The sequence below is a fragment of the Telopea speciosissima genome, chromosome 3 (genome assembly GCF_018873765.1).
Source record: "Telopea speciosissima isolate NSW1024214 ecotype Mountain lineage chromosome 3, Tspe_v1, whole genome shotgun sequence".
Classification (NCBI taxonomy): Eukaryota; Viridiplantae; Streptophyta; class Magnoliopsida; order Proteales; family Proteaceae; genus Telopea; species Telopea speciosissima.
Window position 1 is genome coordinate 65,605,584 of NC_057918.1, and position 57,414 is coordinate 65,662,997.

At 42.8% G+C, this 57,414-nt stretch overlaps 1 protein-coding gene across 1 annotated transcript; it reads left to right on the plus strand.

Annotated features, from left to right (window-relative positions):
* Nucleotides 1-22,279: 22,279 nt before the first annotated feature.
* LOC122655545 (tuberculostearic acid methyltransferase UfaA1-like) lies at nt 22,280-49,635 on the plus strand. Its single transcript, XM_043849741.1, has 11 exons — nt 22,280-22,352; nt 22,446-22,607; nt 39,306-39,379; nt 39,488-39,581; nt 39,801-39,937; nt 40,035-40,115; nt 41,195-41,300; nt 42,948-43,038; nt 46,405-46,411; nt 47,647-47,653; nt 49,621-49,635. Exons 1-8 carry the CDS (start codon nt 22,323-22,325, stop codon nt 43,017-43,019), a joined length of 756 nt encoding a protein of 251 aa, XP_043705676.1. The 5' UTR covers nt 22,280-22,322; the 3' UTR covers nt 43,020-43,038; nt 46,405-46,411; nt 47,647-47,653; nt 49,621-49,635.
* The last annotated feature ends 7,779 nt before the right edge of the window (nt 49,636-57,414 follow it).

Below are 57,414 nucleotides of genomic sequence, written 5' to 3' on the forward strand. Positions count from 1 at the left end.
CAAGGCAATCCCCTAGATCGACTTTTTCAGGGTTTTGGAAAAAAACCTTGAATATGGTGAGATCGATGTAGGGGAGAATGCAAGCAAAAAACTCAGTGGAATGAGCTGAAACTTGGATCGAGTGGCCTTCTAGTAGTGCTGAATCACCCTTCCAAAAATCGGCATCAACAGAGAACAGTAACCCTAAGATCGATATTTGCAGGATTTTGGAAAAAAACCCAGATGAGAGCAAAATCGATAGGGAGAGAGTCTTCAGTATGGCTGGAGATAGAACCTTGTCCAATAAATCTGCTGCAGTTCCTGAGCTTCAATAATGTGGAGAGATCCCTTGGGAGATAAAGTTGAATCAGTCCAAAAAAATTTGAAGTCTTCAAATTTCGCAGGCAGAGTACAAGCTTCTATTGATTCTGAAATTTTATAACATGGAATGAGGTAATGGAGGGCAGCAATTGGATCTGTGGATCACCTCATCAGTGCTGCCCTAATGGGAAAATGAAGAACAAAGGGAGAAGGGGGGAAGAAGAACTCGAGAATGAAAGAGGAGATGAAATCGAGAATGGAAGAGAGGAGAGTTGCCCTAATGCGAAACCTGCTCTGATACCATGTTAACAGATCTGAATTAGGGAATAAGGCTTGGATGATCAAAGGCTGATCCCAAGCAATGTATTTATAATAATAAAAGACAATTACATGGACAGAATTGTCCTGCATGTAACCGACTCAATACATAGCACAATTACATGGACAGAATTATCCCTCATATAACTGACTCAATACATAGCAAAATAAAAAGGGAAAAAGACCAGAATACCCCCGCCCCACGGTATTCTGTCCCATTCAACCAACACCTTTTCCTCCACCATGCCAATCTCTTTTGGAACTAGAGGTATGATCAGATCTCTCAAGGGACAGTACAGTTTCCATGGCTACTCTTCTTGTCTTCTCACTTTGTAAGTGGCTACATACTTCATCCAAGGATGGAAGAGGTAATCGACCCAAAATTTGTACCTGGATTGGCTCATAGTCCGAATTCAGCCCACCGAGGAGAATCAAAACAAGCTCCTTTTCAAAAGTTCTATAGATCTGTCCTTCAAGTTAGTTTTTATGAATGGAAAGATTCAAGCACTAGAACAAGAGTTACAGTAAAGGGAAGAGGAAGAAGAGAAGAGAAGAGGAGAAGAAGGAGAGAGTTTTGGGAGAATTGATTATGTTAGGAGAGGTTTCTCCTAACACCTATTTACTTCATTACTAACCACTTTTAGGAAATTACAAAGAGCTCCCTAGGGAGGTAAAAGATAAAAAGAAATAAAAGATAAAATTACAACTCTAGTGACTTATAATAAAGACATGGACTAAAGTACCCCTAATACATAAATTATAACACTCCCCCTCAAGCTGGAGAATAAATGTGTCACACATTCCCAGCTTGCATAATAAGGTACTAAATAGACAAGGAATGAGACCCTTGGTGAAGATATCTGCTACTTGATCACCTGTCTTCACAAAGAGAGTACAAATGCAACCAGAATCCAACTTCTCATTTGATAAAGTGTCGATCAACCTCAATGTATTTGGTTCGATCATGTTGAACTGGATTATGGGCAATGCTTATAGCAACTTTGTTGTCACAATAAAGTCTAATCAGCCCTTCAGTGTCAAAACTCAAGTCTTGAAGTAGTCTCTTCAGCCATGTAAGTTCACACACTCCATGAGCCATAGCTCTAAACTTTGCCTCCGCACTGGATCTAGCTACAACTGGTTGTTTCTTGCTCCTCCAGGTAACTAGATTACCACCTACAAAAGTACAGTACCCAAAAGTAGATCTCCTATCAGAGACTGACCCAGCCCAATCAGCATCTGTGTAGCCTTCGATCTACAAATGGCCATGCCTGGTAATGTAAATGGAAGACCTTTCCTGGGCAGGATTTCAAGTACCTAATGATGCGATACACCGCATCCAGATGACCACTCCTAGGAGCATGCATGAACTGACTCACTACTCCAACTGCATAAGAGATGTCTGGTCAAGTCAAGGAGAGATAGATTAGCTTCCCAACTAATCTTTGATACTTACCTGGATCTATGAGAGGAGAACCACATTCATCACCAAGCTTATGATTCGGATCAATTGGAGAGGTTGCTGGTTTACACCCCAACATTCTCGTCTCTTTCAGAAGATCTACGACAAATTTCCTTTGGCAGATATTGATTCCTTTGCTTAATCTAGATACTTCAATCCCCAAGAAGTATTTAAAGAGTCCAAGGTCTTTGATCTCAAACTATTTAGCCAGATAAGACTTCAATCTGTTTATCTCAACAACATCCTTCATTCCTTCCCAGTGACTACAATGTCATCAACATAGGCAATGAGAGTTGTGACTGTGCCATCTCCTCTCATGATAAACAAGGTGTGGTCAGCTTGACTCTGGGAATACCCATTCTTCAAGATGGCTTGTCTAAATCTCTCAAACCAGGCCTTAGAAGACTGCTTAGGCCATAGAGAGCTTTCTTCAAAAGACACACTTTCCCTACAACTGAGAGACCCTTAAAGCCATGTGGGGGCTGCATGTACACTTCTTCTGCTAAGTCCCCATGAAGAAATGCATTCTTCACATCTAATTGGTACATTGGCCAATCTTTATTGGCTGCCACTGAAAGGAGCACCCTGATTGAGTTATGCTTGGCTACAAGGGCAAAAATCTCTTGGTAGTCAATGCCATACACTTGACTATACCCTTTTGCAACCAGTCGAGCTTTATATCTTTCCACTGTACCATTTGATCAATATTTGATGGTATAAACCCATCTACATCCAACTGGAGTTCTCCCCATGGGAAGATCAACAAGTGTCCAAGTACCATTCTTCTACAGAGCCATCATTTCCCTAGACATTGGTTGCATCCATTTTGGATCAGTTAAGGCTTCAGTGACATGTTTAGGAATGGAAGAAGACTCAAGGGCAATACCTGTAGGAGATGTAGAGTCATAGGAAACAAACTGGGTATGGGGTTAGTATAGGCTCTCTTCCCCTTTCTCATAGCAATAGGAAGATCTAACTCAGAAGGAGAAGGGTTACCTGACTGGGGAGGATGAGATTGAGGATGTGGATCCAAAGAGGGGTTTTGGCAGGGCTGCTTTCCTTTTCCCTTCAAGCATTCACCTCTTTGGTACACAACATCTTTGAATCTTCCCTTGTGCTCTTTTTTTCTGCTAGCCTCACCACCACTACTGGCATCAATATCAACAACACCATCAGCATCAACATCATCAACAACATCCACTTCTTTGTATTTTCCAATATGAAATAAGAATGGGGAAGTAGAGGTAGGCAAGGGAGATAGAAAAGGAATGACACCAGCATCTTGTTCACTTCTAGTACTGCTCTCCCCCTGAAGAGGATGCTGAGGGGAAGAAAAGTAGGGAATAGATTCAAAGAAGGTGATATTCTTTGAGAGAAGTCGCCTCCGGGAAGGAAGGTGGTAGCATTTATACCCTTTGGCTGAATTGGAGTAGCCCAAGAAGATGCACTTGAGAGCTTTGGGATCAAGCTTGGTGCGGGCTGATTTGTTGACACGAACATAACAAACACAACCAAAGACCTTTGGAGGCAAGGAGAAGGCTGAAGATTAAGGGGAAAGGAGTGCCAAGGGAGATTTAGAGCCAAGGAGGGGAGATGGCATCCGGTTAATGAGAAAGGCAGTAGTAAGAAGTGCATCAGACCAAAAAGTCCTAGGCACATGCATACCAAAGAGAAGACTCCGGGTGACAAACAACAAGTGGCGGTTTTTTCTCTCAGCCACCCCATTTTGTTGAGGGGTGTCAACACATGCCAGTTGATGGATGATGCCATTATCAGTCAAGATCTGCTGGAGCCCCCCATACATGTACTCACCCCCCTTATCAGACCTAACAATTTGAATTCGAGTACCAAATTGAGTACTGATAAGTTGATAAAAATCCTTGAAAGATCATAAACATCATTTTTTTGTTTCAACAAAACAGTCCAAGTGGACCTGGAATAGTCATCCACAAATGAAATAAAGTAACGAAATCCAGACAAAGAAGTAGTATAAGGCCCCTAAACATCAATATGAACAAGAGAAAAAGGTGCAGTAGATCTATTACCACGATAAGGATAACATGTTCGACAATGTTTAGTAAAAATACATGGTTCACACTGAAAAACATAAGAAGAAGGAAAATAAGTAAACAAATGGGGTAATTGTCTCCTTATAACAACGAAAGAGGGATGACCCAAACGTTGATGCCAAAGCATTACAGACTCCAAAGTACTATGGTCACTCTGACCACAAACATAAGCTTCAGCAGTAGATGAGCCAGGTAAGTGTGGTTCAAGAACATAGAGTCCTCCTTTCTTAGTCCCATTGCCAATAACCCTCTTTGTCTCCAAATCCTGAAAAACACAATAGGAAGGAAAGAAAGTGACACAAAAATTCAAAGATTTGGTTAGATGACTCACTGATAGTAGGTTAGTAGCAAAATCAGGGACATGAAGGACAGACTCAAGAGAATAGAAGGAGTAACTCTCACATTACCCTTACCAGAGACAGAAGAAAGGGAACCATCAACAACCCTTACCTTGTCCCGACAAGAGCAAATGGAATAGGAATCATAATATTGAGACATACCAGTAATGTGGTCAGAGGCTCTAGAGTCAATGATCCCAGTGAGAGCAGTAGAAGGTGCAGTCGAGACCTGCAGAGTTGAGGCAGAAGTAGCTGACTCTCCAGGGGTAGAACTAGTAGTGGAGTATCCTAGACATGACATCAACTAGCGGAAGGTTACAATATCATCCTATGAAAGGGAATCAGGAGTAGGCTGGGGTCTAGAAGTTTCAGTCTCAGATGTCACAGAGTGAGCCCTAGCTCCCCCTCTTTTACCACCACGGATACCAGGAGCTTGCCCATGAAGGTCCCAACACCTGTCCTTAGTGTGTCCCAGTTTTCCACAGTGATCACATTTAAATCTCTCACGGTGATCTCCACGAGTGGGCCCTTTGGCCTTTCCCCCCCACTTTTCCAGTCTCTGTGGGAACTAGAAACAAGAGTAAATCTCTCCATTGATGGTGCAGTATCCACGGTTGCTCTCCTGGTTTCCTCACTTTGCGAGTAACTACATACTTCATCCAAGGATGGGAAGGAAGACCTCCCTAGGATCTGCAGACGAATGGGCTCATACTCTGGATTGAGCCCACCAAGTAGAGAGAAGATCCTTTCAACTTCCTGATTCTTGTAGACCTTGACTTCATCTTCAGAGTTGGACAGTCGAAGATACCTGTAGTGATCATATTCTTGCCACAGGCTGATAACAGTGCTGTAGTAGTCAGAGATGCTTCTATCACCCTGTTTCATATTGATGGCCTTTTGGTGGATTGGGTACACTTTTGCATAGTCATCAACTCGGTCAAAGGTCCTGGTGACACTATTCCACATCTCCTTTGCAGTCTCCTTGTCCATAAATCTCCTACTAATCTTCCGTTTCATGGAGAAAACCAACCAAGTCATAACTGTGGAGTTCTCAGTCTCCCACTTCAGGTATCCTGGATCAGTAGTGGTAGTCCCCTTAATAGAGCCAGTAATATACCCCAACTTTCCCCAACTCCGCAGGGACATCTTCACAAAATGGGACCAATCCAAGTAGTTGGTATTGTCCAACTTCACTACAGAGATGTGGGTGTTGGGGTTATCAAAAGAAGCCATAGTAGGGAAACCAGCACTTAAACTGCTAGCTGGAGCTGGTCCACTGACCTCAGTACTACTCCCAAATATGGTAGACATAATCCCAAAAACTCAACCAATCAGAATAGAGCCTTGCAACACACAACAGGGATTAAATCCAGCAAACAGAGGGAAAATGCTCTACCCCGAACAGTTGCAGCAACACACAACAAGGATTAAATCCTTGATAAATACCTTGTACACAAATTTAGCCAACAAGAAAAACTTGCACAACAACTCAGCCAACAAAGGAGAACAAATCGACAAGCAGCTGCCCAGCTAACAAGTAACCCGAGGGCACATCCTTGATGAAAAATTGCAACTAACACTCAACATGAGCCATGATTCCATTCCACAATAACCAAAGCGCTCAAATAGATGATAAAAGATGCTATTCCACTCATTACAGCCAACAAAGCACTCAAAAGAAAGAAGAACCAGAATCTGCTGATACCTGGTGAGCACCACTGATTGGAGTTATAATCCTTGATCAGCTCCTCTTAGGAACTGAGCTATTGGGGGTCTGAAAGAGGATCCTCAGGCGATTCAGAGGCTGCAGTCCTCCTCCCAATAGGTGAAGAGATGAGAGAGAGATGAGCAGAAGGCTCTACCGTTGGCGGTAATGTTCCGTCCAGCTCCAAGTGCTTCAAATGTGCTTCGTGAGCTAGGAAACTTCCACCATTGCTGTTGGTTTGAAAGAAACAGCTCCAAAGAATGAGGTATGTCACATAGTATATCCTCTAATGGAACCCTCTACCTTTCTAGGGTTCCAAGAAGAGGTGAAGAGAACAGCCCAAACTTAGTCGACTCTCAAACCAATGAAGGAATGGCTCTGATACCAAGTTAGTTTTTATGAATGGAAAGATTCAAGCACTAGAACAAGAGTGTAGAAAACCTAGGACCTGTAACCAGTAACTTGAGAGAGAAGAGAAGATGGAAAAAGAATTGATTGTAATGCTTGAATTAATTAATTGATAGGTAAGCCCCTCTATTTATAATAGAGTAAAAATTACAAATAGACTAAACTAGGCGATGTGGGACTAAAACCCACATAGCCGACTGTACCTAATAACATAATAAATAAACTAACCCCAAAAGGACCAGAATACCCCCACGGTATTCTAGATTACATATTCCAACACTCCCCCTCAAGCTGGATTATACAAATAAGTAAAGAAAGAAGATCCAGCTTGAACTAAAGAAAAAAGAACTCCAAATAATGCTAACACTCCCCCTCAAGTTGGCGCATACATGGTACTAATGCTCAACCAAATATCTTCAATACTCTTCAATACTTCAATCTCCCCCTTACGGCAAACAAACTCAACCCAATAACAAAGGATACCCAATAGCAATGGTGGAAAACACTGATCTTCTATATTTTGCACCAATGTTCCTACAAGTTCTGCGTTTTGCAATGTCTGCAGGTGTACTGCACATAATCCCCCCCTCACGTGTAGTACACGTGGACATAATAGAGATGATGTAAGAGATAGAGCAAAAACATAATATCCTAGAGTTTTCCAAGAGGTGCTAAGGGTAATGGAAAAGGAAGAAATGGCAAATTAGAAAATACCATGAACTTCCAAAGGGGTTATGGGTATATGCCAAAGGTATGTTTTGGGATATGAAGGGAATTAGAATTATTGAAAGGGAACGGGGTTGGAAAAAAAGGATGGCATGACTGTAATTTGGTGGTAATCCACTTTTAAATACAATCCAAGCCAAAGGGCAAACTGGTAATAAATCAGAATTTTCAAGGGTCAATTGGTTGGGTAGTCAAATAGGAGAATGTATTAAAAAGGTAATGGCAGTTCCGTAAATTAAGTGAAATCCATATATATGCATAAGCAAGGCCAAATGTAAGGGAGGAGTGGCAATCTGGTAATAAACCAGAATTTGCAAGGGGGCTATGGGTAATTGAAGAAGCAGTGGGACATAATGGGAATTAATTTATAGATTTAGGACTAACTTGGAAGAAAACAAATTAAAGGATAGAAGGGGTTATTGACATTATGGAAGGGTAAAATTGGAAAGTGGGGTAATAAAAGTAGAAAAAAGAAAATTCTTGGAAAGGGGAAGTTGAAGAGGTCGTCTCCTACCTCTAGCACAAACCAGAGACGAAAAACCCAACAGGTTTATGAAGGAAAGAACTCCTTTGGGGATGCTCTATTTATCCTAGGGTTTTAACGGTAAGTAGGTGATGGAAATACCTCTGGATTGCACCCAAACAGAGCTCCAATCGACCACCAGATTCTGAGATTGAAGGACTGGAGCTGCAGCAGGCGGTAGAAGTTGCAGTTTCAATTGCAGGCTTCGACTCTCACAACTAAAGGAAAGTTTCGAAGGAAATCTTCCAAGACTTGAACCGTCTATGGGCAGGCACCCTTCAACCCAGATCTAAGAATCAATCGACAATGATTAAAGATTCAGCATGCTTCTTCTTGGTTCTGGTAATACCGCCCAGCAGAGATAAAGCCTGGAATTTCAGCAGCAAATCGATATTCCTTAACAAATCTTCCGGCGGAAAATCGATCATAGCAGAAGCAGAAAACAACAACAATGGCAGCATATAATCCCTAGTTCAGAAAAAATCAAATTGGTAGAAGCAGATCAGCAGTAGTAGCCATCGACCAATCCTTAGAACCAGCAGAAAGGAATCAAGAGACAACTTTCAAATTTCGACCAAGGGAACCAGGACTCGATTCAACAGCTGCACTCGATTCAACATCCTTCAATAGCAATCGATTGCAAAAGAATCAGAAATCAGCAGCAGGACTTCAACCAGAAATCCAAATCAGTAGCAGCCATCTACTCCATCGAAAAAACACCCCCAATGATGGCCGGTGACAGAAGGACGATAAGCACCAAGAACTTCATCGTTAGTGTAGCCATGTTTAGGTATAGCTAGCCACCTACAGATCGAACTGATGGAAAGACCAACAAACGATTGTAGAAGATTTAAAAAAAACGATAAAGATTAAATGAGCAGGAAACCCTAGTTCTTCTTTTCTTTCTATGAACTAGGGTTTCTCCATAAATCAGAGAACCTTGAAACGACTCTCAAAACTACAATGTTGAAGAGAATCAGTGACTGGTTGCCTATCTCTGATACCATGTAGAAAACCTAGGACCTATAACCAGTAACTTGAGAGAGAAGAGAAGATGGAAAAAGAATTGATTGTAATGCTTGAATTAATTAATTGATAGGTAAGCCCCTCTATGTAATCAAGGGTATTCTGGATTACATATTCCAACAAAGAGTTACAGCAAAGGGAAGAGGAAAAAGAGAAGAGAAGAGGAGAAGGAGAGAGTTTGGGGAGAATCGATTATGTTAGGTGAGATTTCTCCTAACACCTATTTACTTCATCACTAACCACTTTTAGGAAATTACAAAGAGCTCCCTAAGGAGGTAAAAGATAAAATTACAACTCTAGTGACTTATAATAAAGACATGGACTAAAGTAACCCTAATACATAAACTCTAACACTTCATCCTTAAGATTGAACAACTGGAGGTCTTGATAATGATCGTACTCCTCTCAGAGGCTAATAATAGTGTTATAGTACTTAGAGATAGTCCTGTCTCTCTGTTTCATTGTGATAATCCTTTGAAGGAGTTGGTAGACCTTGGCCAAGTCAGCCACTTTGTCAAAAGTCTTACAGACACTGTCCCAAATATCTTTGGTAGTCTCCTTTTTCATAACCCTCCTGCCAATCTTAGGTTTCATAGAGAAAATAAACAAAGTCATAACAATTGAATTCTCGGTCTCCCATTTCTGATATGTTGGATCACTTGAATGAGGAGCAGTAATGGTGCCAGTAATGTACCCTAACTTCCCTTGACTTCGCAGAGATAACTTCAAAAAATGTGATTAATCCAAGTAGTTGGTGTTGTCCAACTTCACAATGGATATCTAAGTGTTGGGATTTTCAAATGCAACCGGACTGGGGTTAATACTACTTGAACCACCAATCAAAGCTTCCATAGGTCCACTGACCTCTGACATGATGTAAGAATACACCTATATGGAGTACATACTCCTTCCCACTTCCCAGTACTCGGAAAAAAAATCCAGCAAGAGGGCAAACAACAAAACTTGAAGACACTCAAATCACATGTGCATTTCAATGTAGAATTTTAACCCATGGCAACTGTGGAATTCCGTGAATACTGGCTTGATCAATGTGATCATAGCCCAGCCTTTATTTATAATATTGAAATCATATGACAAAAATATAACTAAGCAATGTGGGACTAAAACCCACATACAAGAATACCCCCATGGACAGATTTACCCTTGGACCCATATTACAACACTCCCCCTCAAGTTGGTGCATACATATCAAACATGCCCAACTTGCTAACAGTAGGAAAGAACAATTTTGTACTGATTCCTTTGGTAAGGATATCAGCCAACTGTGTACTAGACTGAATAAATGGAATACAAATAATTCCTTATTCCAGCTTCTCTTTGATGAAGTGCCGGTCAATCTCAACATGTTTGGTCCGATCATGTTGGACCGGGTTATGAGCAATGCTGATTGCTGACTTGCTGTCACAGTAGAGTCGCATAGGAAGATCAGCACTCATCCCCAAGTCTTGAAGAAGCCCCTTGAGCCAAAGAAGCTCACAAATACCCTGTGCCATAGCTCGAATTCAGCTTGACACGGATCGAGCCACAACAAGCTTGTTTTTTGCTTCTCCAAGTAGTTAGGTTACCTCCAACAAATGTGCAATATCCAGATGTGGACTTCCGATCATCAGGACTGCCAGCCCAATCTGCATCAGTGTACGCTTCTATCCGGAGATGGCCGTGTGGAGAGAACAATACTTCTTTCCCTGGAGCTGACTTGAGGTAACGGAGAATTCTGTATGCTGCTTCCAAGTGAGAAGAGTGAGGATCATGCATGTATTGGCTGACAAGGCTTACAGCAAATGTGATGTCTGGCTGGGTATGTATGAGGTAAATCAATCGACCCACTAACCTCTGATAGCTGCCTTTGTCCACTGGTTCACCTTCCTTACTCTTCAAATGTGTGTTGGCCTCCAGAGGGGTATCTTTTGGTTTACACCCAAGCATCCCTGTTTCTTTCAATAAATCCAAGGTATATTTCCTTTGAGAGAGAGATATGCCCTTAGCTAAATAGGCAACCTCAATCCCTAGGAAGTACCTCAATTTGCCCAAATCCTTGACTTCAAACTCCGTGCCCAAATATGCTTTCAGCTTCTGAATCTCATGTGCATCACTGCCTATAATTACTATGTCATCAACATAGACAGTCAAAAGGGTAACTTGCTGTCCCACTCTTTTAACAAACAATGTGTGGTCTGCATTACTCTGCTTATACCCATATGCGATCATAGCCTTGTGGAATCGGCCAAACCAAGCCCTTGGGGACTGCTTCAGACCATACAGGGCCTTCTTTAACTTGCACACTTTCCCCCGAGTCTCTGAAGAGGTAAAACCCGGGGGTACCTCCATGTAGACATCTTCTTCCAAGTCTCCATGTAGGAAGGCATTCTTCACATCGAGTTGTTGAAGTTCCCATCCTTGATTTACAGCACAAGAAATGATGACCCGTACAGTATTCATCTTTGCTACAGGAGCAAAAGTCTCTTGATAATCGATTCCTTGGGTTTGAGTGAACCCTTTGGCGACTAATCTTGCCTTGTATCTCTCCACAGAACCATCAGCCTTGTGCTTCACAACAAAGACCCATTTACAACCAACAGGCCTCTTCCCATGTGGAGAACTTACCAAATCCCAGGTCTGATTTTTCGCAAGGGCAAGCATTTCTTCATTCATTGCCTCCTTCCATTTTGGTTCGGCTATTGCTTCCTGCCAAGTGTTAGGTATAGAGATAGAGGACAAAGAGGATATGAAAGCATGAAAGGCAGGAGTTAGAGAGTTGTAGGACACAAAGTTTGAGATAGGATGCTGAGTGCAACTTCTTTTTTGTTTGCGAACAGCAATGGGTAAATCAAGACTAGGATCAAGAGGGGGCTTACCCGAAGTATGACTAGGAGCAAGATTTGGAGTAGGAACAGATGTCGATTGCGTAGGTGGTGCAACAGTGGTGGTTTCTTTCTCTTTGTACCGAGGACCATCTGTAGGAAAATCAGTTCCCCGAGTGTATTTCTGTTTCACAAGTCTCTCCCCCTGCACCTGTTGCTCATTCTGTCCCACTTCTTGTTCTTGATTTGTAATTCCATCCCCTAGTTCAATAGAAACATCTTCAATGGTTGGTATCTCAACATCTAAAGGAGCAATCAGCAGGACCTCTTCATTACTTTGAGTCTCCCCCTGTAGAGATACCGGCGGTGGAAAGTAAGCCTCCGACTCTCGAAAGACAACATCCATGGTGACCAACACCTTTCTGGTAGGAGGATGGTAGCATTTATAGCCCTTCTGAGCCGGTGAGTAACCAAGAAAATTGCATCGTAATCCTCTGGGATCAAGTTTACCATGGACGTGCTGATTTTGAGCAAACACAACACAACCAAACACTCTTGGGGGCACCACAAAGGTGGATTTGCCAACCAACATATCCAAGGGACAGCGGCCACCCAAGACACGAGATGGAAGTCGATTGATGAGGTAAGTAGCTGTAAGCACGGCATCACCCCAGAAACGAGGAGGGACAGACATGGTGAACATAAGGGAATGAGCTACTTCCAGTAGATGTCTGTTTTTGCGTTCAGCCACTCCATTTTGAGCGGGAGTGTCAATACAAGAAGTCTGGTGTATGATCCCATGGCTGTCCAAATAGGAACGGAAAGCACCATCCATATATTCCTTGCCATTATCTGAGCGAAGAATCTTCACCTTGGCATCAAACTGCGTCTGGACCATTTTGTGGAATAACATAAAACAATTGAACACATCACTCTTACTATGCATCAAATATACCCAAGTCGTCCGGCTAAAACAATCGATAAATGTGACAAACCATCGAAACCCAGAGGTAGAAACACAACGGGCAGGGCCCCAAACATCAGAATGAATTAAACCAAAAGGATTCAAACTTCTGTTGTCTGAAATAGGAAAAATACTCAGAGTTTGCTTTGCCAAAGTGCAAGCATCACAAGAAAAATTGTGTTTATTACATTGTTTTACTAGACTAGGAAATAAAGCATATAAAACCCCAATCGGGGGATGGCCCAAACGACGATGCCAATTATTCAACTCAAGCAATGCAGAATCAAAAGTAGAAGATGCCGGCTGTGATGTCAATGCTGTCCGGGAACTTTCAAGCACGTACAGACCACCAACCACATGCAATCGTACTGTCCGTTTCCAAATCCTGAAATAAACAATGAGTTGGAAAAAATATTACTTTGCAGTTTAAATCCTTAGTTAGACTACTAATGGACAGCAAGTTAGTAGTAAACTGAGGAGTATATGTGGTAAAAACAGAGGAAGAACCTGTCATATGGTCGGTTGCTCTTGAGTCAATAACCCAAGAGTCAGGCATGACCGAGGTGCAATTCCCACCAAAAGAAATACTTGTGGAAGAAGGTGCATTGGAAGGAGCAGGTAGAGACAAAGCCGAAGCCGCCATGGAAGTAGATACAGATGCCGAAGAAGATGTGTCCAAGCGATTCATCATATCCCGCAGATTGTGCAACTCAGCCATCACAGAGGAAAGAGACTGTTCAGATGGATCTTCAATAGCAGCCTGATTAGCACGAGAGGAATTGGGCCGATTGGAACCCCCCTTTCCACGCCCCCGAGTATCCGCAAGACGACCATGAAGCTTCCAACATCGGTCCTTGGTGTGCCAATCCCCACAATGATCGCATTTAATAGGCAGGCAATCACTAGATGGCCGATCAGTAGGCGGAGGACGAGAGGAATTTCCACGGGAAGATTGAGAACCAGAAACAAGGGCGGATCGTTCCTGAGTGACAGGATGAACCATGGCAGTGTGCCTCGTGTCCTCAGCCAAAAGTATGGCATAGGCCTGCTCCAAAGAGGGAAGAGGATCCCGATTCAAAATATTGGACCTGATATTATTAAATTCAATGTTGAGGCCGGCCAAAAAATCAAACAGCCGTAGACCATCCTCCCACTTCCTGAAGGCCGTCGCATCAACATCTGTGGTAGCCTTAAATGTGCCCAAAAAATCCAATTCCTACCACAGTGTGCACATGGTATTGTAATATTGGGACAGAGACAACTCCAACTGCTTGGTAGTATGGAGCTTTTGATGGAGTTCATAGCATTGGGCTGCATTCCCAACTTGAGAGTATGTGTCATGAGCCGTCTTCCAAATTTTTGCAGCGGTGTCAAGGAGCAGATAACAACCAGCAATGGTCTGGTCCATGGAATTAACCAAATAGGACATCACCAAAAAATTGAAATTCATCCATCGATCCTGAGCCGATCCAGACTCTGTAGGCCTGACCTTAGTGCTCGTGATATAACCAGAGAGCCCACGGGAACCAATAGCAAATAAACAGGAACAAGACCATAGAAGATAATTGCTGCCATTCAACTTTATGGGATTCACCGGAAAGGGAACAAAGTCCCGCTGGTTGGAATCATTAGAACCAGTCGAAGCAGTCGAGATCTCGGACTCGTCAGGTATGGTGGCTGGAGAAAAATAGGTAGAGACAAATCCCCCAAAAAAATCAAAACATGTATAGGTTAAAAAACGAACCCAACTCCCACCAAGGGATGAAAAAAAATTCAAACAAGGTGGAAGCCCCCCTGAGGTGTGTAGAGGTCGCGGAAAAAAGGAGGGAGGGACCTGCGGAGGTGCGGGAGGAAGGGAGAGGGCCGGCGGTGGTCGGCGGTAGCTGGCGGAGGCGGTGGAGGGTTGGCGGTGGCTGGCAGTGGCTGTTGGTGGCTGGCGGAAGTGGTGGAGGGGCTGGCGGTAGGTGGCAGAAGTGGTGGAGGGGTGGGGGGTGGGTGGTGGCTAGCGGAAGTGGTGGAGAGGCTGGCGGTGGGTGGTTTTAGGGCAGAATGGCGGAAAAGAAAAAAACGAAAAAATTTTACTTCCCATATCCCCGGAATATTTTTGGCTCTGATGCCATGTGGAATTCCGTGAATACTAGCTTGATCAATGTGATCATAGCCCAGCCTTTATTTATAATATTGAAATCATATGACAAAAATATAACTAAGCAATGTGGAACTAAAACCCACATACAAGAATACCCCCATGGACAGATTTACCCTTGGACCCATATTACAACAGCAACTTATACATGATACAACCTAAATGAGGTAACTCACCAAAGTCCATCAGCCGAGAGCACCACACTAGCACTTCTGATGATAAAAAAAAGGACAAGAACAAAAAACTGGCGATAACTTCAGTTTGTGGGAGAATGAGTTGTGTTCCTTACACTAATTCTTTCATCAACCAAGCAAATGAGGAAAGGGTAGTGTTGAGAGAACAACTAGTTGATTAATGCTTAAGTGATTAATCCTATCATTTAGTCCTTTATTTATAGTAATAGAATCAAAGAGTACAACTCCTAATCAAAGTAGGAGTGCTAATAACAGAAATAGAAACAACTAGGAATGCACACTCCTAGTCAAACTAGGAGTGCTCCCCTTGTCTATTCTAATAGAGATTGACAAGGGGAAAAATACAGAAATAAAAGGCAAATTACAGAATAATAAAAACAGAAAATAAAGAGGGAGAAAATGGGAGATAAAGTGGGAAAAAGGACCAGAATACCGTAGGGGTATTCTGGCCCATATATTCTAACACTCCCCCTCAAGTTGGTGCAAAGATGTCGCACATGCCCAACTTGGCTAGAAAAGGACGAAACACTTTGCCACTCAGACCCTTTGTGAACACATTAGCCAGTTGATCAGTACACTTCACATAGGGAACACAGATTAGTCCAGCTTCAAGTTTCTCCTTGATGAAATGTCGGTCTACCTCCACATATTTTGTACGATCATGTTGGACAGGATTATGAGCGATGCTTATGGCAGCCTTATTGTCACAATATAACATCATTGGAAGTTGGATAGCAACCCTAATATCTTGCAACAACCCTTTAAGCCACAACAATTCACAGATGCCATGCGCCATTGCACGGAATTCAGCCTCACAGATGGACCTAGCCACCACATTCTTTCTTACTACGCCAAGCACGAAGTTACCTCCTACAAAAGAGCAATATCCGGAGATGGACTTCCGATCACATGAACCAGCCCAATCTGCATCGTTTATGCTTCAACCTTCAGATGACCATTGGAAGATAAAAGAATTCCTTTTCCCGGAGCAGACTTCAAGTATCGTAAGATGCGAAGAACCACCTCCATATGAGAAGAATAAGGGTCATGCATAAACTGGCTGACCATACTAACTGCAATGGCAATGTCTAGCTGAGTGTGAGATAGGTAGATAAGTTTGCCGACTAACCGCTGATAACGACCTTTGTCAACTGGTGTGCCTTCTTTCTCCTTGAGTCTTGTCGTAGCTTTTATGGGAATGTCTGAAGGATGACACCCTAGCAGCCCGATTTGCCAGATAGTAGATCCGGGACATACTTTCTCCGAGACAAATATGCCCTTTCAAGAGCGAGCAACCTCTATCCCTAGAAAATATTTTAGAGTCCCCGGATCCTTAATTTCAAACTCATGGCCAAGAAACAGCTTCAACCTTTTTATGTCTTCACCATCATTGCCGGTCACTACAATATCATCAACATAAACTATGAGGAGAGTAACCCTATCACCCATACGTTTGATGAACAAGGTATGATCAGCATTGCTTCCGTAGCCCACCAAAGCATAGCCCCGTGAAATCTACCGAACCAAGCTCTTGGTGACTGCTTCAAGCCATAGAGTGCACGCTTCAGTTGACAAACCTTACCCTTGGTAGCAGGACTTGAAAAACCTGGAGGAATGTCCATATATACCTCTTCTCTTAGTTCACCATGGAGAAAGGCATTCTTCACATCCAACTGCTGAAGATCCCATCCAAGGTTCACAAGACAGATAGATACCCCTGACAGATTGAGTTTTCTTGGTGCGAAAGTCTCCTGGTAGTCAATGCCATATGTCCGAGTGAAGCCTTTAGCAACTAGACGTGCCTTGTACCGATCCACTGTACCATCGCGCTCCGCTTGACCACAAACACCCATTTACAACCCACCTTGGTTTTTTCCTGGAGGAAGAGCTACAAGATCCCACGTATTGTTTTTGTTCAATGCTCTCATTTCTTCCAACATTGCTGTCTTCCACTTCCCATCTGTAGATGCTTCCTGCCAATTTTTAGGAATGGAAACAGAAGAAAGGGAGGAAACAAAAGTACGAAAAGAAGGAGAAAGAGAACTATAAGAAACAAAACCGGAAATAGGATGTAAAGTGCAGTCCTGGTACCTTTGCGATGTGCGATGGGTAGATCAGAAGAGGAGGGCTCACCAGGAGGAGGATCTGGATCCTGAGGCGGCCACTGGATGGGTATTGGTGCTGCAGTAGACTGATTCTGCCCTCTGTTAGAACATCTCCGGTTATAAGTGAGAATGGTGGAATTGTCAATGGTCCTCGAAAGTTACGAATGGTCCTCTCGATCGGAGTCGCTCCCCGAGTAGGAACATTACCACCACCTATTTCCAAGGTCTCCCCTTGTATTGGAATCCCCCCAGGTGAAGGGATAGCAGCCTCGGGAGGCTGGACAGCAGCCACTGGAGGCTCTGCAGCAGCCATGGGAGGCTGGGCAGCAGCCATGGGAGGCTGGACAGCAACCTCGGGAGGCTAGACAGCAGCCTCGGGAGGCTGGACAGCAGTTATGGGAGGCTGGTTGGTGGCTATAGGTGATGCTGGGAAGGGAAACCCAAGAGGATGAACCACATCTTCACTAGAGTGCTCCCCCTGAAGAGGCGGGGAAGAATAATAAGAAAGGGTTTCATGGAAAACCACATCCATACTAACCATAGTACGGCGGGTAGGGGGGTGGTAACACTTGTAACCCTTCTGGGTTGGAGAATAACCCAAAAAAATACACCTCAACCCCCGGGGTTCAAGTTTGCCAGGGGAATGAGTATCCCTAGCATAACAGCCACAACCAAAGACCTTGGGAGGGACCACAAAAGAGGAATCAGCAAGTAAAAGGTCAGCGGGGCTACGGGAATCCAGAACCCGTGAAGGTAACCTATTAATAAGGTAAGCTGCAGTGAGAACAACATCACCCCAATATTGGGATGGAACATGGCGAGCAAACATTAAAGCTTTGGCCACTTCCAACAAGTGGCGATTCTTTCTTTCAGCCACACCATTTTGGGCTGGGGTATCAACACAACTAGTCTGATGTATAATCCCATGATCAGCAAGGTACTGTTGAAATTGGGATTCTTTATATTCTGTGCCATTATCACTCCGTAAAACCTTAAGAGTAGCCTGGAATTGGGTCTGGATCATTTTATGAAAATGTTGAAAGCAAGAAAAAACTTGGTTTTTAGACTGAAGAAGACAAATCCAAGTATTACGAGAATGACAATCAATAAATGAGACAAACCAACGGTGGCCAGAAATAGAGGTCTTACGACTAGGTCCCCAAACATCTGAATGCACCAAATTAAAACAAGAAGAACTCCTTTTATTTGATAAAGAAAAAGTTGCACGTGTCTGTTTGGCCAGAACACAAGCCTCACAAAAAAAGTTATCCTTATTACATTTGGTGACCAAAGAAGGAAATAAATGTGCTAAAATTCCTAATGGATGGTGACCTAATCTAGAGTGCCATTAGTAAAGTTCTGAAGAGACCAAGGAGTTCTGATGTAGTGGAGAAGTTACCGGTGGAGAGAGATGACCATCATCAAGCAGATACAGCCCACCGTGAACTTTACCCAATCCAATCTTCTTTCCAGATGCCAGATCCTGAAAAACACAATGGGAAGGAAAAAAGGTTACCTTGCAGTTAAGATCACGAGTAATACTACTAATGGAAAGGAGGTTAATAGTAAAATTAGGGATATGTAAAACAGAAGACAAAGGGAGGTTTGAAGTGCAGTTGATGATCCCTTTTCCAGAGATAGAGGAAAGGGAACCATCAGCCACTTTGACCTTGTCTTTCCCAGAAGTGGGAGAGTATCTATAAAATAAGCTAGAAGAGCCAGTCATGTGATCCGTAGCTCCGGAATCAATTATCCAAGGATGGGAAGCTACAGAAACACAATGACCACCAAAAGGGATACCTGACCGGGCAAAATAAAAACCTGAAGGAGCCGAGGAATTGGCAGTAGCAGCGGAAGTAGTAGAGGCCGCAGCAGCGGAAGACCTTAGTACACGCAGGAAAGCCTGTAGATCATCCTGGGATAGACCAATGTCCGTAGCTGGGGTTGTAGCAACAGATTCAGATTGATGTGCCTTGCTCTTAGGTTTTTTCTTTGCAGCCCGCTTGGCTTCAAAGTCAGCCGGTTTCCCATGAAGCTTCCAGCATTTGTCCTTGGTGTGATAAGGCTTGTGACAATGGTCACATGTAATAGGACTGGAAGTAGAACTACCAACAGATAACGTACCAATAGGGGCAGCAGTAGCCGGGGCAGCAGTCTGGAGAGCCGATCTGTCCGAAACAGGAGGATGTAACATAGCAGCCCTGCGGTTTTCTTCTGAAGAGACCAGGGCATAGGATTGTTCAAGTGTGGGAAAAGGTGAATGGCCCAACACCTAAACACGTATCTGGTCATATTCAACATTCAACCCAGCCAAGAAGTCATAAACCCGAATCTTGTCAACATGCTTCTTATATGCAACTATGTTGGCAGCGGTATCAGGGTGATAATCTGAAAAATGGTCCAATTGCTGCCAGAGGCTGTGGAGAGTGGCATAATATTTAGACACAGTTAGGTCCCCTTGAGTAGTATGAAGAACCTTCTTGCGAAGCTCATAAACCTGAGCATCATTACCAAGCTGCCCATATGTCTCCTTACATGCTGCCCAAATCTGAGAAGCCGTATCAAGTAAAAGAAAACCATGTGCAAGATCTGAAGTCATAGAACAAACCAAATAGGACATAAGAAGACCATTGTGGGCTAGCCATTTAGTCCGGGCAGCACCAGGGGTAGTCGGCATAGGAATAATCCCATCAATATAATCAGTGAGGCCACGACCAGCAATAGCAAAAGAGGCTGATCGAGACCATAGAAGATAGTTGCTGCCATCTAACTTGATAGGGTTAGGGTGGAGATCACGAAAATCAGACTTGTCATTGGTAACCTGATCAGATGTGGCAGTGGAGATATCAGTGGAGTCACCCATAGTGCAGAGAGGTGCTGATCAGCAGAGAAAGCCACTGAAGAAGCCAAACCAGGGATGGAAAACACACCACCCAAAAAACCAGCAGCAAACAAGGAGCCCTCCCCAATATTGATTAAGTTAGGGTTTGGAAGAAACCCAAAAAAAAAGCAATCGATGGGGGGAGAGTAAACCAAAACTATGCTGCAGATGAAGCCAGGTGAATCAGTCCAAGAGCCTGCAGGGTATGCCTTTGATGAAGAATAAAACCAAAAACAAACAGCAACTGTAATCAGCCCTAATCCCAATATCGATAAGGCTCAGGGTTTTGTTGTAGGAAAACCCTGAAAATAAGAGATCGAGTGGGAGAAGGGGTCTTCAGTACCAATATGAGGCTGGAAAACAGCAGTCCAGTGTCGCAGAAGTGCTCCAACATAGGGAGAAGCAGTCCCAATAAACTCAGGCCTGATCTGCAATAAAATATGGAAGCTCCAATTTCCGCAAGAGGGAACCAGCAGCAGCCATCGAACAGGAAAATTAGGTCATGAATTAGGAAAAAAAAGAGGTGAGAAGGGGCAGCAACTAGATCATAAGATCACCTCTGTAGTGCTGCCCTTAGAGAAGGAGAAGAAGCAAGGAGAAGGAAGAGAAAAGAGATCGAGAGACAGGGGAAAGAGAAGAGAACACGATGGGAGGGTGGGAAAAAAAAATTTAGGTTAGATCAATTCGTACCTGTGATACCATGTTGAGAGAACAACTAGTTGATTAATGTTTAAGTGATTAATCCTATCACTTAGCCCTTTATTTATAGTAATAGAATCAAAGAGTACAACTCCTAATCAAAGTAGGAGTGCTAATAACAGAAATAGAAACAACTAGGAATGCACACTCCTAGTCAAACTAGGAGTGCTCCCCTTGTCTATTCTAATAGAGATCGACAAGGGGAAAAATACAGAAATAAAAGGCAAATTACAGAATAATAAAAACAGAAAATAAAGAGGGAGAAAGTGGGAGATAAAGTGGGAAAAAGGACCAGAATACCCCTACGGTATTCTGGCCCATGTATTCTAACAGGTAGATACCTCTTGGGCGATTCCAACAAGCTTGGCCTCACTTGTAACTGAGACCGGATGAAAGAGAAATGAGCTAGAGAGGGAGCTGCTGGCGGTAACCCTGTTTCCACCCCCCCCCTTTTTTTTTCTTCCAATCAATCTTCATAGCCACCAATCTCCTTCCAATGAGTCTTCTAGGTGAAAAGAGAACTCCATTACGTCTTCTGGTTGTATCTTCTTACATGGTACAGCCCCTATTGGACACCCTTACTGTTCTAAGGTTCTAAGAGAGGCCCAAAGAATAAGAGAGAGCTACTAGTCGACTCTCAAAGCTTCTTGGCTCTGAGACCAAGTTGAAAGTAAGCAAAGATCAAGGTGAGAGAAAAGAAAAGGAAAGAGTAAGAGGTAGGAGCAAGGAAGAAGATGATGAGAGGAGAAAGAGAAGAAGAGAAGAGATAGTGAGTGCAAACTTGTGGAGAGAGTTGTAGTGACTCTCCCCTATATTGATTCACTAACATGAGATATTGGAAATTACATACACCTCCCTAGGGAGGTAAAAGATAAAAAAATAAGAGCTAAACATAAGAACTAACTAACAAGATAATAACCCAGTACCCAAAATACCCTTATTACATAAACTCCAACAGTATCTACATATCAGTTAGTATCGATGAATAAGGTAGGATACTTAAAACCTTGCATGGATCATTAACTTCCGTGTCATGCCTCTACAGGGAATTTATGCATGGTAATTTTTCCATTCTCCGTTTCCCATTTAAAATTTTTTTAAGGGATTAAAAGTTTCTTGTGCCAATCACATAAGAGCAGGATATTTGATTAAAAACTATGAAAGGGACTTTTACTTGGTTTCTAGTTCAGCTGTTAGGCTCCAAAATTCTTATTTGTGTTGTACTTCGATATCAACGTTTGTTCATGCTGCTGCTGGTGGTTCTCTTATGTATGACTTGAGAGTATGGGTTTGTTTTCCTTTAAGTGTGTGGTTTCTGTCTTCTTTATTATGAAATGATTTTTTTTAATTTGATTATATTGTATGTAATCCCAAGACTTGATCTTTTTCTTTTTTTTTTTGGTTCTAGAGTAATGACCTCTTTGCTCTATTCTTGGGTGAAACAATGATGTACTCCACAGCAATATTGAAGGTTCCCTCGCCTCCTTGCAAAAAAATTATTTTTAGATAACATATGGAATCAATTTGGTTCAATTTTTTTTCTTCATATATCTCAAAGATCCTTATTTTAGGATACTTATTTTTCATCTGCAAAATCGTCCGATAGGATGAGAATGAAGATTTGAAGACTGCACAAATGAGGAAAATCTCTCTTCTGATTGAAAAAGTAAGTTTCTCGAGAATAACCTTAATGAATTATCTTTGCAAAACTTCAGCCACACACTTTCTGATTTTGTTGACTCATTATAAACATATCCAGGCCAGAATTGATGGAAAACATGAAATTCTTGAGATTGGATGTGGCTGGGGAGGCTTAGCCATTGAAGTCATCAAACGAACGGGATGCAAGTATACTGGCATTACCCTGTCCAAAGAGCAATTGACATTTGCCGAAACAAAAGTAAAAGAAGCAGGGCTTCAGGTCTTAAATTTCATCGAATCAGTCTTACTGAAATTATGCTATGAACAAAAGAATTGAAATATTGTTTTCACATAGATAAATTCTTTAAAGCTTTTTTCCCGTGACTCCTTTATACTTTATTTTTCCCTTTGCATGGTTATGCCAATATTATCTCTTCAGTATTTCAGAATATTTGAAGAAACATACTCCCAAGAATTACCAGGAATACTTTTATTGGTGTCTAAGATTTCGTTTTATATAGAATAATGTTAATTGATATCATTTTTTATCCTTTGTAATTCCTGCAAACCAATTTGTGAGAATGTTTAAGAATAGTTTTTAAGTTTTAACAAATCTGAATAAAGTTCTTGTCTAGGTTGTTCACATCTATTCTGCAACTTGAACCGCTGAGAGATGTTATGTATCTTAGGGATTTGTTGTTTCATTAGAGGTGTTACTGGAATCCTTTATAATTCCAGTAAACCAATTTGTCCAGGTCGTTCACTCAGCCTTGTCCCAACTTGAACTGTTGGGATAAGGCTGAGTCTAGAGGTGTAATTAATGCATTTTCAATTATACTTATTTTTAGTTGGTCCCTTCTTGCATTTGTTTCTCCTCCTTTTGTATGCTAGTAGGTTTTTGTACATTTTCAATTATACTTATTTTTTTTTTTGGATGAATAAAAATTTAATTACGAAGAAAGAAGAGGAATACAAGCCCTAGGGCCAACAACAAAGAGCTAGAGACTAGCTAGTGCGCAAAATGGAGATAGGGAGACCCCAGGAGACAACAATAAGCCTGTTCCTTGGGGTATCCTGTACACCAGCGAGGGGAAGGGAGGCAGCTTTGGATGAAACATCAAAGGAGATGGCCTTCCAAATCTTGTTGAAAGAGCGAGAGTTGGACGTCCATCTTCTAAGGTTTCGTTCCATCCAAATGTGGGAGATAGTGGCACAAAAGGCAAGCTTCCCAATCGAATCGCATGTCAAGTTGCCTCCGAAAGTCATATCAATCCAAACCCAATATTGGACTGCTCCATCTCCATCCCTGCCACCATCTCCACCGCTGCCTGCTCCACCTCTTCTCCCCTTCTTTCTGCCATCTTAGCCCCCTCCGCCAACCCCTCCACCTCAACCGAAACCCCCTACCTCCACCATCTCCATCCTTGCCACCACCACCACCACCACCACCAACGCTGCCTGCTCCATCACCACTCCCACACCTGCTGCCACCTTCGCCCCCTCCGCAAACCAAGCCACTTCCTCCTCCAACCCCTCTCCATCCTGGGCCTCCCTGCTCTCCAAACCACCCTCCACCTCGTACTCTGGACACCCCCTTCACTTCATCAAGCCCTCTTTGGATAACTGCTCGTCTTATGCTCTCTGTCCAAGCAGCCTCTCTTCACCTGAAGCCACCAAATGGCATTGCTGCCTCCTCGGTCACTTTTTTGGCTCCAGACCTTCCTTCAATATTGTCAAGAGCTCTCTCACCAAACAATGGAAAGCACTTGGCTCACTTGATCTCTTCCTGTTGGACTCAGGTGTCTTCATCTTCAAATTCTTCTCGGAGGAAATCAAGAACCGTGCTCTAGATGGTGCCCCTTGGCTCGTTGGCCCCAAGCCGATCTTCCTGAGACAATGGGACCCTTTCATCCAACTCCACAAGGTCGACCTCAGCTCCATTCCCTTGTGGGTCTCCCTTCTTGGACTTCCATTCCAATATTGGACTCAAGATTGTCTCAGTAGGATTGGCTTTGTTCTGGGACAGCCTCTCTACTCTGATGCTAGAACACTGAAAATGGACAGGCTCTCCTTCGCTAGAATCTGTCTCGATGTCCCTGCGACCAGCCCTCCATCCTCAGTCACAATCATGGAAACTGATAGATTTTGTTTTGAGCAGCCGATCAAGTTCGACTGGCTCCCTCCCCGCTGCCTGCACTGTAAGGTCTTTGGCCATTATTCAAAAGACTGCTCCCGCAAATCTCATCTATCTGCTCCGGTGCTATTCTCCTTTGCAAGGCCAGCCTGCTCCTTCAGAGGACCTTTCACGCTCGAGGAACACTGTCGCTGAAGCGCCTTCTTTCCCGGTGATTGACAAGGACAATAGCACTACTACGTCGCAATTGGCCTCTTTCGCAATTCAGGGAACTTGTTCTGCCACCCCGCAAGACTCTCGATCTCCATCTCATGGTCGTGCGAAGGGCCGACAACGTCGTCGAAGACGCCGCGCCATCCCGGCGTCAGAATCTCTGGCTCGCAGAGCCCCTGCTCCCTCGAACCCTTCGCCTGCAATTGCGCTGCATCTCTCTGACGCTGACACTACCCAGATTCAGCCTGCAAACACAAATCATCTGGCCATCGTCTCTCTCCCCGATGCTCCTTGCATCCCTGCTGCATACGAAGATCTCATTGGCCCTCTAAGGCCCCAGATGACTGGTTCCCCTGTTCCCTATGAACTGAACCCTCGTCTGCCTACTGCGTTCAACACATCTTTCTCCATTTTGGCTACTGATACTGCTGTGCGAAGCTCTCCTTCGCTCCAGGCTTCTCCTTCAAGCTCTACACTGCCATCGCTGCCCTTGATCGCTAGTTTACCCAGAGCTCAGCTCCCCTGTCGCCTCTCCACTGCAGGTAATCTTGCCCCTTTGCAAGGCCCTATACCAAACCCCCCCCTCCTGTCCCTTTCACTTCCCAGTTTGACCCCCTTTCACGCTTCAGACTCCCCCCCCCCCCCTCTTACCTAACCCCATTGGCCCCACCACCTCCACCAATCCCAACCCAATCTCCCCTTTCTCTAACCTCTCCACTTTCCCCTCCAGTACGCTGGCCCACTCCCCTACCAACTCCCTGGCCCACTACCTTTTTAAACCGGCCCACCTGAACCTCATTCCATCCTAGTTCTCCTACAATCTTCCCATTTTACCCCCACCTACCCATCTAACTCTTGAACCCTCCACCCATGACCCGGTCACCTCTAACCCATACCCAACCACCTCTCCAATCCTTGAACCCATCTCCTCCTTTGACCCGGTTACCACCCCTAACCCGGTTACCTCCACCCATTACCCATATGTAACCCATCAACCATCCCTTACCCTTATCCCCCTCCATCCCTTGAACCCAACTCCCTTACCCAGTTCCACTAACCGCCTCTCCTCTCGGTCCACCTCTCCCAACCCTTCCCCCCCCCTTGGCGATGTCCCCTCCCCTCCCCCCTCTTATCCGCACGGTACCCCCTACCCCCCCTTCTTCTCCCCCCCCTCTCTTACTCCCCCCCCTCTCGGCCCTTCCTAGTGCTTGTGGCATTCCTTCCCTTCTTGCTCGCCATCGCCCCACCGTCTTCTACTCCCGTAGGAGATACAAGAGCATCCCACCCCGATCTTCGGCGCCCTTCCTTCTCTAGTTTTCCCATGTCGACCGGTCTCATTTGGAATGTTAGAGGTCTTAACTCCTTGGCCAAGCACCAAGAAATCAAAGCCATCATTAAGAGCTCCCATTCTAATTTTTGCACCTTGTTGGAGACTAGAGTCTTGCAAGAAAATGCCTCCCGCATTGCTGCCTCCATTGCCCCCTCTTGGTCCTTCCTTTCCAACTACAACCACTCCCCCAATGGCCGCATCTGGATCCTTGGGACCCTCTAAAAATCAACATCTCCATCTCCCACTCCTCCCCCCAGATCCTTCACCTGCTTTTATCTCTCCCCAATTCTTCGGTCTCCTTTTCCCTCTCGGTAGTCCATGCCTACAACAGGGTCGCTGATCGCTCCGCCCTTTGGGACGATTTGATCCACATCAAAGCTGGTATAGGGTCCACCCCTTGGGGGGTGGGTGGTGACTTCAATGTTGTTAGGTTCCAATCCGAGAAAATTGGAGGTCGCCCCCTGGACCACAACTCTATCCAAGCTTTCAATGATTGTATTGAGGACATTAATCTCACCGACCTCAGATGGTCAGGTTCCCCGTATACCTGGAACAACCGTAGAGGGGGAACTGATCGCATTTCTTGCAAATTGGACCGAATTGTGGTCAATGACTCCTGGCTCTCTTCCTTCCCACATTCTCATGCCAATTTCCTTCTACCTGGCCTCTTCGATCACTGCCCTTGTCATCTTCTCATCTAGCCATACACCTCCTTTAGCCCTAAGCCCTTTAAATTTTTTGACATGTGGATCTCTCACCCCCTCTACCTCCCCACCGTTCTCTCGTCTTGGAGCTCCTCAGCTCACAGCCCTTCCCCCCCTCTCATCGCCTTCGCCAAAAAGCTCCGCCTCACCAAATCCACCCTCAAATCTTAGAACTCCAACACTTTTGGAAACATCACCTCCAGGGTCTCCGCTGCTCGAGCCGATCTTGCCACTGTCCAATCCAGCCTCCAATCTGACCCCCTCAACCCCTCCCTGGCTGAGGATGAGAGAAAGCTTTCTGAAGAACTCTCCTCTCTCGCCTCTTCGAAAGAAAGCTTCCTCCGTCAGAAATCCCGCATCAAATGGTTGGAGCTGGGAGACTATAACACGGCTTTCTTTCACCGTTCTCTAAAAGCCAGGTTGAGCACCAATTCCATTACTATCCTCCTTGGGTAGGACGACTCTCCCCTCTCCTCGGTCTCCTCTATCAAGGAGGAGGGCCGCCTCTTACTTCACCTCCCTCTTCAACCCCCCTCTCCCCCCATCTCCCCCCCTCCCCCCTAACCTCATCAACAAATTTGTTCCCCCTTCCTTGGCAAGCTCTCTCCTTGTGATCCCCTCTGATGATGAGATCACCCAGGCCATCTTGTCCCATAAATCCAACAAGGCCCCGGGCCCTGACGGCTCTAGCATGGGGTTCTTCTCGAGCTGTTGGGATCACATAAAGGGTGACCTCATCAAAGCTATCCGCAGCTTCTTCTTCAACCCTAGCCAGCTCAAGCAGATCAATCAAACTTTTCTTTGCCTCATCCCCAAGAAGGAAGGGGCCTCTTCCCTGTCTGACTTCAGACCCATCTCTCTTTGCAACCTCCTCTATAAGTTCATTGCCAAAATCCTGGCAAACCGAATCCAGCTTGTCATCCCTTCCTTTGTCAGTCCCAACCAATCTGCCTTCATCTCTGGCAGAAGCATTGCGGACAACATCCTCCTTTGCTCTGAAATTGTGTGAGGCTTTGACAGGAAATCCCACTCCCCTGCTGCCCTTATGAAAATTGACCTCCACAAAGCCTTTGATTCCCTTAGATGGGACTTCATTAGCGAGGTGCTTTCCCAGATGGGCTTCCCCCCCTCCCTTTCATTCGCTGGATCCTCGCCTGCATTTCCTCTCCCTCCTTCTCTGTCATTGTCAATGGCTCTCCCGCTGGCTTCTTCAATGCCAAAGTTAGAATCCGCCAAGGGTGCCCCCTCTCCCCTTTCCTTTTCTCTCTGCCCCTTGAAGTCCTTTCGCGAAGTATCCAAACCAAGACCGATCTCCACCTCATCTCTCCCATCTCTAAGTGTAAAAGCCTCAACCTCTCTCACCTTGCTTTTGCGGATGATCTTATGATCTTCTCCAAGGCCTCCCCCTCCTCCATCACAGCCATCATGGATTCCCTCCACCTTTTCGAGAGTCTCTCGGGTCTTCGTGTCAATCTCCTTAAATCCAAACTCTTCCTTGCTGATGTCTCGGCCTCGGATAGGGACATCCTTCTTAACCTCACAGGTTTCTCCCTTGGCTCCCTCCCAGTGAAATACCTAGGCCTCCCCCTCATCCCTGCCAGGCTCTCTAGCCATCATTGTATCCCCATGCTTGACAATATCCGGAAGCACCTCTAACTATGGAAAGGCCGTCTCCTATCCTATGCAGACAGGCTGGAGTGCATCCGCTCGGTCCTCCAGGCCTTCCTACTAATGGAGCGGCATCTTCGGCCTTCCTAAAGCCACCATCAAAGCTTTGGAATCCCTCTTCTGTGCCTTCCTCTGGAAAGGAAAGGAAACCCCCCGCTTCCTCCACCCCATGAGTTGGAAGTTCATTTGTTGTCCCAAATCTGAAGGAGGCCTTGGAATCCGTCGTATCCGTGACTCTAACACTGCGGGTATTTTGAAGCAGATTTGGAAAATCTCTTCCAAACACGATTCCATTTGGGTTAATTGGGTCTACTCCCACCTCCTCAAAAAGGATTCCATCTGGACTGCCCCCATCCCTTCCGACTCCTCCTGGGTCTGGCGCAAGATCCTCCTTCTCCGCCCTCTAGCCCTCACTGCCACCTCCTCCCATATCTCTGATGGATCCTCAATCTCCCTCTGGCTTGACCCCTGGCACCCCAACGGAGTCCTCTTTAACTTCCTTGGTGCACGAGCGATCTACACCTCCGGCATTCCCAAATCCGCCCCTCTCTGTCATCATTGCCCATGGCACTTGGACCCCCCCTCCCCCTTCCCCCCCCCCCCCACCTTCTCCCGTTTCTGGAACTCCCTGCCCCCCTCCCCTACCCCTGCGAACAAGACCATCTGGCTTCCCACCACCAATGGCCTCTTTACTTTCAGCTCTGCCTGGAACCTAGCCAGAACCCATGCCCCTAATGTCCTTTGGCACAAACTCATGTGGTTTAAAGGCCATATCCCTAGACACAGCTTCCTTGCCTGGAGAGCCCTTAGACATTGCCTCCCCACCCAAACTTTCCTTCTTCACCGGCGAATCCCAGTTCCCCCCTCTTGCATCTTTTGCTGGTCCGGCCACGAAGACATTGACCACCTATTTTTTGACTGCCCCTTCTCTACTACCATTTGGAAAAAAGCCCTTTCTTTCATTTGGCCTCGCAACAGGAGACCCCTCCCCTTTGCTAGAGAGTGGCTTTGGCTGGATATGAGTTTTCCTAGGCAAACCATGTGCAACACGATTGGCAAGCTTGTGTTCAGCGCGACCCTTTACCACATTTGGATGGAAAGGAACCTTAGGAGATGGACCTCCAATTCTCGTTCATTTGACTTGATTTGGAAAGCCATCTTTTTTGTTTTGACATCTCCACCAAGCTTGGTGTTTTGCCTTTGAAGGCCATCCCGGACACCCTAAGGAACAGGCATATTGTTGTCTCCTGGGGTTTAGATAGCTCTTTTTTTAGAACCAATTAGTTGGTTTGTCCCCCCCCCCCTCTCTTCTCCCTGTGTACATCCCCCCCCTTTTTTTCCCTCTTTGGTAATACATTATTTATTCAGCAAAAAAAAAAAATCCAAACCCATTCCTTGGAAAGGGGCACCAGTGATCTCCAGGTGGGCCAACAATGGCGTAGGACACGGTTCCAGATGGAGGCAGCAAAGGGGCAAGAGAAGAACAGGTGCTCTGCATCTTCGTGCCCATTCCAGCAAAGGCAACAGTTGGAGGATACTTGCATATGACGATGCAAGAGGAAAGCTTGGGTTGGGAGGCAGTTTGATAGGGCGCGCCAAGTGGTAAAGCTCTGTCGAGGGATGTGCCCTTTAAACCAAACAACTTTATGCCAAGGATAGCGGGTCCCTCTATGTCTAACCATGTCCCAAGCGGAGTGGGAACTAAAACTGCCATAGGGGGAGGGAAGCCACAAGATGGTGTCACCTCTGCCTCGATGACCAGGGGGGATAGGGGGGAGGGAGCTTCAAAGATCTGCAAGGGGGGGAGTGGATGGGGGGGGACCAAGAGCCTCTGGTGATGATGGAAGCCACAAGGGAAGATCTATCCAGACCAGAAGCATAGATGGCACGGGAGCTGACAATGGAAGCAAGGACACCTGAGGGGTGCCATTTGTTGAGCCAAAGGGAGGTTTGTAACCCATCATCGATCCTGCAAGATATAGCGCCCATGGCTTTGTGCCTCACTTGGAGAATTCTACGTCAAATCCAAGAGGAGTCAAGAGTAGAGCTGACAGTCCAGATGGAGTCTCTACGGAGAAGCCCAACATACACCCAGGAGGTCCAAATGCTGGATTTGTTGGTGAGAAGCTTCCAAAGCAGCTTGAGAGAACCAGCAAAGTTAACATCTTTAATCCTTCTGAGACCAAGAGCTCCTTCAGATTTGGGACAGCAAATGGAGGACCAGCTTTTGGGGTGGAGGAACCTAGCTGAATCCACACCTTTCCAAAGGAAAACACACATAATAGATTCGGCAGCCTTGATGGTAGCCTTGGGAAGGCCGAAGACACCGCTCCAATAGATATAACAAGACTGGAGAACCGACCTAATGAGCTCGAGACGACCTGCATAGGATAAAAGTTTGGCCTTCCAAAGCTGAAGCCTCTTGCGAAGAAGGTCAAGGATGGGGTTGCAATGGTGGGTTGAAAGTCTGGCAAGGATGAGAGGGAGGCTAAGGTAGCGGACGGGTAAGGTGCCAAGGGAGAAGCCTGTGATGGCAGTGAGGGTGGCTTTGGTGGTATCGGGCAAGGAAGATTTGGGATTTAAGGAGGTTAATACGAAGACCGGAAAGCCCCTGGAAGAGGTGAAGGGAGGACATGATGGACTGAAGGGAGAGGGGATCAGCCTTGGAGAATATCATGAGGTCATCGGCGAAAGTCAAGCGGGTCAGGTTAGTGGGCTTACATTTGGGAATGGGGGAGATGAGGCGGATGTCAGTTTTGGATTGAATGCTACGGGTGAGGACCTCAAGGGAAAGGCAGAAAAGGAAAGGGGAGAGGGGGCAGCCCTGGCGAATACCAACAGAGGAGTTAAAGTAGCCCGCAGGGCTGCCATTGAGGAGGACGGAGAAGCGAGGGGTGGAGATGCAAAAGTGGATCCAGTTGACAAAGGTAAGGGGGAAGGACATCTTAAGAAGGACTTGGGAGATGAAGTCCTAGCGGATGGAGTCAAAGGCTTTGTGGATGTCAATCTTCAACAGGGCTGAGGGGGTGATGGATTTACGGTGGAAGCCTTGAACAATTTCTTGGCAAAGGATAATGGTTTCCATGATGCTTCTCTCAGGAGATAAAGGCAGATTGGTTGGAGCTGACTAGGGAATCAATGACAAGCTGAAGCCGGTTGGCTAGAATTTTGGCAATGAACTTGTAGAGGAGGTTGCAGAGGGAGATGGGTCTGAAGTCAGGCATGGAAGAGGCTCCTGAAGATTTTGGGATGAGACAGAGAAAGGTGTGGTTTATGCTTTTGATCTGGTGGGGGTTGAGGAAAAAGCTCTTGATGGCACTAATAAGCTCTGCACCGATGATGTCCCAACAAGTGGAGAAGAACCCCATACTGAAACCATCGGGGCCTGGAGCTTTACTAGCCTTGTGAGAGTGAACAACAGTGACAATCTCAGAGTCAGAAGGGATGGAGCAGAGGGAGTAGAAGAGGTGGGAAAGAACGAATTTGTTGATTAGGTCTTCAGGAATGGAGGAATGGGTGGAGGGGGGGGCAAAAAATACCAGTGAAGTAGGTCACAGCTTCGGTTTTGATAGCTTCAACAGAAGAGAGAATCGAACAAGGTTCAAAAATTCGGGTCTCGGAGCCATCTCGGCCCAGCAAAAAACCGAGTTGGGCCGCCCTCGGCGAGTTTGTGCATTTTTTTTTTCTGACTCGGAAGCCCATCTCGGTGGGTTTTAGACCTCTTTTGGGTCTGAAAATCGGTATACAGCCTATTTTAGGTCATTTAAACACAATGGCATTATTAGATTTTGCAAAAACAAAGTCCAAATAGGAGTTTGAGTTAGTGGGAACGGGAGACACTTACTTATTCTAGAAACCAAATAGTGACAATAGTCTTATTTATGCCTAAATAACTCCTTGATATAAATCAGATTTAAGCAATCTTGGACTTGTTGGAAAGCTTTCAAAACATAGCTTTCCAACAAGTCCAAGATTGCTAAAATCTGATTTATATTGAAAAGAGTTATGTCTTGGTCAAACTTAATTCGGTGTCGCGCGATTGCTGTCAAAATCGCTCTGAATGAAAATAATTTTTTGGACATCAAAACAAATGAATATTTTACCGCACTTTTGGTTTTTAGCAATGTTTTACCATAATAAGATTTATGGAATTTTTAGATTTGAGAAAAACCCCAGCATTAGAAAGTTGAAAATTGCACCTATCGCCGAAAATCCAGTTTTGTTCTTGAACTGGGGGGTTGATTTTTTTTCCTTTTGGAATTTTATTTTTTAACTATTTTTATTGGATTCAAATGGGGGGTATTTGCTTATTTATGAATAATATCTTAAGTAAATGAAATACAAATACAAAAGCATTTACTTAAATAATATTAGGCATACATAAGTGTCTGTCTTCTCTGTCTCGGTTCCTGGCATACATAGGTGTCTGTATACCAAGAATTTCCAGCAAGATCTCGAGATCTGACACTTATATAAAGGACCTACATGGGCATTTTCCTATATCAAACCGAGATCTAGGAGAGATATTGACATTTTAAGTTTCGTAGGCCATCTCGACTCGGGAAATTGGAAAACCGAGAATCTCGGCGAGAGCTCGCGAGATTTCGGACTATGGAATCGAGCCATCAGAGGTGGTGAGGGAGAGAATGGAGTTGGAGTTGGATCTGGCTTTGAGAGAACGGTGGAAGAAAGTTGTGTCCGAGTCTCCAAGTTCGAGCCATTTAATCCGGGATTTTTGTTTGAGGAAACTTTCCTCAAGAGAGAGAGAGGAGGACAACTCAAAGGCAGCATGGATCTCTTCCGCTGCAAGGGAGGAGTTGAGGGGGTCGAACTGGAGACGGGACTGGATGGAGGAGAGGGTGTCACGACAAGAGGAGACACGCGAGGAGATGTTTCCAAAGGTGGAAGAATTCCAGGACTTGAGGGCAGATTTGACATTTTTGAGCTTCTTAGAGAAGGCAAAGAGGGGAGAGGAGAAGGACTGGACAGGGAGGTTCCAAGCTTCCTGAACAATAGGGAGGAAACCAATATGGGAGGACCACATGTCAAAAAACTTAAAGGGCTTGGGACCGAAGGATAAGTACAGGAGGACAAAGCGAGAGATGGGAGAGTGGTCAGAGAGGCCGGGGAGGTCGAAGATGGCATAAGAAGAAGGAAGGGAGGAGAGCCAGTGGTCATTTACGAGGACACGGTCAAGCTTGCAAGCTACTCTGTCCTGGCCAGAGCGCTTGTTGTGCCAAGAAAGCTCAGCACCCGACCATCTAAGGTCGTTTAGCCACGTGTCCTCGAGACAAGAATTGAAGGTATCAACAGCTTGGTGGTCGATGGGGGAGCCACCCAATTTTTCGTGACTATATCGGACAACATTGAAGTCGCCACCCATGCCCCAAGGGGCGGATCCAACAGACAGAACAATGGAGAGGATGTCGTCCCAAAGAGGGAGCCGATCCAGATGGCGATTGAAAGCGTAAACCATGGTGAAGAAGAGGTGGTTGTGAAGGTGATCAGATATGCTAAGATGGAGATATTGAGGGGAGGCAAAGGAGACCGATATATGGAATTTGGATGGATCCCAGAGGACCCAGATACGGCCACTTGGAGAGTGAATGTAGTTGGAGAGGAAAGACCATGAGGGAGCAAGAGAGTGAGCGATGCGGGAAGAGTTGGGTTCGAGAACTTTCATTTCAAGGAGGCAGCAAAGGGAGGATTTGGATGATTTGATATGGTCATGAATCTCAGCTTGTTTGGCCGGGGCATTGAGGCCACAGACATTCCAAATGGTCCAAGGGATTATGATCAAAGGGGGGGAGGGGGCAACCAACCAGCGGTGCTCTCTCAAGGGGGGAAAGCAAACCAGAGGGGAAGAGGGGGATAAAGGGTATTGGGCTGAAGGGTATTGGGCCAGGGTGGGACCGGTTGAAGGACCAGGAGCAGGTTTGAAATGGTTCGGCCAGGGGGGGAAAGATGTCATGTCATAAGTTAATTGGGCTTGATGGGTAAGGTGGGTTAGGTGGGATAGGGTTGCGGGTTGGTGGATCGGGTCAGAAGGAGAGTTGACATGAGATGGGACAAAAGGGGGTGAGTGGTGGTTATGTGGGACACGTGTAGGAGAGAGGTGTTGAGCATTGGTAATGGGGGAGGAGGGCTTCGAGAAAGGTGAGGTTTGGATATTAGGGGTTAAGGTAAGTTTTGGGTTTCCAAAAGGGGAAAAGGAGCTGGACAAAGGCAAAAGGAGATTTGCAGAGGTAACGGCAGGGGAAGCCTGCAGGTCGTCGTCACAGTTCAGGCAGGTCTCGAGGGGAGCATTCGAGGCTGCAACGTCACTATCATCACCAATATTGAGAGACCGAAGTACCACGAATCTGTTGTGGTCAACATCAACTGATCCTTGAGGTAGGTGGACATCGGGGGAGTCACCATGGCCGGGAACCTCACCGGCGTCACGCAAGCTTCTCTGGTGGCGTTTTCTTTCTTTTTTCCGGCCACATGAGGTTTCAAGGGACCTTCAGACACTATAGTTTTGCCTGTCGCCGAAGAGGTTGTCGCCTGAGCATGAACAGCAGCGTCGTCTTTCGCCAAGGTAGCGATCATAGCAGCGTCTTTGTCTTCCCTAATGGCTTCAACCTCCTCCACAGTAAGCAGCGCTGCTGCAGTGACATCGACTGTGGTCTGAGCTTCATCCAAAGGAACAGTAGCAGTGATCGAGGGAGACGGCGAAGCTGTAGTGACATCAACAGAGGCATCAACAGCCGGAAGGTACTGTTTTGAAGGGTGGCCAAAGGTTTTGCAGATGGAGCAGTATTGGGGTAGCCACTCATAAGTCACCCTTTGATAGAAAGAATGGCCATCTTCTTCCTGGATGAGGACAGAGTCAGGGGGAGGGACTTCTGCAGAGATTTCCACACACATGCGTGCGAAGGAGAGACGATCCAATTTCTTGGTGCGCTCGTTGGAGAAGAGAGGGTTGCCGATGGTTGATCCAACGAGGCTGAGTCTAGAGGCACACCAATAGTGAAATGGAAGACCTGGCAGACTGACCCAGATAGGGATGGATTTGAGATCGATTTTGTTGAGAGAGGAGCGATGGTCCCATTGCCGGAGGAAGATCGGTTTCTTGCCAACCAGCCATGGACCACCCTCCAAGGCTCGAGACTTGTCGGAGTCGTCAGAGAATCTGAAGATGAAGATGCCGCTGGATAGAAGGTAAGTGAAGACGGCCCCTGCCGTGCGCCATTGCTTTTGCAGTGAAGATTTGACAACATGGAAGGGTGGACGGGCACCAAGAAAGTGCCCCACGAGGCAGCAGTGCCTTTTGGAGATCTCATCATCAAGCAGGCCCTTTGGACAGAAGCCTACCTTAGAGTCGTCAACGATAGTGGGAGGGACAAAGTGCAGGGAGTGTCGGTCAGTGGTGGTAGAGGTGCTGCTGGAGAAGAGGGAACTCCAAGTGATGGGTGGAGGGGTGCTTTGGGGATGTGCAGGGCTGGGGGGGAGAGAAGAGGTTAATGCAGGATTTGAGGGTGAAACAGGGGGTGGAGCAGAGGGGAAGGCAGCAATGATGGGTGCTTTTTGGTTGGCGGGGGCAAGACTGAGAGAGGGGAAAGAGGAAGTTACAGGGGAGGGGGGTGGTGTGGGGGGGGGGGGAAGCATCGGGGCAGGCAGCAAGCAGGGCTGTTGGGGGGGCGGAGTCATTGCCGGAGAACCATCAGCCACCACATAACTTAAGTCATAATATTTTATACTTATTTTTAGTTGGTCCCTAATTGCATTTGTTTCTCCTACTTTCGTATGCTAGTAGGTATTTGTACATGCTAGTTATGTTTCACAAAAATCTCAGTTTCCATTGTGTATCACCTTATTTTGTGAAACTTTTTTTCCTCTTTCAAGTCAATGCACAGAACTGAAAATACAGTCAAATGAATACCATATGAATTTGAGACCTAAAATGATCTTATATCAGTGTACATATTGAGGAAGGGCATGGTTCGAAATTTTGGTTGAAATGACCGGGAAATTTTGAAAAATATTTTAGTTTCCAGAAGTCTCGAAACGAAACAAGGGTCAATCATTTCGGAATACTAAACTGAAATTTCTGTCATTTCAAGCATTTCGGCGATATTTCGACTCATTTCGGCAAAATTTTGAGATTTCTCCCCCTTTCGCCTAAGAACTCCAGAATTATTACAAAATCTCAATTGTTTTTTTGTTGAAGTCTTTCATTTTGCTATTGAATCAAGATTTGGTGGTCAACTGTGGAGCATTCACTTTGTCATTTGGATGGATTGAAATACCATTTGGCCAAATTTCCTCAAATTGTTAAATTTTCACCTATAGGAATGTTGTGATGGACTTCGAGAGATTCTTCAGGTAGAAGATGACATGATCGTCATATATCATAGGGTCCAGATCCAAACTACCACTTTGGATGTTTTTTCCCCAATCTAATGCTTCAAACATATGTATACATGCTTAAATGGGCAATCCCTATTAATTGTCTAAAATGACACTCTTTGTCATTGGTGTCCTATTAAATGGTATTTCTTCATTCTTAATACATATTTCAATTGCTTGTATTGAATGTTGTGTTTTCTATTATTAAATAATGTGTAGAAAAAGTTGTATAAGAGAAAGGATACTGAAACATACATCACACAGTACCAACCTAGGGTGCGAAGCCAAACTACCATTTTGCGCGTGTTCTTTTCTAATTTCAGGGTTCAAATATGTTTAAAGATGCGTAATTAGGGTTTCTCTGAAGTTTCAAGATAAAATATAGCCATTTAACCACCAAAATGGCCAACCAAAATGTACTTGATTTTGGTCAAATTTTGACCGAAATCCAAAATCTTTAACTATGGGCAAGGGCAGTTCTCCAAATTTTTTATGGGAACCCATTTGGGTTTCTCAACCTGACCTGCTTGCCTTGGCCTTTGCTATATCCATAAGCGACTTCTATGCAGGACATGATTTTGTTAGAGAGAAAAATCTCCTAACATGTCAACTGTCAAGATTCACATAACTTGTTGTTTGAGTTAAAATAAACCGCAAGCGTACGGGTCAATCGTAGCTACGGGTCGAACACGAGGAGATATACGCCACTCTATTTAACTAACTTAAAAGTAATGCAAAGTGAACCAAATTAATTAAATTACTAAATTAATGGTAATTAAACTAACGGATCCTAACTCACAAGCATCTAACAAATTACGCATCTACTGGATTAAGTTGGCGTCCTAACACATGAACATCTAACCTATCAAACTACGGCAAATTGGGAGTAATTAAAAATAAAATCCTATACTAACGCAAGTTGGAAGTAATAAAAATGCAGCCACACATCCACATCCACATAAACAAAGTAACCACATAAGAAAAATAAAAGAAATAGAAGGAGAAGGAGAGAATGAGATAGAGGAGATGGGAGAATGAGATTGAGAGTTTAGAGACTGCGAACCTAGATGTGCTTGAACCAGATTAATTGAAGAAGCTTGAATGAATACTTGCATGAACTTACCATGGCCTCCTCTTCTAAATCTCCAAGTCTTGTCATCAACATAGGAGCTTAGACTAGAAGGCTTAAAACCTAAACTAGAATTAAGAAATTACAACCCAATTGAAGACTTAAATTGAAATCAAAGCATAAATTAAACCTATTACAACCATTAACTAAAAATCGTAAAAGCAAACTAGAACTTAGAAAAGCCAAAAATCACAAATTGAGAGGAGAAGAAGAGAAGGAATTTCACTAAGTGAATGAACTAAAAATTACACTAAAAACTGAATTAAAATTGAACTAGAAACTAACTAAAAACTGAACTAAAAACTAACTTGTTACAACCCAAAGGGCAAGGGGTATTTATAGGGGGAAGAGAGGAGAAGAGAGAAGAGGGAAGTGTAGGAGAAATATTCCCTAAGAAAAGAGAATATTCTCTTCTCCTTCCTCTTTTACAATGCCTTGAATCCTAAGAAAAAAAAAAAAAAATAGAAAGAAGAAGAGAAGATTGTTTACATAGACCTTCTATTTCTAGAAAAGTAAACTTCCAATTCTAACAAGTGCTTCATTTTCTTTGTAGATATCTTCTCCAAGCAATAAAATCAAAGCATCTTTGACTTTTCAACCTTCCATAGATGAGAAAATATCTTTCAAAATAAATCTATCCCAAGTGAAATTCCAGGAATGCTCTTGAAAAGTTGGAGGAGAGAGAGAGCAAGGGTGATGACTAGGATTTCACTCATAATTAATGAAATGCCAAATCTGTCCTTCAAAAAACGTGGAGTATGGGGTGCTTAATAGGCCTCACTATTGTGTTCCTTGCGAAAAATCACCCAAAATAGACCCAAATTTCGTCCAATTTGGAGTTAGGAAGCCCAAGATATCTCAAGTTGAAGTTGGACTATCCAGAGCCTTCCAAATGGAATCTCTCGGCTACAGCAAGGATAACTTCTGATTATTGCGTTAAAATCCCTCGAATCCGAACTTCCGTTTTACTTTGTCCCCGGTCGATTTTTGATAATTACAAACAAACCCCTGCAGACCATTTTCACGCGTCGCTACGGAAACAGCCATAACTTCTTCGTTTCAACTCAGAATCAAGTGCCGTTTGAACCGTTGTGAAGCTGACTCGATGGGCTACGTATCCATGGCATTAACACCTCAAAATTATGCTAAGGGACCCACTGTAATCACATTCAAATTTGATTGATTGGCGTGATTCTTTCAGTGATCAATCCAAACTTGATTTTCTCGACCCCTGGGCGCTTCCGGCTATTCTTAGTATCTTTTGTTCCATTTTCACAAGAATTCACCTAAAACCTGAAAAGCACAAGAAAGCACCGAAGTAACTCTGTCCAATGTGGTAAAATATATGTTTTATGCCCTAAGATTTCACACATAAATGTGTTCATCACTTGTATTTACTCTACTTTCAGGACCGCGCAAGATTCCTTCTATGTGACTACCGAGAATTGCCTGACTCTTGCAAATATGACAGAATTATATCATGGTGAGTTCCTCATCAACTCCAATCTCTTTTATTTATTTTGAGTAAACAACTCCAATATCAATCAGTGTTTAACATGCACATGTTATTTCCGGACTTTAATTTTGACGGTGAGATGATTGAAGGGGTTGGCCATGAATTCATGGAGGATTTTTTTGGCTGTTGTGAGTCAGTGTTAGCCGAAGATGGTCTTCTTGTTCTACAGGTTAATCGTGCAGTTTGTTAATTTCACCCTGGTTCTTAGTGATGTACCATTGACTAGTTTGTAGTTTTAGCCCAATAGATGTAACTCTTTTCCAGTAGGAGTATTCTGTTTGATATTCAATGTCTTTCATCTATTCTCTTTAATTTCTTTGAAGTGGAACCAAAGGTGTTGATTCATTGGACAGAGGGCTGTCATTCACCATGGTTGATCTTTATGCGGTTTACATCAATGCCTGATGAACGGTATGATGAGTACAGACGAAGCTCGGATTTTATAAAAGAATACATTTTCCCTGGTGCATGCATTCCATCTTTGAGTAGAGTAACATCGGCAATGGCATCAGCATCTAGACTATGGTGAATATTAATGTTAACATCATATTATTAAACTTGCATCGCTTCTCATCCTTTTCTTTGTGACAAGTTTACCAATATGTTGAAGTGTTTAATGCAGTGTGGAGCACGTGGAAAATATAGGAATACATTACTATCCTACACTAAAATGTTGGAAGAAGGATTTCATGGCAAAGCAGAGGTATGAACAATAACCATGCAGCAGTTATATTGACTTCAATATAACTGACCTCAATGTCTGTTGGAAACTTTATCTCATGATTCGTGAGGCCACTATGTATGTTATGTGCATACAGTTATACTCTTATTATCATGTTCTGTAAGCATTATGTACATATTTTAGTACATGAAAAGCTTGCACGAGAGTAAAAGGATTGTAGCACTCTTGATCAAAATACAGGTTTTCATTGTCATTTCAGGTCATTATTGAAACAGTATACCTCCTAAATATTCCGTACCAGGTGCTACTATGGACGTATTATTGACTCTTCTCTAAAAATATGAACTTTAATGATTTCTGAAAATTCTGGTTCTGATGGGAAACTTTCCTGTAATTCAAAATTTGAGGAAAATGTATATTGTGCATCCTTTCTAGGTTTATTTAATGGGCATGTTGGCAACTTTGTCATGTTGAATGAAACCGCTAATACTCTCAGGAGAATGAATTACATTTAACGTCAAGGATTCAATGTTCCAAGGTCATTTCAATTCGCAAACCCATGAAATATAACCAACATTGTTTCATTGCAAATATCACTATCACAATGAGTCACCGAAGATGGGGAATAATTCACATGGATGCTTTTGGGGCAAAATGTGCTTTTCAGTTTTTATGAACGTCATTGTCTCCTAGTTTCGGATTAGATTCATGTAGCTGGAATATGAATGCATCAGAATCTATGAATGTGCCTGCTTCTCCATTAGATTTAAAGAATTATGATATTTCAATTCTCATACTTGGAACATTTTTACATAGAGAGAGTTGCTAGATTAAATTGTGAAACTGTCGGTTGTTTCTCTGACCTCTGTTGATCAAGATTGTGGTGCATATATTATGGTCTCTTCTAAATTTAAGTAGATTCGTACTGTACATAACCTAGCAATGATGACAGGAACATCAACTCTTGGATGCTATCAAAATTTTCAAAATAGAATTCCAGCTATTTCACGTTTTCATCTTAACCAAATGATATGGTCTTTAGTTGTTAATGTTGTGTTTGGTTCTGATGTTGTGTTACTTTTAACTCTTCTATGTTCCAGTGAAATTCGTTCATTGGGATTTGATGAGAAGTTCATACGAACATGGGAATATTATTTCGACTACTCTGCTGCTGGTTTGAAGTCACGTACACTGGGCAATTATCAGGTATTAATCTCAACTTGTACACAATAGTTTTTAATACTTCCAATTGAGTAACTAATGTAGTACTGTAATTGAAGACTCAAACAGTACCAAAAACACTAAAAAAGGAAAGCTTAACCCAATACTTAACTAATTAGGTAACATAACTAACTAGGAACTGACTCAAAATAGGACTGGACTCTTAGAATCCTAATCCAGCCTGATTAAAACACTTAATAACAATTAATATAAAGAAATAAAGACACATACTTAACTAATCCCATATGCCTTGCCTCTACCCATATTATAGCCCCATTAAAATGGCCCATTACAATGAAAACACATGGAATCAAAGGCCCAACACATACATAACCTACCCCGAAGCTTATTCCAATAAGATGAGCCCATTTAGGTGATTTAACTGCATCGATTCTCCCCTGCTTGAAAAAACTCGACCTCTAGTTTTGCAGTGACAAGGGGAGACAACATGTGAGTAGCAGCTTTGACCATTCCCAAACAGAACTCTAGTGATGCAGGGACATTAAAAATAAAATCCTCAACCTTGGGAGTTTTATCTTAAAAGTATTGAGATGGAATCACAAACACAATAAATTTTTCGACATTCAGAATAGCATCCGGGGTGGTGACAGCTTCATGCGGAGTGTAGATGAAGTCTTCCATAATCACGACCTCATTTGGTGCTTTAATCGTGTCTTCATCAACCTCTGTTATGCAATCCTCAACTTTGGTAGCCTTCTCATCAAAGACTTGAAGCACAAACTCTACCTCTTCAAGAACAACATCATGAATGTCGGCGATTTTTTCTGGAGAGTTCTCAAGCACTATCCTATCTTCCATTGTTTCAGCTTTGTCTACTTTGATTTCTTCAACATAGACCTTTTCAGTAGAATCTTCTACCCATTGATCTGCAGTCTTTGAAGTTTCAACCACCGTCTCTTCTTTATCATAACAGTTCACTGTGATCACTTCAGCTTTATCTTCAACTTTAAGCTCATTTTCTTTAAATTCTTCCTTTGTTTCTTCCTTTGATGGTGTAAAGTTGAGCTCAGTTGTGCTTTAACGTTATTGGTGTCCAACTTCCAACACTCTCCAATTGCGAACTGAACTTTATATATGGTTGCTTGAAGTTCTATTCACCTTTAAATGCCTATTGGTGGTAATCTTGTCGACGGGCTAGCTTCCTTTGGATATGCTCTGGTAGGTACTTGTTCTTCAACTTGTGTTTCATCTCTTCCCAAGTCCTAGGTTCACGTCTTCTAACTCTAAGCCTTTCTTCATGGAATCTCCACCAAATTTTTGCATGACCAGCCAAACTCAAGTAAACAAATCTAAGCTTCCGCTCCTTTGTCAAGTTGTACCAGTAAAAATATTCCTCTAGAGAATCTAACCAATCAAGGAATAACCGTGTCTGTCCAGAAAAATAAGGAACTTCTGGCTCCACCTTCTTTGTAGTAATATCAGTGCTCCTGTAGTAGGTGTTGTTTTCAAATGTACTCCCTTTTTGAACTCTCATTGGCTTACTAACAGTTGACCAATAGGTGGTTTTCTATCAACTCCACGATTTTCAAAAGGTGTATGGGATGTGTAAACTCTCTGTGGACCTCTATCCATAAACCTCTGATACAAATTTTTCTTCCTCTCCAACTGGAGATGGTTTTCTCACGTCCAGGGAACCTCACAGCATTCAGCAATCCATACAAAGGTGTACCATCAGCATACTGAATACCTTCGAGGTGGTCACGTTATCTCCAGCTATTGCTTGTTGAACCATCATCTTTGATACACCAAGCATTTATTGGTTGAATTTTGAATAGAAGGATTGATTGTGATTGACCACTACAAACCCACTTCCAATTTGCGCACTGCTTCTTTGACAACAAACATTAGTTTAAGAGTAAATATTCATTTGGATATTTGAAGCAATGGTTTTCAAATCAACTGCTTTGGCTTTCTACCACATGACATGGTCCTATGATGCCAATCACCAGTTAGGTGACCTGTAGATAACTTCCTTTGCCATGTAGGAGACTTGGGGCCTATTACATTTCTATTCTGAAAAACTATTTTGGAGTCGGATTTTTTTTTGGGGATAAATTACAGTTGAGGTACCCAATGTTTAAGAAAACTGTGCTTAGGCTTAGGGTGCTTCATGTTTCAAATATTATGTTTGAGGTTCCTTATTAGGTTTAAGATTTTTATAGTTCTAATTTCACTCTTTCTACCTTTAAAACTCTTGCTTTAATCAGCCTAGCTTTTAAGTAGCAGCATGGCATCTGCACAGCAATCCAATGAGGCCGCAACAAGACCACTTTTACAGACATACGATCACAGGTTTTCTTCTTCCTTTTTCTCCACTGGTTTACCTGATCTTCTTGGAATCCATCATTTTCGCCGTATGAGGTCTTAACCTGCTCAAACCAACACATCCTTGGGCTCTACTCCTGTGATGGTGCTACTATCCTTCTCTGCTAAGTTATAGTTTATATAAGGGAAGCAAATGGGATAGAGACTTAACTAAGTATCTGAGTCCAATATGCATCCACATGACAGGATCTTTCAGATTATTAATTATATCCAATTATTTGATCAGGCCAAATATGTATGGACAACCCTGTTACACTAAGACATCCAACTTACTTTTGATTCGAACAATTCTTCAGGCTTTGAATTACAAGAGGGTTTCCCCCAAAAGCAATGCGCAGTCTCATGAGACTCATGATTCTTGAGCTGCTGATCAAGTTATCATCCTGGAAGATTGCCTTTTTAGGTGAATGATGGCAGGAAGGTGGGGGGGGGGGGGGGGAAACAACACAGGGGAAGGGAGATGCGGCCAGGGAAGACAGTGGGGAGGGGGGAGGGGTAGAAGGCTGGGGGTGGGTGTGGAGTAACGAGACAGGGGAGGAAGGACAGAGGGCATGGGGCGGGTTTGCAGAGGGGTGATGCATGGTTGCGCAGGGAGACAACGACAGTAGAGAAGATTATTTACACTTGTTCCTTCACTCTTGGTCATACAGATGGTTACAACACTGATGAGACCCAAGTCAATTACTCTTACTAGTCCTCTTCTACAATTTCAATTCCCTTTTCCCAAATCTAAGGGAAAAATTGGAAATAGAAAAGTTTTAAATCTATTAAGGAACCTCAAAACATAATATTTGAAACATTAAAAAAAAAAAGGCATACCCAGTGCACAAGGCTTACGCAGCCTTACCCATGTTTTGCAGAGATGCTGTTTACTGACCCAAACCAACAATCACTAAGTCACAAGATGGAGCAACCTTATAGTCGAGATCATATTACATCAATGTATGATTGCATTAATACATTTACATTAAATTGATCATATTGCATTACTACAACAATAACAAACACAGCCTTATCCCAACTTAATGGGTTCGACGACATGGATCCAAAACAAACAAGAAAAAGGAAGACTACAAAGAAAACCAATAAAAAAAAAGGTAACGAGGAGACGGAAAAAAGAGGGGTAGGAAATAAGCTGAGAAATGCAAAATGACAAATGAAAAATGGAAACTAAAAAGAAAAACGAAGAAAGACAGAAAGTAAGATGAAAGAGGTACAACTTAACAAATCATGAGAATATCAACTAGATCATATCACTCCTCCTTACTATGGCATCCTTAGGTATCCGTTGAACATGGCCATACCACCTCAAACAACTCTCTCAAAGCTTGTCATTCATCGACGAAGAGCATACACCATTGGACATCATTTTGAATGCTCTTGGTTAGGTAGTCCATGATAACCACAAATAGATACGGGCTTAAGGTTGATCCCTGATGTAACCCAATCATAATTGGGAATTCTTTTTCTTGAACTCCCATTGATCTTACACTAGTCACTATGTCCTCATTACATGTCTTTAATTACTTCCACATATTGCATTACTATCATAGTTATATTTATGGCATAAATACAACATTTAACGCACACAGAGCACCTAGGCAATGCCTAGTCGGGTGCCGCAATGCTTAGGCACCTCTCCACCGCCTTGGGACGCCTAACTGCCTTGACATGGTCCTATATATCATTTCTGCAAATTCCAATCGGGTTTCCACTTTGAAATACAATCAATCAGAATAAGTAATTTCAAACTCATATTTATTCACAAAACAGTAATGTTTATCTTTGAGTTGAATGGAGAATAGTTTTCTTAAATGTTGGGTACCTCAGTTGAAATTTACCCTTTTTTTTGTTTTTGTTTGGAGTACTTCTATATGAAAGAAACGTGTTTGGTAACACCAAGTAAAAAATTATTTCTGAATTTGAAATGCACATTAACAGAAGTACTTTTTCAACTAAAAGGGGCGCTGTTCTCTGTGCCGTAGCGCAGCCTGCACCTAGCCACATGGGGGTGGGTGCAATGACCACCCTGCCCCCTGCACAGGCTGCCCATGTTGTGCTACAGTACAGAGAACATTCTCCCTTATATAAATGCCATCATTTATTAATAATTATAAAAAAGGTAAATTACACGTCACCCCCTGATTTTCAAATGAAACTCAAATCACCCTCGGGTTTTTTAAAATATTCAAATTACCCTCTGTATTAGACCCCAATATGACAAATCAGTCCCTGTTGACCTAGGACTTTGGCCGAACCATGTAAGCTTGGTCTTCTTCTTCATTCCCTTTTTTCTCTCCTTGTTTGTCGTATTAACTATGGACAAAGTTTTCCTCCATCCATAGAAGACAATAAATACTGTTTCGATACCCATTCCTGCTCTCTCCTGCCCCATGGTGAATGGGATCCCATTCACCATTCACCGTGGGTAGAGGGAAAATTAAAACATATTTGATCCCATTCACCGTGGGTAGAGGGAAAATTAAAACATATTTGATCCCATTCACCATGGGTAGGGGGAAAATTAAAACATATTATAGAGGCTTGTCGTTATTTGGATTTAAGATCTAAGTTAAAATTGATATTATGCTTTAAAACCCCCCCCCCCCCAAAAAAAAAAAAAAAAAACCCCAAAGACTACCTACGTTAAGAATCAAGTCAATGATCATATATTCTTTTTAGGGAAAAAGAACATCCCTTGGTCAAGTGGTTTCTGGAGGGAAAATTAAAGAATATTACGGAGACTTCTCGTTACTTGGATTTAAGATCTAAGTTAAAATTGATATTATGCTTAACCCAAAAAAAAAAAAAAAAACCCCAAAGATTACCTACGTTAAGAATTAAGTCAATGATCATATATTCTTTTTAGGGAAAAATAACATTGCTTGCTCACATGGTTTCTGCATGTCGATGCCTTTGCACATTTTCATTAGCCCCCAACTGGTGTGGGGCTACATGACCAAACAACTATCTCTTGCCTTTTTTTTTTTTTATGGTCAATGGCTCTTAATCTCCAAGATATGAGACACGTGACAAATTATAGATGCTTTAAGCCATTTGTAAAAAGGAAAAATTACACGATTAGTCAATTTTGACTTTTCTTTTACAAAATTAGCGAGTCATTGTTTTAGTTAACAAAAATAAACTATTTTGAGTTTTGGTTTACAAAACTAACCACTACAATGTCTCTCCCTCTATTATCTATAATATTTGACATTTTTACCCCTATCCTGCTCTTCCGCTGCAACCTCACCCTCTCCTGCGCAGCCCCACTCTCCCCTGTCCCATCTGATACTCCTCCTCCTCTTCTTGAGTGGTGGACTTTTCGTTCTCTCCTCTGTTCCACCCTACTAACTCCGATCACCATGTCCAAAGCTAGAGGTTTTCGGGGGTGTTAGGTTTGGTTGGATTTAACACCGCGTAAGTATGAGAACGCAGTTGAGAGGTGCAATGGTGTTGCAGAGGTTCTGGAACGCCGTTTGGATTTGGGGGTGGAGGACAATTCACTGGAAGCCAACGCCTCTCTATGGGTCGCTTCTTTCTCTCTCTCGAACCGATGAAGATCTGTGACTTGCTACAGGTGGCGTAATCTTGTAAAGGGCGCTTACACCACCTTGATTAAGGAGTTTTGTAAATTGGGAAAAGCAAAGGTTGGATGCTGGTTCTTGAAAGAGATGGAGACCAAGGGTTGTCTTCCAAACACATACGGGTTTTGCGATTCTAGAAATTTGGATTCAGCTCTTGATTTGTTTCATGAGATGCAAATAGATGGGAACAACTTAGCATTAGTTTTCTCTATGGCTGAATTTCCGACCTGCTTCAATGACATGGACCCAAACAAAGTCCAAACACTCTTTGATGTTGCCGAATTTCAAGCCAGTAAAATCAATAATCTATACCCAATAAATTCCAACAACAAGAAGAAAAAGTTATTTTTGTGATAGGTTTCAATTCTAGAGGTCGAGAGAGAATGTAATTGAAGAAGATGTTCAGTCGGCGATGAGCAGGGAGCAGAGAGTGTGTAATGTGCAGGGGCAGAAGCGGTGCTGCGCAGGGCGATGAAATGGTGAGGCGGGGCTGTCGATTTCGGAGAAAGGACAGAGGGGGTGGACTGGATGGGGCAGGGAAGCAAGGGTTGGGGCAGGTAGCAGCTGGGGCGTGGTTGCAGGGGATTACATGGGAGGGTGGTGTGGGGTAGGGACGGATTGGGTGGCAGGAGGAAGAAGAAGAACAAGCGTCGGAAGAACAGTTAACGGAGAACGGGGAGGTATGAGTAAAATTGTCAAAAAAATTCTTTACATAGGTCATGAACACTATTTTGGATAGTTTTGTAAACCAAAACTCAAATTGGTGTATTTTTGTTAACCGGAACAATGAATGGTTAGTTTTGTCAAGGGGAACTCAAAAGTGACTAATCATGTAATTTTCCCTTGTAAAAATGAGTACATGACCCAATTGCTACCATTTGTGTTTCACTGATCTCTTTGCAAGGTTCTTAATCCCAGGATTGGTCTTGGGATCGGTCAAGGCCGAAATCGATTTGATACAGTTCCAAATCAGTCAAAATTGGTCTGGATCAATCAAAAATGGCAAACATCTCGGTTTTGCTGGATAGGTCTTGGGATTGGTTAGCATTGGTCAAGAAAAATATTACCAAAATAAAAAATTTTAAAAAAAAATCCTAAAAAAATACAGGAAATAAGAAAATCGCAAATAAACAAAAGAACCCATAAAAATGGATGGACAAGAGATCTCTACTTGGTCGCATGGTCTCTATACAAGCGTCTGGGCCAATGGATGAGCACACCTGGGTGTCTACCTAGGGGGCAGAAGCGTCATCTCACGGTGCCCTGTGAGAGGGTGTAGGAAACACCACCAAGTAGAGATCTTTTTCCCAAAATGAAATTCAGAGAATTTCTACAAAAGTTTACCTTTGTTTCTCATAATTATATGTTTTGATATTTCTACCAAAAAAATTTATATGTTTTGATAGATTCCTTTCTACTGAATTTTTGGTCCTTCCATTCAATAAAACAAGCAGGGATACCAAAACAAAACCCAACGAGACCAACTTGATCGGAACAAATTTTAGAACCCAAGAAACAAAGAAACACCCTTTTCCAACAAAATACAGAAGACCCGTTTAAGATTTCCAGGTTTAATGATCATCAAAACCTTAAACTGCCAAAAGAGCCAGAGAAAATCTACGAATGGGTGGAATTAAATCGACCCAGCTTGGATAGAATAGAAAATTAGAAATAAATATGGAGTTCGTGTTCTTACGAGCAATTCGATTTGGGAGGAGATATTGGTGAAGAAGCCTATTGAACTCTTAATCCAGTAAATAAAATGCAGAAATCTTCACTTAGATCGATTATCCCGTAAAAAACGCTAAGAACCCCCTTAATTCTTAATCCAGTAAATAAAATGCTGAAATCTTTTTTTTTTTTTTTTGGTTGAAAAAATCTTCACTTAGAAACGGTAAGAACCCCCTTTCTTCTCACAAATTTGGGACTCCCAAGTTGCTGAATCGCATCTCCAGGCACTTCACGGACGAAGAACAGCAAAAAGGGGGTTTAAACCCTTGTTTTGCTAGAGTCACTTCTATCGGAACCATGGTTCCTAATCTCAGATCGGATCGGTATTGGTTGAGGCCAATCCCGAGATTAGACCGATCTTGCAAGGTCGATCTGATACTTGTTGTTTTTTCGTGTTTTAAAACCTATAATTTTTTCTCCATCCCAAGCCTTTCAAGCTGTGATTCAAAGATTTCGGATGTCAAATCTGTGAGAAAAAAGCGGGATCTTACTGTTTTTTACCAGGGAATCGATTAAGAGAATATTTCTCCTTCAGGTGATTAAGATTTTAAAACTCAGATTTTCATGTTCTTCTCTTGAGTCTCTCATGCCATTATTTAGAGATTTTAGAGATTTAGCCTCAAATCCGTGAATGAAAAAAGGGGAATCTTACCGTTTTGGATTAGGGATCTATTATGGAAAGATTTCATTCCATGAAAAAATTGATTTGATCCCACAAAACCTCAAGTTTTTAAATAATGGCAATAGCGGGTGAGATTGAATAAGCTCAACCTAAAAAAAATAGGATTAAGGATGCAATCCTAACCAATTTGGCTCTCCAAATTACCATGTGTGAAAACACATTTTAGAAGTGATTAAAAAAAAAAGTTTTGTAAGGGCACCTCATTGTACTTATGGGAAGATTGGCTGAAATTGGCTCCTTGCTAAAAAATTTTTTTTTTTTGGTAAAAGATGAATTTATTCCCAAATGGATAAGGAAGATTATACAGAGGATATGATGGAGATTTCTCTTTTTCTTTTATCTTTAAATCTTCAAGTAGGACACATCTCCCTAATAGGAGCTCTCTCCGTGGACCTAACATCTACCTAGGTCAATGATCCAATAGATGACCTAATTATATGCATCCCTATGTGCCTGGACGTAAGGACAAATACCGGACGCAACCAATTAGTATTCTTTCTCCCCCTATTTTGATTGATTTATCATCTTCATTTGTTTTTTTACAGAAAGCAATTGGGAGGACTTATATCTTTCACCATAAATCACAATAAACACTTGTGTGTTTGTGTTTGTCTTTTTTCTTGGTCATAAAATACTGGTAAAGTTGAGAAATGAAAATTTGAAAATTGATGTTTCATAGTCTATCTATCATTCTATCCTTGAATAATAAATATTTATGTTTATCAAAAAAATAATTAATAGATATTTATAGGGGAAAGTTTTCATACATGGTCGTGTAAAACCGTATATGTGAGAAGGTGGGAGTTTCAAGACATTAATTAATGGATAGGTATTTATGACTTTTCTAACTCTTTGAGAGGGTCCTCTCACATACACGGCTAACACAGCCGTGTATGAAAACTTTCCCCATAAATTTTTCTCCTCTCAGGTTCCCTGTCAGGTCAGGTTCGTAGGTTCCTCTCATAGAGAGGGCAGAAATGACGACCTCACCCGACCCGATCAGTGTGTTCGAACAAGGGGTGAGATCATCATTTTCAGCCCCTATAAGAGGAACTTACGAACCTGACCGGACAGGAACCTGAGAGGAGTTCAGTCCCATTTTTATATGTAATGATCTCAAATTCTCAATATTAAATTCTTTACGAGGGGAACTTGGTTCTTGGAAAAGAACAACGAACCTAGATAATTATTGGGAAAGGGTCCTCTGGACCTACAATATTTCCTACACTTTCTGATAAAGTGATTTTTTATTTAATTTTTAGGAAAAAAAAATAATATAAAATTTATATATGTGACCCCTTAGGTTTAGAGTTTTAAATGTCACAGTCAACACTAGTCACGTTTTGAGACTAGAGGACTATCTCACAAGTTGGTCTCCGGCTAACCTAGTACAGCACTGAAATTATGGATTATCATTAAGTGAGAGAGAGATAAAGAGAGGTTGGATTAGGGTAGAAACAAGGATGTTAATTAGAAATGCCCAATTCTTCAGTCTTTTAGGAGTACTTGCTATTTAATCATATGGTCTAATCAATTAATAAGATCATTTAGTCATGGGAAAATCTTATTGTAACCAAGGTTGATAAATCATAATGTGTCAACAAAAGTCATAATCAACTGTTGTAAAGCTTTAAACGGTTGGGATATTATTTATAATTGGGAAGAGCATATTACTCTACTTAAAAAGAGTTAGTTTCCTATTTGAATTTTGAAATCAAATCATGTTTAATGGATTTCTATAAAAAAGGGAGAGCGAAAAAAAATAAGGAAACGGAGTGAACTCGCCATGAATTGATATATACAGGTGGCATTAAGAGAGGATCATTGGAGAGGAATCCTCTTCACTGTCGTTGGAAAGGATCCGGACTCACTGTGCTCATACCAGCTTTGGACCAAAGCCGAGGCATACATGAAAAGGTGGAGAAGCTTGAAGGATATGTGGAATATCTCTTTGAAGGACAACACTTGATCATGAGCAAGTTGAACGTAGTGCTCGAGAGACTTGGCTCACATACCAGTCAACTAGAACTGGAGAGGGGAAACTTCATGACTCCACCACCAGCTGGGTATGTGAACAGAGGACCAAGGGATTTTCTCATCCACAAACATATGTTGGGTTTTTCTACTTCCACCAAACACCTGATGATGAATGTATTGCGCTCGCTTCATTTCATTTGGAGGAGGAGGCTCAATTATTGTTATACCCGTACCCCAGGATATAATTAAATATTTTTTTCTTCTCGTGACGTGTAGATACCGCTGCCATGTATGCTGGTGACCTGTTCTCCATGATGGTCAAACCTAGCTACAAAATCGTTGACCACAGTACGGGTTTGCCTGTGGAGGAAAAATTCCTCAATCGCCAGTGGGGAAAGTTCGTTGACGGCGACTTCGTTGACTATCCTCCAAGTACCAGCCCGGGAAGCGAGGAGTTTAGGAGAGAGCATCCTGGACCGTCACCTCAGTTGGATAGTTCGTTCCGGGATGAGCTTGGCATTGCCGTGGCGAAGCTATTCGGAGTCATGGGTGATAAACCATGACAGGGGAAAAGTAAGTTCTAGCCCTCAAGTCTTATTATTTATTCTTCCCTTGGTGACCTCGAAGTGCGGGTCCAGGCCTGAACCGCTCGAGCTATTTCATAAGAGAAGGAAATATTTTAAGTTCGGGTCCCACTTACCTTTGGGAAGTACATTGGGGACTTATACCCATCTCATATGAACCCATCTAAAAATGGGTTTTTTCCCAAATTAAAGTTGTGGGCAGGCCCATTTAACTTAAGAAGCCATTTAACTTGTATGGCCCATTTCACTAAGGGCCCATTTAACCTATTGACCCAATGATGGGTTATTCCATTCACTTACCCACATAGAACTAATGGGTCGACCCATAAGCCTCATGACCCATTTGACTAGAGGTACCCAAATACCCATTTATTATAAATAAGTCCAAGAGAGAGAGAGAGAACATTTACTTCTCCTTCATCATTCTCATTTACCCTAAATCGTGGAGGAGAGAAAGAGGAGGAGGAAGGTGGAGAAGCTTGATGGGAGGTGGAGACCCCATCTCTTGGAGCCATAAATCGTGGAGCTCTCTCATCTTGGGGGTAGGTAAGCTATTGAAGCTTCTTCCTTCTTCTATTTCGGATTTTAAAAGGGGTTGGGTAATGGGAGAGATTGACCTAGAGCTCTCTTGGAACCTAAGAAGTCGATGGAGCCTTAAAGCCTAAGCTATGGTGGAGTCATTTCACTCCATTATGAGCTCTAATGTAAGGGTTCTCATTTCCATTTGAGAGATTTAAGGTTGGACCCTATTATGCTTAGGTTAGGTTCTTCTCGGTTCCTTATCTTGAACCTATTGTGATTGAATGGACCTAGAGAGGTCTTAGGACCCTAATGAGCTTAGGATGGAGTTTCCTAGATGTTCTTATGCCTTAAAACCACTTGAAAATGGAGCCCTTGGAGGGGGATCCTTCGGATTTTGGACCTGCAGGTGTGAGGATTTACATGTGGTTTCAGACCTGCAAGAAACCACCCTGAAATTTCCTCCCTGAGAAGGCCCCTGGGAAGCTCGGATTTATGGGCGGTTTCATTTTTCTGAGAAACCACATCTGCAACCGACCTTGACTGAAACTGTCCTGAACCCCTGGTTTCCTAGGATTTACATGTGGTTGCAGAATTTGGGCATGAAACCGCATCTGCAACCGACCTTGACTAAAACTGTCTTGAGCCCCTGGTTTCCTAGGATTTACATGTGGTTGCAGAATTTGGGCATGAAACCACTCCTGCAACCTTATACTTAAGTGATTATGGGAGACCTTTTGGGGATCCTTTCCCTTCGCTCGTTTAACCTTATTTTACTCTTTGTTTAGGTTAATATATCCATCTTGTGGCTTATTGCTTGATCGAGGCGACAACTTATAATCTTGGTGCTTGGCATATACATTGTGAGTGGGTTTGGTTGTTTGGGCTTGATATTATTATTGCATTATATATATTATGTAATCATTATAACTATTAAGCATGTTTGCGCATATTGCATACTTTTATATATGATTATTATAATGTTGATGGGAGATGTTGTACTTTGATGGGTCTCGGTGTCGGTGGGTACCGGTGCCGGAACCCCGAATACTATATACATTTATGAAGAAATTATGTTGAATGCCATGTTGAACTGTATGCGCCGTGCCGTGCTGGTAACCGGACACTAAACCAGATGAAAAGTTGATGCGCCCGGATTACCTCTCGGGACGATAGGACTTGCATGTAGTATATTTGTGGCTAGGATTTCACACCCTTATGCTACGACCCTTACCAACGAGGGTTTAGGTGTTGGGTAATCGATACCGGATTACGTGGAGGTGGAAAAGGCCGATCATGGTAGTATTGGTTATCGGTGCCCTGAGTGGTCTTGGAGGCTTCGATCGGCGTAGGTCCCACTTGACAATTAAGGTTTCATTGTGGCGATAAGTTAAGTGATCCACAGTGTCTCCTGAGTTGTCACAGTAGCATATGCCATTGACTTAGTTGTTTGTTAGGTGGAAAAATGGACTTAACATGTGCATGCATCATTGGACTATGTGAATTGCGTGTTTGTGCATCCCCATCCCCTCACTGGCTTAGTGGAGCTAACCCCCTCGTGCGCACACTTTTTAGATTCTGATGCAGGTGACGAATATCTCGCGGGACTTGGAGTTCAGCCCTCGGGATACGATTAGATTGGTGAGGAGGAGCCGGAGGCCGTGTTTGAGGAACATGGCGACGGGTGTCCTTGCGATGATTGTGCCTACGGGCCGTGAGGATATTCGGGACTTAATCCCTTTTTGATTTACTTTTGGGGCTAAGGCCTATGTTGAAATATTTACTGTTATACCATTTTGATAGTTATTAGATAGTCATTGGAAATGTAACTAATTACTGTATTTATCATCTAGCCTTTGAATATCTTGTAACTATTCGATTTATACGCTTCCGCAATACTACTGATCCTTGGAATGTAATATTCCTTTTTTTTTCGCATTCTAATATTATATTGTGTTAATATTGGTTATGACTGTGCGTTGGGACACTGTGTCAGTGATCCGAGCGGTTTAATAGGATGACACGCGTCGTCCTAGTCACCCTTATATGATATTATATTCCTTGTCTGGAATAGGGGTGTGACAATTATGGTACCAACTATTCCATGAGGAAGAAGGTGAGTAAAATTGGCGAAAATTTTGTGATGGGTTTCATACAAGGTATGGACCATCCTAGTTTCAAGAATTCTTTCCTGAATTGATAAAATAGCAGTAATTGGATTCCATTGGAAGCTACTAGACTCAATTTGAACGATTGTTGTCTAAGGCCAGTCCGTTACCATCTCACCATTAGGACAATTGCTTCCTTGGCAGACTTAAGGACAACATACATGCTCATGTCATGACCTATCATCCCACATCTTTGTCAGTGGCGATTGGCCTAGCTCAGTTGTAGGAGGCTCGCAACCAGTCACTTGAGAGGAAGAATATTACACCTAACATAAGACCAATTAGTTAATGTTTAATTCATCCTGTTTGTCGACTCACTTCAATGGAGATACAAGAGAGGTGTACGAAAAGATTGTGCTATAATTGCAATGAATGGTTTGTGCCAGATGATCGTTGTAAGAAATTTTATAACTTTTTTTTAAGAGTAAACTTCTTGTACACCCCTTGAGGTTTGTCCCGCTTGCTTGTACACCCCTTTGTTCTTAAAACTTTACTTAGAGACCCCCTGAGATTGAAAAATACCCATTCAGTTAAGGTGAACTTGTTAAGTGATGATGTCAGCAGACCATAAATTTATAAAAAGCCAAAATACAAAGATGGGTAATTTGCTTAAACTAATACCTATAACCTGTCTAATTGGAACTGGGAAACCCAGGCAGCTGCCGTCCTTTTCAACTAGGTGAAATGCCCAGATGGATTTTTCTGTATCTAAGCCATCTGAGGCTTTTTATGCTATGGCTATCGATAAGTCATCCCATTCCATGCACGAATAAGATGTCAGCGCGTTCAGTCTAATTGTTTAAAGTTCCATATGTGTTCAAATCCTGTGCGCCCTAGAAAATAGAGAAGCTTCACACCACCCTCCTTCGTCCCACCAACTAGGGTTGCAATAAGATCGGGTTAGGCCGGGTTTTATAAAGCCTTAGACCAATTTTGAGTCTTCTTAGTTGGACCCAGGCCTGACCCGATCTTGACTCAAGACGTAAAAAATCCACCCTGATCCACCCTCAGGGTCAGGTCGATTTGATCCTGATTGGCCCTAATCATGAGGGGGATGGAAATGCATGGGTTGAAATGACGATGAAGAAAATTATCAATTTTACATAAAAGAACATTACAATAAAATTTAGGGAGAAAGTTTTCTGTTCGGGAGTGTGGCCTATGCCAGCACTCCCAGGAGTCTATCTCTCTCCTCTCCATTTGAAAAGACACCTCTGCCCCCTTATTTTGAGGAGAGAGATAGACACATGAGAGTGCAGGCGTAAACCACACTCCCCGACAGAAAACTACTTCCCTAAAATTTATTATATCATTTATTATCTTTATATATAATATATAATATAATAAAATAAGAATACCGTTTAAAGTTTGTAATATATATATATTATATCAAAAATATATCTTCTGAGATTGATGTGACTCTTTTTGTCTCTAGCTGGTTTTTTTTTCTTTTTCAAGAGTGTTTTTTTTATTTTTCGGTAATCTTTGAGAGTCCTTTTTTGCATTTTTTGGTAGAATCTTTGAGAGTCTTCTTCGATCAGCCAAAGAAGGTACTTCAATTTAAAGGTGTTAATTCACATCAGGTTAGCTCTCAGAATGTCTGGGTCTACTCCATCACGTGATCACGAAACAAACACTGATATTACATTAACCTTTATCTTGTTGGATGATTTAAATTTTTTACCTTGATCTCGGACTGTCTTCTTAACTCTTTGTGGTCGAGGTAAGATCAGTCATGGAAAGATTATACCTGTCACTTCTGATGATTCGAAGTTTGATAAATGGCAAGCTAGTGACCAAATGGTTATGTCATAGATTTTAAACTTTATGTAACAAGAAGTTACTGGAATTTTTATCTATGCTGAGAATGCGAAAGCATTATGGGACTCTGTCAAGACCATGTATGGACAATAAAATAATGCTTCCAGGATATTCCAGATCAAATAAGAAATTTATATAATCTCTCAAGGCAACATGTCATTCATTGAATTTTTTGGTTTTTTAAAACGAAAGTTGGAAGAACTTAGGGTTTTAAAAACCAAAATTTCCAATTCTTCTTCGTCTTAGCCTTTCATGCCCTTATTAGAGATTTGAGAGCTTCAAATGCGTTAGAGAAAATGAGGGATATATCTTACCATTTTTTATTAGGAATTAAACCTAGAGTTGTTTTAGATAATGACAATAATGGCGATAGTAGGTGAGGTTGAGAAGGTGGAGAAGAAAATCACAACATAGGGATCAGATAAGCTCAACAAAAAATTAGTGATGTGGAAACCGTAAAAACAATGATTACCGATTTTTTAGAATTGTTTTTTGATTTTTTTTAAAATATTTAATATTTTTTCATCGAAACAATTATCGATCTCATAAAACCTGGATTTTAATCATTTTTTGCCGATCTTAGACAATGTTGAGCTATCAACCTTGATCGGTCCAGAATGAATTTTTATCACCTCAATGTTAGTATACTTCAAGTGCACCAAAAAGGTACATGAATTACGAACA

Excerpts from the sequence above, each read along its gene's own strand:
- LOC122655545 (XM_043849741.1), top strand. The coding sequence starts at position 22,323 with ATGAGGAAAATCTCTCTTCTGATTGAAAAA. Across the intron at positions 22,608-39,305 it reads TAAAAGAAGCAGGGCTTCAG|GACCGCGCAAGATTCCTTCT; the intron begins GTCTTAAATTTC and ends CTCTACTTTCAG. Across the intron at positions 39,938-40,034 it reads GCATCAGCATCTAGACTATG|TGTGGAGCACGTGGAAAATA; the intron begins GTGAATATTAAT and ends TGTTTAATGCAG.